Here is a 72,089-nt window from a genome sequence, read left to right on the forward strand (position 1 = left end):
AGTGTGGTCCAAACCCACGTAGATACAGTACATATACATCATGATGAGAGTGAAGATACGATAGATGTTTATGATCGGGTCAAAGAAATGCTAAATGATGTTATTATGAAGACAACATTTGATTCAACTCTAGACCATGATGGTGAACGTAGGCCTCTTCCAGACTTAATGGATGATGCCCATTGCGATCTATATCCAGGATGTACAAAGTTAATAAAACTAGCTATCATTTTCAAGTTGTTACATATCAAATCAATGAATAATTGGAGCAACAAATCATTCGACATGCTGATTGATTTGTTAAATGATGCATTACCCGAATGAAAAAGATTGTCAAACCCTTACTATGAGACAAATAAATTTATAATTGCACCAGTTTTGATTACGTGAAGATATATGCATGTGTGAATGATTGGATGCTTTTCTGGGAGGAGCATAAGAAGAACAAAACGTACCTAAAGTGCAATGCTTCAAGATGAAAACCACACAAAGGCAAAAGAATAAAAGTTTTTCAAAAAGTATTATGGTATTTTTTTAAAAATTTGAGGTTGCAACACTTGTTCATAATAATGAAAACAACATCAAATATGAGGTGGCACAAGACCCGATATGCAAGCGATGAGAACATACTAATTTATCCATCAGATTCTGCAACGTGGAAAGTGTTTGATAGAGAACACATATCGTTCATAGCGGAACCTCATAATGTTCGTCTCGGCTTGGCAAGTGACAATTTCAATTCATTCAAAAATATAAGCTTGTCATACAACATATGACCTATAGAATTATTGTCGTATAATCTGTCTCTATGGATGTGTATGAAAGATTATTTCATATAACTTTTTCTATTCATCCTTGGACTAAAGGCACTTAAAAATGTAATAGATATTTACTTGCAATCATTAATTAAATATTTGCAAGAGTTATGGAATGAAGGCATTAGCATGTACGATGCATCAACTAAAGATATATTTCATATGCGAGCAGCAGTGATGTAGACTATCAATGATTTTTCAACATTTGTTAACTTATTAGAGTGGTATATAAAGGGAAAGCTTGCATGTTCAGTTTGCAACATCAATACAAGGTCAAGATAGCTTGAAATTCAGCAAGAAAACATGTTACAAACACACCATCAATTCTTACTTGAAGATCACCCATGACATCGTCAAAAGAAGGAGTTTGACGATAATATGGAGCTTAGAGGGCCACCAAATGAATTATTTAGAAGCGAACTAGAAGCACAATTAAGTAGCGTTACTGTTGATTTTAGAAAAGTATGAATTAGTGAAAAAATAAAAGAATGTGCTGACAATAAATGATAACTAAATTGAACAAAATAAACATATTTTTCTGACTACCATATTTGTCATTACTGAAGCTAAGACACAACTTAGATGTGATGCATGTTGAGAAGAACATATATGATAATATCTTATATACACTGCTCGATATGAAAGAAAACACAAAGGACAATGAAAATACACTAGATGCTTTAAGACTCAGAAAGATACATCATCACCTGCACTTAGACAGAAGCAATGTAACACTGAATAAACCATATGCATAATAGATATTTTTAGTACGCATAAGGAGTTTTTTGATTAGTTGAAGGATGTAAAGTTTTTCGATGGCTACACATCTAACATTGGGTGATGCATAAACATAAACGATGTTAAATTTTTTAGAATGAAAAGTCATGATAGTCACATATTCTTTTAGTGCCTACTTTTTACTGCAGTTCATGAATATCTAAAGAAGACAATCAATATGCTTTTAATTTGTCTGACCAATATGTTTAGACTGTTGTGTGCAAGGACGTTGAGAATAGATGCTTTAACGAAGATAAAGAAAAATATTCCAGTAATCTTATGCACTTTGGAGAAGATATTTCTACCCATATTTTTTATCATTGTAGTGCATCTAGTCATTTATCTACCACGTGAGCCTGAACTTGTTGGACCAATACAATATTGTTAGATGTATCTGATCGAGAGATTTCTTGGTAAATTAAAGCTATCTGTACGAAATCCAAATATCATCACCACAACTAGACTAACTTTTGTGCATTAGAAGCAAATCAAGCAATAAAAGACTTTAGTAACTATGAAGCCTGGTACATCTTTATACCTCCAGAGGTATCATACAAGGATAAGTTTCTTATTCCCTAAGTTTATTTTTTTATATAGTATAGTGCTAAATATTTGTGATCTAATAGATTCTTATTTTGCTTCCGGCAAACTAAAATAGATCGACAGGAACCCACTGCGAGTGCATTCTATAAATAAGTGGATTATCTTCATACCTCTAGAAGTACCATATGAGGGTAAGTTTCTTATTCTGTAAGTTTATTTTTTTATATAATATAGTGATAAATATGTTTGATCTAATTGATTCTTAATTTGTTGTTTGAAAGATTATTTATGTAAATATTAGAAGTGTATATGTTTGTTGCGGGCTTGGAGTGGATGTAAGGATTGTAAGGGATTTGTATTTGAAGTGTATTTGTTGTAGGCTTGGAGCGGATATAGTGAGTTTGTATTTTTGAAGTGTATGTATATTTTTTGAAGTTTTTCTTGAATGTATGTTTAAAGTGAATGTTTGAGGATGTAGTAGGTTTGTATTAAAAGTGTGTTTGTTGCAAGCTTGAATAGTATGTATGGGGGGATAGTATTTGAAGTGTGTTTGTTACAGGCTTGGAAAGGATGTAGTGGGTTTATATTTTTCAAGTTTATATATATTTTTTGAGGTGTATTTGAAGTTTTTGTTGGATGTATGTTTGAAGTGAATATTTAAGAATATATGTTTGAAGTGTATGTATACTTTTTGAAGTATGTTTGATTTTTTTGTTGAATGTATGTTTGAAGTGAATGTTTAAGGATTTATGTTTGAAGTTGAATATTTGAGGATGTATGTTTGAAGTGTATATGAAGTTTTTATTCAATGTATGTTTTAGTTGCAAGTTTTTAAATGTAAATTTTTTAATACTAATTTTGCATTTTAAATTTGTAGGTTTGTAGTCTATAACAATGCCATTTATATATCACTGTTATAGGCAAAATCCCTATCTCGCCATTATAGCCTACAACGACAAGTAATTCTCCCTATTATAGCCCATAATGACAAGTTAATGTTGGTCGTTATAGGCTATAACGGTGAGAAAAAATGTTACAACCTATAGGTAGCCTATAACAACGAGTTAGAGATCTGACCGTTATCAAGTATCTCACTATTAAAACAACCTTGTTGTTATAAACTACTTCACTGCTATTAGTTTCCTAGTTCTGGCAAGATTCTTCACTGATATTGGTTCATCCTTTAATGACAACCTATAAATGTCACTGTTATGGATCAACAAAGGTCATTTTTTGCCGGTGACATATCAGCGAGAACTATCACCATTATAGAGCAATAGCGGTGAGAAATAAAGCAATAGTGGCGAGAACAATCACCACTATTGACTCTCATCCTTATAGTGTGAGAACTAGAAATATGGACATTTTCAACACTTTTTTTTTAAAATCCAACGATGTGGATGTGCTTGGCATGTTGAATTTGCTAGGAATCAACCTTTGGATCATGTATTTTTTATGAAAAAATGTGATTTTTGAATGCTTAAATATTTATGAAGATTATGAGTCATTGATTTTAAAGCGTTAAAGAATCTCATTTATGCATCAAAATCAGACCATTCAAGAGCAGGTTCTTATAAAACCATGCATGCATATCACAATTGTGCAGTTAGATTCAAGAGAAATGAACAAAAATCCATGAAATCACGGTTCACACATTAGTTCTCATATTTTCGGTTCTTATATTCTAGTGATTATATATATATATATGAGAAGTGGAAATAAGAGAGCTACTCTGTGAATTGTGATTTTTATGAATTTTTTTCTCTTAAATCTAAGAGTAGGGATGTGATCTACATGCTTGGTTTTATAAGGACCAACTCTTGAATCATCCAATTACAATGCATAAATGATAATTTTTTAAGGCCTTAAAATCAACAGCTGACAATCTTTATAAATATTCAAGCATTCAAAAATCATATTTTTCATAAAAATACATGATCCAACAGTTGATTCCTAGTAAATTTATCATGCCGAACACATCTATATGGTTGGATTTGCAAAAACAAAGCATTGAAAATGCCCATATTTCTAGTTCTCATATTTTAGATCTCATATATATATATATATATATATATATATATATATGGAAAACCCATATCTTCAGATGGGTTTTCCTTCAAACACCTTTGAATGCACGGCACTACGTTGCACACTCTTTTTTTTCAAAAAAATGACTTTTAGCGGCGGTTTTGTACCATTGCTAAAAGTCATTTTCCTGCCCAAACCACCGCTAAAAGTCATTTTTCTACCCAGACATTTAGAGGTGGTTTTATACCATTGCTAAAAGTCATTTTTCTGCCCAAACCGCTGCTAAAAGTCATTTTTTTGCCCAAACCGCCGCTAAAAGTCATTTTTCTACCCAGACATTTAGCGGCAGTCAAGACCGCCACTAAATGTCTGGAGGGCACGCAAAAAACAAAAGATGGGCCATCGCTTCGTCCAACCCATCTTCAAGCACTTTATGTGTTTGAAGATAAGGGTTGCTCTCTCTCTCTCTCTCTCTCTCTCTCTCTCTCTCTCTCTCTCTATATATATATATATATATATATATATATATATATATATATATATATATATATATATATATATATATATATTCACTAGAATATGAGAACTAATGTGTGAACCATGATTTTGATGGATTTTTTGTTCTTTTCTCTTGAATCTAACTGTAGGGATGTGATCTACATGCTTGGTTTTATAAGAACCAGCTGTTGAATCATCCGATTTTGATGCATAAACTAATTTTTTTAAGGCTTTAAAATCAATGGTTCATAATCATCATAAATATTCAAGCATTCAAAAATCATATTTTTTCACCAAAAATACACGATCCAACAGTTGATTCCTAGCAAATTCACCATGCCAAGCACATCCACATAGTTGGATTTACAAAAAACACGTTGTAAATCCCCATATTTCTAGTTCTCATATTTTAATTCTCATATTCTAGTAATTCATATATATATGGAAAAAGATTTTCTACAATCGTTCTACATGTACAATCTTAGAGAGTCCATTTCTTTGGTAAGTCTGACCCTGTAGATACGATATACATTATCTGTTTTGTGAAGATCTACCAGAGTCCAATATGTGAGCGGGTCTTTCTGATGATCCAAAAATCAACTCATAAAAACAATTATTTTTTCCGCTGAGAAAACATGATCCACGGTTTAGACTCCTGACAAATCAACCATGTTGAATACATCTACAATGTTGAATTTAATCAAAATGACTTGCATCATGAGATTTCAACTAGATTGTAAATATATTCTGACTATACACAAAGAAAATTGTGGCAAATATATTCTGATTTACATGGTAAAATCATTATTAAAAAAAAAAAAAAGTAGATGAGACTTGGCTGACTTGGTCAAGTTTTGTCCCTAACCAAGTTATACTGATTTTTTAACTTGGTCGGGGGCTGATCTGCAATTCAGTTAAGTCATGAGTTGACTGCTGAGTCTACCGACTATGATTTTAGGAGTGATCATGGCTTGTTAAAAAGTAGATTAATTAATAGCAACTCGAAATAACTAACCACATAACTTGTATGCAATACTCAGTAAGATGTGACAAAGCCAGATCTACTTTATCAATAATACCCTTATTGAAAAACAAACGAAAAAAAAAAATCTCAAATGGCCACGAGTTAATATGTATTTGACAAACTGACTTGAAGGGTGTTTCAGTCATTTAGTTGGAGACCCATTCTATTTCCAGATTTTATATGCTCTGTATTTTGCAGGCTGGTTTTGTTGGGGCACACACCATATAGCTTGCATTGCGAGTGTCCGTACTCTTCATGTTTGATAAGCAGTTAAGAGCGAGCTTTTATATGGGGTGCAGCTGAACTGGTTGCTTACCATCCAAGGAAGATACAGGACATGGACATGATGCATGCAACGACCAGCAGAAGATATTGAAATAAAAGCATTGAATGGGGCTTGGCTTCGTAGGGCCCTAGCTTGCTTAGCCAGTTGAGATAACACGGCTCGTCCGTAGATCTTTCAGGATAGTCTATAGAGGCTATGTCACAATAACACGTGGACATGAGGACATGTGACGGATTTGACTTGCAAGTTCTTCAAACTTTTTTGAAAAATATGACACGACACAATTTTTAAAATTTTTTAATCAATACAAAATTATTTTTTGATATTTTAATGTTAAAATGTATTTTTTTAAATAAAATATTTAAAATAATAATATATTATTCTATGTATAAGTGCCTTTGTTCATGTGATTCATGTAGCTTTTCTACCAACTATGGGTTGTACACAATCTGTCTCGAATCATCCGTACTTGTTGGGTATAGTGTCGCAGTAAGATTGGTGACTCCACTGTCTGCTCACCAACATCGTCCCAACAAATCGGAGATCAACATGATTGATCGTAGAGAGTCTCATAGGGTGTCATCCCAATACTAGCATGATAGATGTTATTATAAGCAAATTCAGCCATGTTTTTGAGCATTTGCATCATCCTCTCTGATTGCCGGTCAATTTGGAGATGAAAAACCGTACTGAACTTCAACTTAGTACATAAGGCCTTCTACAACTATCCCCAAAATCATGAAGTGAATCAAGAATTTTGGTTCGATATGATCGAGACTGGTACCCTGTGCAGTCGTACAATCTCCCGGATATACAACTCTTCCAAATTCTCCAGCGTCTGATTGATTCGAATGGGTAGAAAGTATGTCGATTTGGTGAGTCTGTCGAAGATCACTCAAATTGCATGTTGTTGTCAGGCCCTAGATAAACCCACCATGAAGTTCATCGTAATTTTATCGCATTTTCACTATGAGATCTCCATCTACTGCATCATACCAACAGGTATCTGATGCTCGATCTTGACTTGCTGACAAGTCAAGCATCTTGAGATATACCTAGCAATGTAATATATTAATCCTTGAGATACCATAAAAACATCCAAAAATCTATTTAACACCACTTACCTCGCGATCTCCCATTTCATTTTATTCCATCAATACCTTCGATGTAGGCCCTTATACATCTTTGTACTACTCGGATGTACAATGTACTTGGACCTTTGAGCTTCTTCTAGTAGTCTTTTCCTCAATTTGAAGTCATTCGGTACCCAAATCCTCTCTTTCATTCATAAGCGCCTATTTTCTTTTAGTCTAAAAGAGCTACTGAGCGAGTGCCTTTAGCTTTTCACACTGAGGATCTTCCTTCTATGCCTCGATAATTCAGGCGATGAACTCTGGCTAGATTGTCATACTGGATAATCTGATAGTTTCAGAATCATCAGAAAAGGGCTTCCAGTCAACAAAGTCTTCTAATAGTTTCCACCCTCTTCTCATTAGACTGAACAAGGTCCTACTTGCCTTACGGCTAAGAGTGTCAGCCACGACGTTGGCCTTTACTGGTAGATATGAGATGGTAAATTTGTAATCCTTAATAAACTCTAACCAACATCGCTACACCATGTTGAGTTCTTTCTAAGAGAACATGCATTTCAGACTCTTATAATCTGTAAATACCTTGAACTGCTCTCCATATAGATAATGTCACCATATCTTCAGTGCAAACACTATGCCAGCCAACTTCAGATTATGTGTAGGATAATTTTTTTCGTGGGTCTTCAACTATTGAGATGCGTAAGTTATAACCTTTTTGTGGTGTATCAAGACACATCCCATGCATGTTCCTGAGGCATCTGTATCTACCACAAAGCCGCCATGACTAGATGGCAAGGTCAATACTAGAGCCATTGTGAGCTTCTCCTTTAAAGTTTGAAAGCTCTTCTTGCACTTTTCGGTCCACTCGAACTTGGCTCCTTTTCGTAGGAGCTTGGTCATAGGCAAGGCTACCCGTGAAAAGTTCTAGATAAATCATTCGTAGTAGCCTAACAACCCAAGAAAGCTCTTAATACCACTGACATTCTTTGGTTGTTCTCAATTCAATTCTACATCCAACTATTACATTATCTGAGACTTACTTATTAGAATCCAACAAAATGTGATTTTTTTCATATTTAATTCTTAAAAAGTTTCATGAAAATGATATTTACCTTCGCAGGGTCTACAAAAACACCATCTTTTGAGATCACATGACCCAAGAACATGACTTTTTCAAGCCAGAACTCATATTTAGAAAACTTAGCATAAAGCTGATGTTCCTTGAGTGTTTCCAACACTGTCCTCAATTGATCTCGATGCTATTCCCTACCCTCGGAATGTACCAAGATATCATCTGTGAAAACAATCATGAAAGAATCTAAGTAGGGACTAAATACCCAATTTATCAAATCCATAAATAGAGCTGAAAATTTTGTGAGTCTGAAAGGTATCATCGCAAACTCATAATGTCTATACCTTGTCCTGAAAGACATATTCAGGATATCATCATCCTTGACTCAGAGCTGATGGCAGTCAAACTGGTGATTGATCTTTAAGAACACCCTCGCTTTCTGCAACTGGTCGAACATGTCCTTGATACGGGGCAAAGAGTACTTTTTTTTATGGTAGCCTGGTTAAGCATCTTATAGTCAATGCATAACCTCATCAAAACATCCTTCTTTTTAAAGAATAAAAATACACTTGGTCGTACAAAGCCCCTCTCCATCAACTCTTGCAGTTGCTTCTTCAACTCCTCGAGCTCCGTTGGTGCCACATCCTCAAATACTTCTGAGTCTTTAGTGTAGAGATGACCTGGCTCTTCAGAAAATATCTAGAGAGTCTGAATTCTACCTTCGGAAGATCTGATTGAGATAATACAACCTTCCCTTACCAGCATAGAATATAAGCATATTGCTCACACAATCAGTCCATACCCAAAATTATATTGTACTCAATCATATCGAGCAAAATCAAATCTGCAAGTAAGTTATGACCCTCTAACTCTATGTCTATATCTGGCACATATGTCACACACATAGTGTTAAAACTAATTGGATTATACACATCTAAGGCATGGTTTAATGGTTTAACATTCACCCTTAATTGTTTGGAAAAGTCAAAAGATATGAATGAATTTGTTGCACTATAATCAAATAGAGCAAGAGCAGCTTTACCAGCGACAAATATAATACCTTGTACTAGGTCATCCTTCTTCATTATTCCATCGTGGTGGCATAAATGTGTCCTAACACCTTTTTCCGGGTGGTCTATTATTGTTGTTGTTGTCTTCTTCTAGATGTCTGCCTCTACATATATGTTGCCTTTCTGCAATAATTTCGGGCATTATGACTCATCTTCCTATAATAGTGGCAGGCACTAGTGTTATGAGGGCATGGTTTTCCTTTGTGGAAGCAATTGCACTTTTAACATTATTGGTTCAGCTTCTATAGTGGGTGGTTCCCTCCTTGCTACTTCTGCTCCTTAAATGGTGGTTGCCCCTTTCCACCAGAGAATTATTGCTTATGAATCCACCTTTGCTAGCTGACCTTTTTTATTATTCCCTCAGAGTGGTGGCCACTTCAATGGCATCATGGAAGGTTGATGATCGATTGGTCATCACCCGATATCTCAAACCATCATTGAGTGAAGCTAACTTCTCGAGCAGTGTCTGACCATTTCCTAGCATTCCCCCTTCAGCCTATAAGTGTCGAAGTTTGTATGCCTATCATCAGGCACATGCAGTACACAAAAAACCCATTCAATCTCTTCAAACGAGCTCTCAACCAATTATGGATCAGCCTTTCCCGAGAAGGTCGGTGGGTCAAGCTTTAGGAACTTCTCGTAAGCCACTGGGTCATGGTTATGGTTTGCACTAGCAATTACGACCTGCTCATTCTAGCTTTGCAAATGCACATTCATAGTCTGGGCAAGGTTGTTAAGAGCATGCATGATGAAGCGCCTCTATTTTTGCCAATCATTTGTTGTGTTCACGTTCATATTTGCTCTTTGATACATCTACACCCAAGCCATTAAGAAACTAATTATGATCTAAACCCTTAAACCATTTATGTAGTGTCCCTAGAAAATTTTTTTTCAAATTCTCATTTGCACAGTATAAATATCAATCATTACAACATATTAAATAATTAAGTTGAATTATACTTACAAAGTGTTGTTGGGTTGATGGACGAGCCATAAACCATAATTTTTGTCCCTGGCTCTGATACCAAAGTTGTAACACCCCTAAAATTTAACCAAAAAATATAGCAATTTTTTTTTTTAATACAAGGAAAACATTAGTTTTGGTTTTTGTTAGAATTATGGGTTGGTTACAGGTGTTTACATCAGACACAACCATTCTATCCTTCAACTTAACTCAATCATCACATTGATTAATAAATAAATTGTTTACATTGAGTCTCAAAAAAATAAATAATGTTCAAACAATATCACAAACACTTAGAAATTAGGAGATCATGGCACCACCAGCAGTATCCCTTAACCGCTCCAGCATTGTTCATTCTTGACATGCAAATTTATAATATATGTGGGTTAGACTTTACAAGTCTTAGTAGAAATAAGTTAGAGTGTGTGTCCAAAGTACCAAGTATTCATGAGCATGCATCATACAGAACATATAGAAGCATTATTAATTTATTCACTCTAAAAATGTATAAAACAACATGCAACAATAAGTTAGGACATGCAAATCTTCATTACACAGTAGATACACCACTAGGACACCATTCAGTACCAATTATCTGAAGTAAAGTTGCTCAAGTAAAGACTTTTATTTCTCTTGGTTACCCCTATGGGTACTCGCAGTTTGCTTACATCGTAACAAATGGTATCATTTTGGGGTTTATTATGCTATGTATTTTAGTACTTCTAATGACTATTTGAAACAAATTTCAAAAAGGGCAATATAATGACCGATAAAAAACCCCTTGAGGTCAAAATAAACAGGATGCATCTGACTTATGTAGAAGATAAAGGACATTGTAAAACTTGTAAAATTTAGATATTTTAAATAAATAAAGAATTCAGCTTTATCATTGAATTAGAAATGTATTTCTATTTTTTATTTATAAGTATTGGTATCATACACGCTCAATTACCCAGTTCTGGCTAACAAGGGTAAAATTAGTATTTTAGAACTATTTCAGACAAAATATTGTTACAGATTTAAATAATCATCGCAATTAACTATTTTAGTGAGTCACAAACTCATCTAGGTATTTTTGAGGCGTTTTGAACTTAACTAGATACATTTCAATGCCCTTCAAAAAAATTTCTTAAAATGGGTATTTTGGTTATAAAACAAATTTTGACAAATATTTTAATCAACAAATTATGATTTTAGAAAGTACCCAAACCAGGAACTATTTAAATTTAGTATAATTAATTAATGCAGATAAAATGTAAGAAACTATTTTGAAAAAAAAATGGGGATTTTATTATGAACCCGAATTCTATACGGGTTGGACCCAAATGGATTGATCCAAACATAAAATTTTAAGCATTTTATACAATAAAACAATTATTATATTCTATTTTTTTATCATGGCTTTGTTTTAAAATAAAGATTGTTTAAAAATAATGTTTTATTAGTAACTAGGTTAGGTTTTAAATTTTTATTTATTTATTATTATTATTTTATATATGTCGTTTGGTTTAAGACCAAATCGAACCCGATTCGGGACCTAGTTTGGTTTGTTCGTGCAAGGGAGAGAAAACCTCTTTCTTCCGTAATTTCACGCATTTCCCCATTTCTTTCTCTTCTCACCTAAGCCGACCCCCCACTCTCTTTTGACCCTCTCTTTTTTCTCTGAGAGCGGTGGCCGACCCCCATCGCCACCCAGCTTCAGTGAACACCACCATGGGCGCCTGCCCTCTTCTCTTATTCTCCCTCCTCCATGAGGACGACATCACCCCCAACACAGTCGAAGGTCCCTTTGCTTTTCTTCCTTTCTCATTCCATTTCATCTGAACACCCATTTTCCTTTCTCATTCCATTTCATCTCAACTCAGCCACTGACATGCATGAACCATCCACGAGAGCATCACCATTGCTGAAATTCCATGCATCTTGGAGCTGCCGCCCCTCTCAGTATGGAGTTTGGGTGTTGGAAAACCCCATCTCTTCTACTCCTTCTCCTCTATAGCCGACCATTACTTGCGGTATTTGGAGTTTGGTGCCACCCGCCGACCACCATTGATGCTAAGTCTAGAAAATTGATCCCACAACCACTTTCGACACCCATTTTGGTGAGTCAGAGCCCTTCTCTCCTTCTCCCTATTTTTTTCCCCTTATTTTCTCTTATTTCCAATTTTTTATGAATTTTTTATTAGCTGATTTATCGATTTGGAGGTTCTTTGGATTCCTTGCGCCATTGCTACATGGGAAATCATGTCCCGGCATCTTCGTGCCCACTTCCTCCATACTTGGTGTGATTAGGTAAATTTTCTATACCTCATCCTTTTTTTCCTTCTTATTTCATCGATCTTAATGTGGATTTCACTAGCCAGTTTGCCTAATTAAGGCTTATTTGGGGTTTTATGCATGTTTTCCTACATAAAGATCCATGCCCAGCAGATCAAGATCATTCCCATTTTTGAGATTTTGCTTGGTGTTGTGTGTCGCACACCAAGTATTTGGTGTTTTGCCTATGCGGCAAATCTGTTGCAGTTTTCGTTGGACTTCTTGGTTTTTGAGTTTTGCTACTTTTTTCATCGTATCACAAAAGTAGGATTCTTAAACTAAATTTGTAGAATATAGATTCTTGTTGTTTGGTATTAATCTAGTGTGTTTTGACATTTTGTTTTGTAAGAATCATAGTGTAGTGCATCTTTAGAAAATTAAGTGTAGAAATGCATAATTCGATAGTTTTGCTTGAATTGAATTAGCAATTGCATTGATTTTGGTTATGAGCATAATTAGCATAATGTATTAACACTGATAAGCATGTTGTATAGTTTTTGAAATTTGAATATGTCTTGAGAATTTCACCGTTCGCTAAGTGTTCGGTGAAATTCCTATGTGAGACCGAATTCCATAATTGAATGTGCTTTCTAACAGAGTTTCAAAAGGATTTTTAAATATCGTATATGCATATTTGAAATTGTCTTTCGAAACAGGTTTTATAATGTTATAGATATATTGTTGATTTCGTAGTTTGCATCATAAATATGCACTTGAGAGTGCGCGAATGTGCATAGTTAACCATGTTAATATGTACATCGCAGGTGCGGTCTTCGCACATACACATGCATAGTTGATGTTTGCAAATGGAATGTGCTTAGAAGAATTTAATAATTTAGTAGAAATAGTAAACATGCTTATCATATATATTGCATTGTGCTGATTTAATTGCAGATATGAAAAAGAAAAAATAAATGATACTTATTGCTAGCTATCGCTTGTTGCTAGAAAAGTCATGAGCATCGAAAACAATGCAAATTGCAAATCGGGTGTATATCCATGGTAGGTATGTGGTGCACATGCATCACACCATAAATTTATTTTTATTTTATACAATATTTTTCTGCTAATACATGTCACTTAGTTGTGGATATCTAGGACTATTGTGACTGTAGTTCAAAGATCATGTTGAGCATGATTTGAATGTATGAGAATAGAAGTGCTTTTCTTGTTGTGGTTCAGTAGATCATATTCGTTATGATTTTAGATAGCGGAATATAGAGTGTGTTTGCTGCAAGTACATGTTTGAGCATGTAGTGTGTGAAATAAATAATGCTTTATTGATGTGATTGACATGTCTATTGTGAATGCTTGTATGAAATGATAATTTGGTAAAGCATGTTGATGTGATATTTGAAAACAATAATTTTAAAACCAAGAATTGTGCACCAAATGATAATTTTAAAACCAGTTCTTGCACTCGTTGTAGAGTAGCAAGTCGGATTGTCTCCTCAAGGAACGGAACTTAGGCAATACAATTCACTGAAACTTTACTTTATTAATACCTCAAAAAAGAAAAATAATTATAATTATAATGCTAACTAAAATAAAAATAAAACAATAAAAATCAACTATTCTAAACTAATTTCAGGGACTCTTGAACAAAATCCAAGGAGATTTAGAAAAATATTTGATCAACTCAGCCCACCCTCCTCCTTGTTCGTGGCTCGACTAGACAAACTAGTAAAATAAAAATAGCAAACTATTATGTCCTATTCTAAACCATTAATGAAATAAATAATGAATAAAAGAATTAATCAAATCTAACTACACTATATAAATAACTGGAATAAACAAACAATAACGAATGAATTATCTAAACTAAGAAATACTACAATTATCAAGTAAAGCAGAATATCGATTATTATAAAATTAAATCTAAATTATCTATTGGTTACTAAATTAACTAATTATCAAAATTTAACTAAATGCAATTAAATGGTTGAAAAGTAAGACAACTAATCTAACATGAAATTAACAAGGATTAAAAGAAACTAACTAACTAACCTAATCTAATCAAGAAGCAATTAACAGAAAAATACAAGATTTAAGATTTAAAATTATCATGCTAACTAAATAGATAAAAAGAATAACTAAACTAATAACTAATGGATCTAACAATTAACTGAACATTAAAAGATTCAATCTAACATACAAACTGATCTGGAACAATACCAAAAACTAAAATATCAAAACTACTAAATAATTGATGAATTAAAACTAAAAAAATAAGAAATAGGCAACTAATTAATTCAACAAACTAATCTACAAGATTAAAATTAAATCTAAACTAACTAACGTGAATCACATAAATCTAAATCTAACTAATGAATTATAACTAACATTATCTACAAAAAATCACAATTAAAAAAAAATAATATTATGAACTATGCTTAATTAAAAGAAAATCAATAATTAATCAAAGAAACAAATTTAGCTAAACTAATTTAACTAATCTAACTAATACCTTAATTAAACTAATTTAATTTCTAATGACATTAAACTAAATATAATGCTAATCTAATTAATGTAAAAATAGGATTTAACAACAATTAAAAATACTAATTAAAACAAGAATTAACGATAATTAGCATTCAGCTGAAAATGCAATTTATCTAATTAAGCAACAGTAACAAATACAGCAATAAGACGCCCCTCTCTATGCTGGACGTCCCCTTATAAAGAGAATTTTATAACAAATTACAAAAGGGCGTAATTAGAACTATTTCTAAAAAGCTACCTAAAACTTTTTAAATTTCCTAAAAACATCCTATGCCACTTCTAGGAGGACTTTTTGGAATTTTTTCTAATTGGATCTTTGGAGCTGGGTTTAATTGGAATATGGATCAGATCTAAAGGTCTATTGGCATGGTTTTGGAGCGGATCTGAATCCAATTTGTATTGGTACAAATCTAATTTCCTAGAAAAGGCTCTAATTTCCTCATTTAAACTCGGATTTTGATGAAATTCGAACTGAAGCTCTTTCATACCTAAAACAGCATAAACATGGGTACTTAAGCTATAAAAGTTCATATAAATGCATGAATTTATGATAATATGATATGCATTTTATGCATTATCACATGTCATGTATGTAAAGTATGAATTCTGAATATATGCTTTGAAATGAATAAATCATGTGTGAGAACATGAATACATTATAATATGTCTTGTTTGTGTGTTGAATTATGATGTAACATTTATTAAGCATGAGAAATTGAATCATCTATGACATGTTCATGCATAAAAACATATGTGAAAGAGTCATGCATAGGGCATGTTGTAATTGATATCATGCATGAAAACATGTGTAGAATAAATCATGACATGATAGGATCATGCATAAAGGCAAATTTTAATATATCATGTAGTATGCATGAGAGCATAGTTACAATATGACATATAGCATACATGAGAGCATGTAAGGTTAGGTCATTCATATGGCATTGACTGTTTAGTCATGCATGAGGGCATGAACTATTGATATCATGCATAAGGGCATGAGAGAGTTATCCTGTGAGATAATGACACTTGACTGTGATGTACGACTTAATAATAAAGATAACCCTAGTCCATGGGTCCATTTGAGGCACCGGTAAAGTTGGCCTCTCTGAGATGGTTGGCTCTGTCCCAATCTCTTATCCTTTTAGAAGAGAAAAGGAAGGTACAAGCATCGTGTGACATATTAAGTTTTTGAGGGCTGAAGGTGTCTTTTGTTCCCGTCCCACGAAGTTTAAGGGACATGTCTAACAATGAGTCCTAAGTGGTAGTACCATAGCTCTGCAGAGTTTAGGATGCATGCTCGATTTTTTATTGGTGATTTTGGTTTGTCGTAGGCCAAGACCTGGGACCGTGAGTCCGTTCTCCCAACCGCTACATTGTAAGGCTTAATCGCTCGAAAGAGAAGCAATTAAACCATAGAAGGGCAAATAAAATACATAAAATAATAAATACTCTTATGGTTGTTTCTAGATGTCTATACCCTCTTTTGTACTAGATGAGTTTGAATAAACAAGAGAAATAATAACTTAGATTTTTTTAGAATCACTACTATCATATGCATAAACATACATGTAGAGATTACAAAGGTTTGCATATGTCATTGCATATGATTTTTCATGTGAATGAAAAAGATATTTTTATGGTCATATGATTGACCTGTTGATACAAGTCACGAGCTTGTTTGTTGTATGTGAGGTGTTTGTGTGTGTGTGTGTGACACACAGGAAAGGTCGAATCAAGGTATGTTCCTTATATATCTGAATGCAACAGTGCATTAATGTTCTGAGAATGGATATGAGAATCAATAATTTAGATAATGCATATCATAGTCATGAGTTGGACATGAGTATGCGCTTTTTAGGGATAAAGAAAGTGAAAGTTATATTTTTATGGACTGTTATATTTTATTTCACCTTGAAACATGCCTTGAGTTGTGTATTTTTATTCATTTATATGAACACCTGTCATGGATATGAATGAATATAATGTTTAATGCCATGAATGAGAATAAATGTGAGTTTGAGTTTTATGCATACAACTTATGCAATTATGAATGTCATGGAATGAATGATGATAAATATGATTGAATGTTATGTGCATGTTTTGATGTGGATTCCCTTGACCCTCATTTTTTTAAATGATGGGAATCACACTTTGATTGTACCATTACAAACTTGATATGTATTCTCAAAGTTTAGTTTTGGGTTTTCTAAGGGTAAATGGTTGATGCCCTATAATATTACATATAACCTCGTGAATATGTAAGCAAAGTACAGGTTGCTGCATGGTTGAAGACTCCACTCTTACCTATTACGATCCCTAGAGGATCCAGCCAATTTTTTATTTTATGGTTATAAACTTGTAACATTTTAACTCTTTTATGTCTGGATATTTATGTTTGAAGAATTGTAATATTTTGGAATGAGAATATTTTTAAATTTTGTCTTTCCACTTATGTAATGGTTATGCTTATGATTTAAAAATTTTAAATATTTATGTAACTCCTCACTTGTCTTAAACCTTAAATGAATTTTGTTTTTCATATTTTTCTATGTATGAAGGTCCTTAGAGTAATAACCTCAATCAAGTTGTGTCTATGCACGATTTTAGATTGAATCTAATACTACGAGGCTAATATATACCCGCGCTTGTGCTCAGGTGGACAGTCTAGTATTTGGAACAGTTGGAATGTATCCATAGATGAACTTGTTGACATATTACTTTCGAGAATCATGCAAAATTTTTGTAATAAATAAAAAGTTTTAAATTTTTCTCAAAATTTTGGGTTTGAGAGAGTTTTAAAAAGGTTGGTTTTTTTAGAAACGTTACAGATATACTACCTAGGATGATTTGATAGTCCGATTTTCTAACTCTGTGGTCGTGGGACCAATTGAGCCATTGTCACTCACAATATAATAAAAGAACTGCCCAACAAAGTTTGTACTATCTACACTCTCCAAGGTAGCTCGAGACTGAATGAGTTAACAATTATCTATATTAGGGAGTTTGTTACATTTTCTCACATGTGCCTACATAATTTGGCATCCAGGGCTCAATAGCCCAAATACCTCCTTTCAGGGTAACCTATACCCATTGCCTTTTTGGCATAAGCAACATACTACACAATTATGGTAGTTTTTTATGATATAATTTTGCTTATTCAATTTAACTCATCCAGTGTGCTCCAGTACCTTTAAACCAGTCGAACACCAAAAAAGAAAACCCCTGTGTCATTAGACTCGTCGCACATTTATTTAGGTTATTTGAGTATGCATATTAATTTTGTAAAAATTTAGGTGTACATGTCATACCTTACGATCTTTTTCATTTACATGCCCAATTCTGGGCAACACATGTGTGCATCATATTACAACACTATCACAAACATACAATACATAACGACATAACACATGCTCATATGACGCCACAATGGTTCATCTAAACCGCAAGCTCACCTATGCCATCATCTGCATATCCTTTCATACCCGTTCATCGGGTTCATCGAGCATGTTCCCAGATACTTATTAACCCTTTCAGGCTCAATGTACACGTGTAAGCATACTTAATAAAACTTAGGTTCCATTTGCATATCAAGCATACCCCATAAAAATCCAGATTTCAACATTGATAGCATACGTAACAAAAAAATTCAGGTTCCATTTGCATATCAAGCGTACCCGATAAAAATCCAGATTTAATATGCCTCTCATAGCATGTTTAATAAAATTCAGATTCAATAAGCATAACAAGCACACCCCTGTAAAATTTCAGATTTAATATGCCTATCATAGCAAGCTTAATAAAAAATTAAGTTCAAAACCTCAGATTAGCATGCTAAAAAAAAATAGATTAAATGAGTATAACAAGCATATCCCAGTAAAACTTCAGATTTAATATACCTGTAATAGCATGCTTAGTAGAATTCAAATTCAATGAGCATAACAAGCATACACCAGTAAAACTTCAGATTTAATATACCTGTCATAGCATGCTTAATAAAAATTCAGGTTTAAAGAACATATGATGTATGTTTATGTTCTGATATATATATATATGCACCGATTTTCATCCTGCATATATATATATATATATATATATATATATATATATATATATATATATATATATATATATATATATATATATATATATAGCACAGCATACGCTGCATATGTACATATATATTTTCAAGTCTTAAATGTTTAAGACCCTACTTTATATCAGGAATCAAACTTGTGTATTAAATGAAATTGAAAGTGCTTAAATATACATGCACCAAATTTTTAATGTATGATCCATGCAGCTATCACATGTTCACTGACAGTCCAGTTACAAATTTCGAACCGCACACATGAAACCAGTTTGCCATCTATCATATAAACAATTTAAAAGAATCATAAATCTAAGTGCTCCACTACAAAAAATCTGATTTTCATGACTTCAGATATAGGGATTGATATCAAAAAATCAGTTTTGAAAAGCTGCGATCTCCAAAAGAATCAATGTGTTACTGCCAATAGATGAATCAGTAAATAAAGGTACCCGAGCAAAACTAAGATGTGCAGGTCTGAACCTCAAACTCGACCAGTCACGACCGATGATAGGTTTGACAGACTAAACAACACAGAGAAGGTCAATACATTCAAATCTTTTTCCTGTATATATATAGCATAGTATATACTGTATGTATATGTATATATTCAGATTTAAAATGTGTGTAACCAGCACAGAGAAGACCTATACGTTCATATATATAATCTAACTTGTGTATTAAATGAAATGGAAAGACTTATAGGTTTCTTATTTGGGTATTAAATGCAAAGGAAGGTTTGACAAAATAATCAGCACAGAGAAGACCTATACATTCTCTCTCTCTCTCTCTCTCTCTCTCTATATATATATATATATATATATACGGGAATCACTAGAATGTGAGAACTGGAAATATGAGAACTAATTGTGAACCATTATTTTCATGAATTTTTTGTCCTTTTCTCTTCAATCTAACTGTACGGATGTGATCTACATGCTTGGATTTATAAGAACCCGCTCTTGAATCATGATTTTGATGCATAAACGCGATTTTTTTAAGGATTTAAAATCAATGGCTCATAATCTGTATAAATATTCAAGCATTCAAAAATCACATTTTTCATCGAAAATACATGATCCAATGGTTGATTCCTAGCAAATTCACCATGCCAAGCACATCCACATTATTAGATTTACAAAAAAAGTGTTGAAATGCCCATATTTCTAGTTCTCTCTCTCTCTCTCTCTCTCTCTCTCTCTCTCTCTCTCTCTATATATATATATATATATATATATATATATATATATATATATATATATCGGTTTTGCACATCATTTTGTTTTGTTGATGATTGGCGGTCTTATAAGATCCATGGTGGCAGGCAAACTCGATGAAAGAGTAACAAGCAAACATCATAGGCTCATCCTCCACGTATGGCCCGTGGTGTTCATTCATAGTTCATTAGAAATATCTTCTACTGAACTAACTGAGTAGGAAATTTCGAGTTGCAATGAGGATAGGTCTCTCTCTCTCTCTCTCGCTCTCTCTCTTTGTTAATGTTTCTTCTTTATGTCCATTTACTAACGGCTGCAGGCCATGAATAAGCGATGCTTTTGTCAACCATCCAGTTAAGATCCATATATCTATATATATGGTCCACCCACTAAATAGTCTATCCCTTGTCTTCCCCTTCAAAATATGTATGTTAGATATATTTTTTTTGGCAAACCTGACCATATAAATGTGAAAGCTATGATTGAAAACGTGTGATTAGACTCTTGGATAAAAAAAATTTGATGTGTAGGTAAGATTTTATAACATAAAAAATTTTAGAATCGTTGATTTTTGGATCCTTGTAAAATTCTATCTATATATTAATAAAGTTTGATCAAAGAGTATTCATATGTTTTCAACCATGGAGATCATATCCATATGACCAGATTTGCCAAAAAACATATCTAACATGCATATTTTGAAGGAGATGATAGTGGGTGGACCATCCCCCCTTCTCTCTATCTATATATAAGGTTTTCAAATTGTTTTTCTAAATTTCTAACCTTTGTATTCGGCATGCTCAATTTGCTAGAAAATGACACTTGGATAATGTTTTTTGATAAAAAACTTAAAATTTTAAGCCTTGAATATTTATGATTTATAAAAAATTTACACCATCGATTTTCAAACCTTATAAAAACCTACTTGTGCATTAGACTCAAATGATGAAAGAGTTTATTATTATAAAATCAAACACATGGAACACATCTAAATAGACATATTTGAGAAAAACATAGAAAAGAACCCTTCAAAATCCTAATAGGCAGCGGTAGGCATGAATTGGTGTAGGCAGCTACTCTCTCTCTCTCTCTCTCTCTCTCTCTCTCTATATATATATATATATATATATATATATATATATATATATATATATATATAAAGGTGATAGCTGCTAATCACTTTTCTAGCTAATCGTCAGTTAATTGGGCTTTTAAAAGGGTTTTCCATATTTCCCTTAAATCTGACCATAATAATTGGCTCTCTCTCTCTACATGCTTGATTTATAGGAATTACTCTTGGATCATCCGATTTTGATGCATAGGTAGATTTTTATAAGGTTTAAAAATTGACGGTTTAAGATTTTAATAAATATTCAAGACTTAAAAAATCATATTTTTTATCTAAAAAACATGATTCACGTGTTGTTACCAAATAAATTAACCATATTGAACACATTTATATGGCCATATTTAAGGAAAACATGAAAAAAAAACTAGTTAGCTAGTGTTTAGCTAGAAAAGTGGTTAGCCAGCCACCACCTTCTCATATATATCTCTTGGGTATCCTAGTCAAAGGTTATTCCAGCAGGTTACTTCAAGGTTCTATGATTTAAATGTTTCATTTCAGATCTTTCACGATATACCCAAACTAAGGGCTTTTGGTACGTATGATCAAGGACACTCGCAATCTAGAGTTACCTATCGATATACCCAAGCTAAGAGCTTCTAGTATATGATAGAGGAGATCTTTTGATCCAATAAAGTGAGACAAGGGAGTTTGAAAACTTTTGCACACACAAAGTTAGAGGGACTCTAAGCCTAGAAAGAAGAGGGTAAAAGGAGGAGCGAGCATACATGAAACATCTTATCATGGTTTAACCAGGTTGATCCTTGTAGATGAGATAGCTAAGGGTGAAAATTTTAAGGCTAAGATAACCAATTTATGAGATAGCTATGGGTGAAAATTTTAATTTCAAAGATCTATGTGTCAAGTAGATCCCTAGCAATGTTTTTGTATGAAAAAGGTGTTCAGGATTCAAGAATTTCTAAGAAAAGGCTTTCTTGAAAAGATCTTAACAATGGAGGAAAGCGGGTCCTATCTCGATTGCCAAAAAGATTTATGTTGATGAGAAAATTCACTAACAAAGTTTTAAAATATTTTTAAAAAAAATTTTAGAACAAAATATGTTTGTAAACTTACTTTCATTAAAAAGGTGATAGGATCCGCCCACTCAGTATGAGGTTAAACTATTCCATCCCAAATGACAAAGTATAATTCAACTAAGGTTGAGATCTTTTACTTGAGAAAATCTTATCCCAAGCCTTCTTGAATCCTCAGAGAGCACATGTGAGGAAAGCTTGGATGGTGGTCCCACCCAAGCCAAGCCCGATAAAGAAAAGTGTGTATTTAGTTAGGAAAAGCAAGATTTTCAAGAAAAAAATAAAAAAAAAAACAAAAAACTTGGGAATAGAATCAAGAAATTAAAAAAATGGGCAAAACAAGAAGTAGAAAGAAGTTACTTTAGTTTTGAAGAAACACTAGACCCTTTTTGGTTTGACTTTGTCAGTGCATTTATGTCCCATGCACGAACAAGGTGGAATTCTGACAATGTTCTTGGGTTATAACCAAGTTTATTTTTGTAGGAAAAGGGGTTTTCTCACAAGAATATGTGTTTCTTGGAATAAAGATTCCAAGAACAAAGAATAATGGGTAAGAAAGACTAAACAATGTAAATAAAATATTTGAATTGAATGAAAGAGAGTGAGTCTTGAATTATACCTCGGAGGCCTCTCCCTAAAAGATGAAGGTTGTATAGATTGATCTTTGATTATAAGCATGGGCGACACTTCGAGATAGAGAAAGAAAGAATGAGAGAGAGAAGAGAGATTTAGAAACCGAAGAAAAATCTCACTTCAAATATTGAAAATACACAAATTTCAAAGGGATAAGGGACTCAGATCTCAAGGGAGCTCGGGATTGACCGACGATGGAAATAGGGGGGAGGGAAAGCCTATTTATAGGTTTTGTGGACCCTCTATGCACTATACTAGGTATTGCCGCCAATTGCTTGGTGGCAAAACTAGGTGTTGCCAACAAGGGTTGGTGGCAACTTGTATTGCTTCCAGGAGATGGCAGCAACCTGTATTGCCATAATCTCTTGGCAGCAATACTAGGTATTGTCATCATCTCTTTGGTTGTAATGTAATGCCCTAAAATTTATAAATCGAAAATACATAATTGTATTTTTTTGAAACACAAGTGAAAAACATTTAACTTAATTTGGGTAAAAACTTCAGGCGGATTATAGATATTCAAACACATCACCATTCATCTATAATTCAATTTAAAATATTCATCAAATAAACGAATCATCCATGCATTCAGTCTTAAATTTAATAACCAATTAATCAAAACAAAGTCTCTGGGATTCAAATAGTTGGTCCACATGGCACCCCACACAACATCCCACAACTGCTCTAGCTCATTCACCCCTCATCTGTATAAAATATTGAGGCCAAACTTTAACAAGTCTAAGTAGAAAACAAAATAATCATGAATAAATATACGAAACTAAGAATGCATGTTCTCAAACAATATTAAGAACATGTATCTTTCACATTATCTTTACAGAGCATTAAATTGAACATGCATAGCCAATGTTTTTATGCAACACATTAATGAATAAGAATAAATTCATGAATATGCATATGAATTATCAGGGCATGTTTTCACACAAGTTTCCACAAAGTACATGTGTTCAAGTGTAAGGTTTTTGTTTTTCTTTTTACTATTTCTATTGGCATGCACAAGACAAGTCATCGCAATAGAACAGACCACTTGGGCGTTTATTATGCTATGTATTTTCAATTTTCATGAGTGACTTACTGAAGTGGACCCACTAAAGGTGATATAATGACTGAGAGAGACCCCACTAGTGGCAGCAAACAGGATTGATAAAGACATAGATCTACCACCTAGAATAAAAATTGGTAGTCCAAGCCTCCTACCACATCTGGACTGGAGACTAGGTGAACCATGATACATCAATACTTTCACCAAACATATTATTGGGTCAAACAAAGGTTGTACCACTTACCTTCTCCAAGGTAGACCTGAGATTTTCAGTAACATTTACTCTTGTGAGGTATACCTAGAATCCCCTAAAATAGGGCTATCTTTATTAAGGCCATGGGTCAATACTATTTTTTCACATGAATAACTATTTTCATTCAGTATGTATTGGTTCTCTTTTGGAACCAATGTTCAACATGCATTCATGAGCATATATGTGCATACATACAATTTTCACAATCACATGCACAAATACAACATCTGACATACTCATATCGGCATGAGAAATTATGTCAAATATACATTTATTTGTGCACATATGACACCACATTGGTTTCTTGAACCACAAATTCATTCATCAACATGTGCATGCATGTATTTTCATGTCTTATATCACAATCATCATAAAAATATGCAATATATTAAATTTATGCTCTCGTAGCACTAAATCAATTTCTCAAACTTTAAGCTCATTCATGAGGATTCACATGAGCAAACATGCATATCATGTCTCATAGCATATAATATCAACATATATCATTATGATGCATACTATGACATCAAATTAACTATCATAAGTGCATGTTGCAAGTAATACAAAATTGCATATCATGTTCTTAAATAAGCATATTAACAAAGCATGCAATTCATTTAAACATTTCACAAGAAATTTACAGTATGTGAATTAATATGTGATCCCAAGCAAAGGCGCAACCATATAGCCTCCTTAGGCTCACGGGACTCATACATGTTCATCTATTCTATTTTCTGAACCATGACATGTATGCAAACAAGAGTTCTAACTCAAAACTACATGGACAAAATTTACCAATCACTGTAAATTCTGCCTTAACCTGAATATAATGAATTAAATTATAAAATTTTTAAAGTAGATGAATAGGTGTGTTAGCTATCTATATGAGAAAACCTAGTTTTCTATTATTTTTACTAAAATTAGTTTTTTGTTCATGGAACAGATCTGTCTAGTTTGGCTTTACCGAAGAACCATTGACCAATGAATTTATAGAATGAAATAAATTTTGTAAATTTTATTGTAGTTAGCTTGGTGTGTTTACAAAATCTTCAAAAGAAATAAAGTCTAAACTCTATTTCATATGAGAATTAAAATCCATACACTATAGTCTATTTTTGTTCTTGGACAGACTGTGTTCTAGAAATTTCAAGCTCTAGAACAAACTTTTGTGATTTTTATTTTATAAACCATAATGAATCTATGCAAAATATTTTTCTTTTATGTTCTTTATTGTATAAGCTAACACACATAAAAATATTGGCTATAAAAATTAATAATTTGAGAGAAATAAAATCAGAAAAAATATGTAGCCTCCATAGAATTTCTCTTAGGACATAAATTTGATGCTGATTTGTAGAGGTCATCTCACAATCTATACTTAAATAGACTCATTTTTTTTCTATGATTGCTTCTACATGACTGAAACATCCCTCTAAAATTTGAGAATTTTTGGGTTCACCATTTTAAAGAACCATGAATTTCTTTCAGAGTGGTCAGAATATAATTCATAGGACAAAATGTATTTTCAATAAACACATAAATATTTTCATATTTTCATAAAGAAAGCACAACAATCATTCATTTCATGATTTGATTTCAATATAAACATCTCTCACACAAGCATGTGTACATTCAAACATGTTGAAAATATAAAGATCACATTCATAATGTGAATCAAATGCAAGATCTATTGTATTTACATAAAAAAACATGATTTGCTAAAAAAGAACATGTTTCACATAAATGAATCATATTCTTGGGCTTTTAAATCAATAATGAACTAATAATTACAAATCTAACATGGACTTAATTTAATACATATTGTACATGAATCAATTTAACAGAAAACATAAATCAAGATTCATGTATAACAATTTTCTAAAGAACACCTGATTTATGCTACAACTCTCGAAAATGATTTTCGTAAAAACAGTTTGGAGATTTTAATACTCCATGAACTTTATAACATCAGTCCCTATATCAAACATGGCTGGTATATATATTAATATGCATCCGAGAATCATATCCCAGCATGCTCATGCTCCTTAGCATCATACATTCACCCATAATTATATTGTACCTACCTTGAAAACCGAAAATGAGAACCAAAACTCTATACCTCCAATGGAAGCACAACCAGACTCAAGTCTCCTCTAATGGACATAGAACAGGGTGGAAGAAGAGAGAAAACAGAGAGAGAGAGAGCTAATGAGAGATAGGGGCATGAATTGGGATATCCTTATAGGGGCTTGGGATACTTCCTAATCCCATTAGGAAACATCCCTCACATGCTTATCTCAAAAGTTTCTAAGCTTTTTTTTATGTTTATTTAAAATATCTTAGCAAATTAGCTTAAATTTGAATTAGGAAACTAATCTAAAGGTTGAATCTACTTAAATGTAGAAGTCTCTTGAAAATCTGAAGTTAGGAAAGTAGGAGACATTGGACAAGTGGGATGGGATAGAGGTGGGGACTGGCGGGCTGGCCAGGTCCAAGCCGCCATGGGTTGGGCCTAGGCCATTATAATTGGCCTGACTTGGCCCGAATTGGGCCTCTGGCTCAAGCCGGACCAGCCTAGCCCGTTATTATATTTATATTATATATACTATATATAACATAATATATATATATAATATAATATATTATATAAATATTATATATTATATAATATGCCTGGCCCGACTTGATTAGGCCCGTGGGCTAACAGGTGGGTCGTGGGCCAGGGTTTTCCCAACTGGTCGACCCATCATTGTTGAGTCGGGCCATTGACCAGGCCGGCCCGATCGGCCCGATCCATTAGCAGGCCGGCCCGACCCGATGCCCACCCCTAGGGTGTAGGATGGGCCCACATGGGTGGCGTCCCACCCTATTGGATTTAGTTCCATATTTGACCCAATTTACTACCAAATAAATTTTTAAGTCTAATTAGTCTATTTTTTTAATTAGAAAACTAGCTTAGTCTTTTGACTTTAAGTAGGGTAGAACTTCTAGGCCATTAGAATTTTGAAAGTAGGGGATTTTAGCCAAGTAGGATCAGCCCACCTGGGGGGCATCCCACCCTTGAAGTCCACTTGCTTCTCAAATTTAATTAACTTCCTAATTCAATTTCTAATTCATTCCTAATTTTAAAATTCTAATTGAATCCAAATCCAAATTAGGTCCAATCCTATTTAAGCAAATACATATCCAAATCCAATTAAATGCCATATTCAAATTCATATTCATATTCAATTAAATTCAAATTCACATTTAATCAAATCTAGATCCAAATTAACTCCAAATTCAAATTCACGTTTGATTAATTCCAAATTCATTTGAAATAACAAGTCAATGGATCTTGGGTGCATTACATGTGAACTTTCCTTTACAAAACAGATTTGTATCTTCATACGATCATTGAAACCATATAGATTCAAAATGAGGTTTTCGATAATTAAAGTTAATACAAAAAGTGGGATTTTAAAGAAACCCTTATACCAAATTACAAAACATCTTCAGGAGTGGAATATCAGAGAAAGAGTGGGATCTTGATATCATCACGTCATCATGCCATCACCTACCGTACTGACATAATCATCACCTATACCCCATAAAATGGGTCAGACTTATAAAAATCTAGTAGGTGCATAGATATCAAAATTTAAAACAAGACTAACATATATGTTGTTCCTTTCGTGATGTGCAGTTTAGAATAAGTGAACCAATAATTTTGGATTTGAGATTAGTTTGGATTAAAAAATATGTTAATTGGTTTTGATAATTGTCTAAAAACAATTCATTTAATTTGATGAATGATTAATTTAATTCATGAATTGTATTATTATCTTTATATTTCAGATTCAAATTCGTGTGTTGAAACTGATTCATGATTTTGACTTGGATTCCAGTCTAATATGAAAATGGATCCAGTCTCATGCAAAATTATCTTACATGTAATCCACCCAAAATTCTAATCAAAACTAAAATAAATATTTTCACTATATTTTTGTTTTTTTATAAAGGGTTATTGTCTGTGGTTGTCTCTTTCTCAAACTTACTTCTAGTGAGCTAATATACACTAGCGCTTGAGTACAAGTGAGCCTTCTAGTACTTAGTCCGATTAGTGCAATGCCATCGTAAGGCCTTTGTATAAAAAAATCCTGTATTTTTGAGTAAAATTATTAGGTCATTATATGTTGGATTTTTATTATTCATTTCATGAGCAACATATTTTTGATTATGAATTTTTTATGTTTAGATGCGTTTTTGAAAATGCTAAAAATCAACAACTCCCTATACTTTGTATTATAAAGTTTTAAATGCATTATAAACTGTCATTTTTTCACGTTTCAAAAAACATGCCTATATATCGTAAAGTCTTCGAATAAATTATAAAAAATAAATATATGAAGTCCGATCCATGATATGCTTAAGCAGTGGAGAAGGGGAGTTGTCCGATCGACATTGATTGTAGATTTTGGAGCTTCATTTGGTTAGACGGTCTCCCTTCCTTATATATACATTTGAAGCTGACTTGAACCTTGGCCCATTCTAATTATGTAGAGCAACAACAACAACAACAACAACAACTACGCCTTCATCCCAAAACAATTGGGGTCAGCGATATGAACCAAAAAAGAAATTCATTTAGGGTCTTCCGCATGAATCCTTTTCCTCCAATCATTTCTATCCAATGCCATGTCCTCGTTGAGGTTCAAAGCATTCATATCCTTTCCTATCATCTCCATCCAAGTCTTCCTAGGCCTACCTCGACCTCTTTTAACTAATATATTTTCCCATTTCTCAAACCTTCTAACTGGAGCATCATTAGGCCTTCACCGAATATGTCCAAACCACCATAAACGATTCTCTCGCATCTTATTTTCAATGGGTGCAACACCTACCTTCTTACGTATCTCCTTGTTCTGAATCTTATCTTTTATTGTATTTCCGCACATCCATCTAAGCATCCGCATCTCAGCTACACTCATTTTTTGAATATGATGTCTCTTGGCAGCCCAACATTCCGTACCATAAAGTAAAGCGGGTCTAATAGTCGTCCTATAAAACTTTCCCTTCAACCGCAATGACATTCTACGATCGCACAACACTCCAGTTGCACTTTTCCATTTCATCCACCCAACCTTTATCCTATGATTAACATCTTCATCAATTTCTCCATACTTTTGAATGATGGATCCCAAATATTTGAAATAATCATTCACCGGTATTTCTTGCTCACCAAGCTTCACTACACTCCCATCACTACTTCGTTGCTTACTAAACCGACATTCCATATATTCAATATTACTCTTACTCAACTTAAAACCTCTAGCTTCCAATGTCTGTCTCCATAATTCTAACTTAGCATTAACCCCAGCTCTAGACTCATCAATCAAAACAATATCATCAGCAAACAACATACACCACGATACATTTTCTTGAATTGATCTCGTAAGCTCATCCATCACTATCGCAAATAGGAAAGGGCTTAAAGCAGATCCTTGATGTAACCCAACCGTTATTGGAAAATTGGTTGTCACCCCTCCACAAGTGCGAACATTGGTTACTACTCCTTCATACATATCTTTAATTATACTAATGTACTTGAGAGAAACACCTTTCTTCATCATTGTCCACCAGAGAACGTCTCTAGGTACTCTATCGTATGCCTTCTCTAAATCAATAAAAACCATATGCAAATATTTGTTCCTCTCTCTATATCTTTTAATAAGTTGTCTAAGAAGATGTATAGTTTCCATAGTTGATCTTCTAGGCATAAAACCAAATTGATTCTCCGATATCTAATTATGTAGAGCGGTGGTAAAAAAAGGAATTTGATTTTGAGGAACAATTATATCATATGAAAAAGCTTGCCTTAGTTTATTGGGAAAGAGAAAAGCAAAATCCTGCCTGGGTTTGGATCTAGATCAGATCTGGGTCAGTTCTGAACTCAACTGCGTACAAAAAGAGAAAAAGGACCCAGGTTCGACCTTGCAACGTGTTTTATACATACGGATTCGGATCTTGTTCAATTTGGACGCATGTTCCCTAACGGGAGTCCGGAAGATCCAAGCCGCCCACACCATCGTGCGGGGTCCACTTGGGTGGGCCGTCCTGGAATGGGAAGAAAAGCTCTTTAACAGATTTGTAAATACATGAGCTCGTCCCTCGTATACTCAAAATATCCCTAATATCTGGTCCCCAATCTTGGAAATCCGACGGCTACGTACACAGAACAGAGAATCCAGACCCTCCGTTCTTTAAAATCCAACGGTGTTTTACACTTCGCAGTGACGTAAAGCGACAACCGAATTTCACGCAGTGTATTCGCAATGAGTGTGGCAGAATGGTAATTTACGGAATCGTTGCGGAGAGGAAAACCTAACGCTACGTTCCTTCTTCCCTCCCTCCATCCGAATCCCCTCAACGGAAATGTCTCTCATTCTCCCCATCCAATACCCTAATTCCTCCTTGCTCCTCCTCCTTCCTTCCTCTGCTCCAGGTCGTCTTCCCCAAGAGGAGCTCTCCCTAAACCCACCGAATCAGAAACCCTAGATTCCTTCCTCTGGTCCCTCTGAAACTAGGACAAGAAGTGGTCCAGATCGGAGATCCCGATCTCTTCTGCTTTTCCAAGATTTTCCATGTTCTGTAGTTCGTGATTTGGGGGATTTTCTTGGTCCAGTTCGCGTTTTCGGGAGTTTTATTGGGTGGTAGTTGGCGATTTGGGGAGTTCTCTTGTTTGCTCGTTTCGTTTTGCATGATCTTGTGGAGCTTTCCATGTTTTCTCTTTTCTTTTTCCCTTCCCGAAATTAGGGAAATAAGGTAGCTGATTGTGAATCTCGATCTTTTCCCACCCGTTCTCCTTCTTTTCCGAGGTTTTGTCCGCGTTTGGTTGTTCGTGGGTTGTGATGATTCTTCTCGATTCGCGTTCTTGGGGCGTACGATTTTATGTGTTTTTTTTGGGGGTTCATTGGTCTGTATTTGGGATTTCCTCCTTTGAGATTAGGGTAGGAAAGTTGGCAATCGGACGCTTGGTGCTTTCTCCTTTTCTATAAGAAGTTTTTTCGTCTTCACGCGTTTGTGATGTTGGGGGTTTAGAGCTGATTTCTGACAATCTTCCTGTAATTTCGTGCCATTTTAAGCTAATCTGACCCTGGGTTTTGTTTATTTCTGCTTTCTCTCTTGTTTTTCTTTTGAAGATTTGTATTCTTCTGGTATTAAGGAAAGGCGATTAGCTAGTTTGATGCTAGTGATTCCTTTCAAGATAAGGCAAATTTCTGGTTGTCTTGGTTCAGGTTTTCCTTGGTTGTTGCAGTTTTAGACGATCGAGTGGATCTTGATTTTCTATTTTTCCGATTACTCACAGTTTTTGTTCGAATTCATAGCGTTCTTTAACAGAATAACGTCTTTATCTTTCTTTTCCTTTTTCTGCTGCTTTTTTGTTCTAAGCCTTTTTCTTTCATCGCCTTATTTCTTTTGTAAAGGTTTGATTGCTTTTGTTTTTGGGTGACAAGTTGCTTCCGCCCCCCCCCCCCCCCCCCCCCCCCCCCTAACCGAAAGTTGAAGTTAAGGAAAAGTAGACAAATAAAGGCGACCATAGGTGGTGTTCGGGGTAACGTAGTTTTCTTCTAATTCCTTCGATTTTGGGTCTCGGAGGCGAACTAACACAAAGTTGCAAACTCTTAGGTTCGATTCTTCATTTCTTGATTTCGACTATACGCTTGCATTTCTGGTATCTTGTCCTTTATTGAGATGAATTCGAGAGCTCGGTACCCACCACCGGGCATCCGGGAAGGTCCAGCCGGGCCAGCAAACACGAACCTGAGTCAGGACTCTCAATGGAGGGGAAACCAACAGCAGTATGTTCAGAGAGGATTGTTGCAGTATCATCCGCAACAGCAACAACAACAGCAGCAGCAACAGCAGTGGCTGAGGAGGCAAGCTTCTGCTGATTCTGTTGCCAGTGCAGCAGAGAATATTATAAGTGTGAAAACTGACTCAACGGCGCTTCAACAGCATGGTGGCATCAAATCTGGGTGCGTCTTCGTATGATGAACCACAGATTCTTGGTTTTGCTTTTGTTGAATTATGTTGATTCTTTTTCATTCCTTCATGCTTCCATCTTTGTGGTTGACATGTCTACGAGTGTTTGATTTGTTTTATGAGAATTGTAAAGATGGAATACCAATCTTTTCTTCCTAGAATGTTATGTTATGTTAACCAACTTTTTTTTTGGAATGAAATACAGACTTTTCATACTGTTTCATGTATTGGATTGGGAGCTACACTTTTGTGCAGAATTAATTTGCTTTGTTGCTTTCCTTTTTTCCTTCCTATAGGTTAGAACCCTCTTTTTAAGGAATTCCAAAAGATTTACTTGTCCCAAAATGCATTACAATCTAAAATAGTAAACAAGTATTTTCCCAGTTTTTGAAACATTTCTCTTTCATTCTTTAATTTGCATCTTCAGGAGGGGAGGTATTGACTGAAATATCTAGGTTTTGAGAAGAATAATGTAAATACAGTTGTAATTAAACTCAGATTGGATGTGTAAGGATCAAAATCATTTGGCATAATCTTGCTCAGCATGACACTCATCTTTTCTAAATTTTGATCATCCTTTGCGGCTAGCTATTATTCAGCTAATTGGTTTGACTGCTCGTCTGTTGTTAGCAGCATGCTTCTATGTTCATGCACTGCCCAATAGACTGCAAACACTGTGTTGTGGTTGACGGTTCTGTGTTCTTATTCTTCTTTGCAATTGTGTTGTTTCTTCTATTGGAACATGCAGTTGAAATTCTGCTGTTATTCTTGTTCTAGTCCTCAGGACTGGAAAGCTCAGTTGAAGATTCCGCCAAGTGATGCACGTTACATGACAGAGGTATGATGTAAAATTTCATTTGTTTTCGTGTGTGTACTTTCATGTTTGCGTGCATGAATTCGTGAGTGTGTTCATGTGTGTGTGGGTGGGTTCATGTATGTGTGGATGGGTTCATGTATGTGTGCATGCCATTATTATCAATAATATAAGTTCAGTAATAAACAAAACAAGTTGGCAAAATGTGATTCTACTGCTTTTGAGGATCTTTTCATTTTCTTTTCCTTATTTTTGTTTCATTTATATGAACTTCATGGTTGGACTTGTATTGTTTTGAAACATTTAATTTCGAGCAACATGATACTCCAATTTATATTCATGAAATTTAAATATTTTTTTGCCCTTTCTATTGTTTTATAACAATATCTGTGTATGCCTATAGAAAGTGAACATCCCATTCAAATAGTGCATTCATCATTATCTCTTCTGCTTAAGGTTATCTGTGGTGCAGTTTTTACGAAATTAAAAGAACCCAAATGCAGAATATTATTATACTTCCCAAACATCTTTTTATTGGGGCTATCCGATAGGTTTCTCTCTATTATATTTATCATTTTTCTTTTTCTCATTTACTTTTGCCCAACCTATCGGTGGACACTCCAACTAGCGATAAATAAGATCAACATCCAGGTCTCAAATAGTTACAATTCTCTTTCTCCATTGTGTGATCCTTCCTTGGCAAAGGGTAAAGTGCTTGTGAAGTTCAATGATAAAGCCTACTATGACCAACATTTTTTGTTTCCTTTTCAAAACCTTGAGATGATACAGGAAAAGGGGCTATTGCTCTCCTCATTCTGTTTTATTGGCATCCTCTTTGCTTTCTTTAACTCTGGGCAGGCTAGTAGGTGAATCACACATCTTTTGTAACTGAAATTGCATATAAAAAACAAAATTATTGCTTCAAACTCTTTAGATAAGTCGTTTCATCTTCTGTGTGTGTGTGTGCCCATGTGTGTGGATTCAGATTCATTGTTTTAGTTCACTTATTGCAAGTTACTTTTTTTTAATCTTTGTTTAGCTAATGTATGTTTCTTTTCTTATGTGAGTATTAATTTATAGATTTAATTGTGTCTTTGCAGGATGTGACTGCTACGAAAGGAAATGAATTTGAAGATTATTTCCTGAAGCGAGAGTTACTTATGGGTATATATGAGAAGGGATTTGAGAGGCCTTCTCCAATTCAAGAAGAAAGTATACCCATAGCTTTAACTGGCAGTGATATTCTTGCAAGGGCAAAAAATGGAACTGGGAAGACAGCTGCTTTCTGCATTCCTGCACTTGAGAAAATTGATCAAGAGAAAAATGCCATTCAAGGTATTTGTGGTAACCAAGATACAGGTTGTTCTTATTGATAAGAAGTGTTATGGTAAAGGTTCTGGTGGATTAGCAATCTTTTGTACTGAAAAGACTAAAGTCTAATTTTAACTTAAAGGTATTGCTTCTCCCACATGACAAATATTTTTTAATAAGGAGATTTACATTTCAACCTTACTATTTGGTCTGATCCTTATACCCCGGTTTGACTTTTGAGGAATGTCAAACACCATCTTTACTGTTTTCTCCATCACTTCAAAGTCTAAATACAACAATGACCCATTCTGCCCTTCTTGCCACTTGGCTTTTTGAAGTGGGTTCATCACAGTTTCTTTTTACATTTATTCACCTGCGTTGCTAATAACATAAAAGTGTTAAATGGCCTCAATTTTCTTCATATTAATACCAAATCAATAATGTGGTAAATTAGCATGTCTGTTTACTTTTTCTTTCAATTCTTTTATTAAAGTATTATGGTAGGGTATTATGAATGATGATCAAAACAATAATGGTTGTGTAGCATTCCTCAAATCTGAGCTAGGAATAAGGAACAAGCACATGGAAATATACTGGGCGTTTGTTTATGACAATCATAAATTGGTTTGTGATGCAATATAATTGTTTTATGTGCTTTTATGATTATTCAATACGATATTATGTTCCGTCCTCTTCTGTACTGCTATATCATATTCCAAGACCTTAAGTACTCTACTGTTGCTTGAAATTTTAAGAGATTTGCTGTTCTATACGCCTTACTGTTTTTAATATTTTTTTTCCCCAAAATGTGAATTGCTTGCTAGAAATTAATGACAGCACGTTAAAAGTTCATTGCAGCAGCCATACATTAATCTGTTCTAACCTATGTCACATAGACATGGCAAACAGGAAGCCGTACCCGTGTCGACACAGCCCGGCATGAGTACTGGTACCGGGCGCAGCACGGGTATGTTTTGGTCTGGATTGGGTCAGATCCAACCGTGACCCAACCCATTTTTTTTGTTTGACCTCGGTGAAAGGCAAGGAGGAAGAAAAAGAAAAAGGAAGAGGAGGAGGAGGAAGAAGAAAAAAAGAGGAGAAGGGAGAAAAAGAAAGAGGAGGAGAATGAAGAAAAAGATGAGAGAGAGAGAGAGAGAGAGAGAGAGAGAGAGAGAGAGAGAGAGAGAGAGAGAGATAGATTTTGTGCCCTATGTTTTTATTTAAAGGATAATTTCATTCCTCCTCCCCCCTATTGTTAAAAATTAGTCACCCCCTCCATTACAAACTTTTTCTTTAATTTCTGATATGGACCTCCACTGCCTTTTTTTTTCCAAAAAACTACAATCACCTCCCTTACAGTCTTTTTAATTTTTTTTTGATATGGACCTTATTATAGATCCACACCCAAATTCTCTTTTTGAATATATACTGTGTCCACGAACCGTTTAGTTATACACTGCCGGTCCCAAGCCCGGATAAAGGAGGAGGGCTGCGGTAGGCCTGTGACAGCCAGCATAAAAACTTAGTCATACCCTATGAATATGAACCAATATGAGAATTTCGTTAGGGCGTTCCCTACTGAGTGACACACTGTACTCTATAGGCCCGGAGGCAGTGATAAATGGGCAAGGGTTGCTAGGTCGTCGCCCGGAAGCGACGCGTCACACCGGCGCCCGGGTGTGGTGTCAAATAGGCAAGGGTTCCCTCACTTTGTTAGGACGGGTGGGGGTAAAGAAGTTAGTCCAAGACCATAAAATTAGGTTAGCCACTTGGAACATAGGGTCTTTAGTAAGTTGGTAGAGTTAGTAGATGTTATGTGTAGGAGAATGATTGATATTTTATATCTACAAGAGACCAAATGGGTAGGTGAGAAAACAAATGTGATAGAACCTTGGTGATATAAGATTTGGTATACAGGAATAAATATGAATAGGAATGGAGTAGGGATTGTTATTAGTCGTGAGTTTATAGATAATGTAGTTGAGGTCCGTAGGAAGGGTGATAGGATTTTGCTTATTAAATTAGTATTAGGTACAAATATTATTAATATTATTAGTGTTTATGCACCTCAAGTAGGTTTAGATGATTCCATTAAGCGTCAATTCTGGGAAGATTTAGATGGAGTAGTATAAGGGATATCTTATGGAGAAAGGCTAGATGGAGTAGTATAAGGGATATCTTATGGAGAAAGGCTTTTCATCGGCGTGACCTTAATGGGCATGTAGGCATTAGTAGGGATGGATTTGAGAGTATCCATGAAGGTTATGGTATAGGAGAAAGAAACGAAAGTGGAGAAAGGATTTTAGATTTTGGTTTGTCCTATGATATGATCTTAGCAAACACTTGGTTTAAGAAGAGAGAGTCTCACCTAGTAACATTTAAAAGTAGAGTTAATACGAGCCAGATAGATTTTTTTCTACTTAAAAAGAGAGATAGGGGTTGTTGCATCGATTGTAAGGTTATACCGGGAGAAAGTGTAGCTACACAACATAGAGTCTTAATTTTAAATCTTAGAATTAGACAATGCCGCAAAAGGGATAGACATATGATAAATCCTAGAATTAAGTGGTGGGCACTGAAAGGAGCTAATCAAGGAATGTTTGTAGAGCAGGTAGTTAAAGAAGCTGATTGGTGTCTCGAAGAGGATTCAGAATCAATGTGGAATAAGATAGCGGGTGGCATGAGAAATGTGGCTAAGGAGGTATTGGGTGAGTCTAAAGGCGGTGCACCGCTAGGTAAGGATACATCGTGGTGGAACGAGGATGTCAAATTAACTATTAAGGTTAAAAGAGAGTGTTATAGAAATCTAAGTAAGAGTCGTGATAATGAGAATTTGGAGAAGTATATGATAGCAAAGAAGGAAGCTAAAAAAGTAGTCTGGAACGCGAGGGATAAGGTATATAAGGAGGTTTATGATAAGTTGGATACCAAAGAGGGCGAGAAAGATATTTATAGGCTTTCAAAGATGAGAGATAGGAAATCGAGGGATCTGGGTATGGTTAGATGTATCAAAGATGAAACACAAAGGGTTTTAGTCAAAGATGAGGAGATTAAGGAGAGATGGAAAGAGTATCTTGATAAGCTATTTAATGAAAGTCATGCTCAGGATCTTGGAGACTTCTTCATTCCTTTTCATGAGATGAATTGTGACTTCATGCGCAAGATTCAAAAGAAAGAAATTGCAGAGGCTTTGAAGAAAATGAAATCAAGAAGGGCAGTTGGCCCAGATGGTATACCTATCGAGGCTTGAAAATGCTTGGGAGAGAAAGGTTTAGAATGGTTCACTAATCTTTTTAACAAGATTTGGCGGACAAATAAGATGCATAATGAGTGGACGAAGAGTACTTTGGTGCCTCTATATAAGAATAAATGTGATATACAAGATTGCACAAACTATCGTGGTATAAAACTCATGAGTCATACTATGAAACTTTGGGAGAGGGTAATTGAGTCTAGGTTGAGGAAGGTTGTCATGATATCGGAGAATCAATTTGGTTTTATGCCTGGAAGATCAACTATGGAAGCTATACATCTTAGACAACTTATTGAGAGAAATAGAGAGAGGAACAAAGATTTGCATATGGTTTTTATTGATTTGGAGAAGGCATACGATAGAGTACTTAGGGATGTTCTCTAGTGGACAATGACGAATAAAGATGTTTCTCTCAAGTACATTAGTATAATTAAAGATATGTATGAAGGAGTAGTAACCAATGTCCGCACTTATGGAGGGGTGACAACCAATTTTCCTGTAACGGTTGGGTTACATCAAGGATCTGCTTTAAGCCCTTTCCTATTTGCTATAGTGATGGATGAGCTTACGAGATCAATTCAAGAAAATGTGCCGTGGTGTATGTTGTTTGCTGATGTTATTGTTTTGATTGACGAGTCTAGAGCTGGGGTTAATTCTAAGTTAGAATTATGGAGACAGACATTGGAAGCAAGCGGTTTTAAGTTGAGTAAAAGTAAGACAGAATACATGGAATGTCGGTTTAGTAAGCAACGAAGTAGTGAAGCTTGGTGAGCAAGAAATACCGGTGGATGATTGTTTCAAATATTTGAGATCTATTATTCAAAAGTATGGAGAAATTGATGGAGATGTAAATCATATGATAAAGGTTGGGTGGATGAAATGGAAAAGTGCAACTGGAGTGTTGTGCGATCGTAGAATGCCGTTGCGGTTGAAGGGAAAGTTTTATAGGACGACTATTAGGCCCACTTTACTATATGGTACGGAATGTTGGGCTGCCAAGAGACAGCATTATTCAAAAAATGAGTGTAGCTGAGATGCGTATGCTGAGATGGATGTGTGGAAATACAATAAAAGATAAGATTCAGAACGAGGAGATACGTAAGAAGGTAGGCGTTGCACCCATTGAAAATAAGATGAGAGAGAATCGTTTACGGTGGTTTGGACATATTCGGCGAAGGCCTAATGATGCTCCAGTTAGAAGGATGGAGAAATGGGAAAATATATTAGTTAAAAGAGGTCGGGGTAGGCCTAGGAAGACATGGATGGAGGTGATAGGAAAGGATATGAATGCTTTGAACCTCACCGAGGACATGGCATTGGATAAAAATGATTGGAGGAGAAGGATTCATGTGGAAGACCCAAAATGATTTTCTTTTTTGGTTCATATCGCCAACCCCAATTTGTTTTGGAATGAAGGTGTAGTAGTTGTTGTTGTTGTACTGTGTCCACATACCCTCATTTTTTGAAATTTCCATGTCGTACCCTCCATATCCGTACCCATGTGACATAGGTTCTAATTGGTTAAATGTTGGACTGCCCCTGGAACAACCATATACTAGGGAAGAACATTGACTACGATACTGCAGCCATGAATGTAATTCACAATTTATGGTTGCAGAAACTGTTCTGGTAAAACATATCAAAATTATACTAACAGCCTGTCATGACTTACAACATTGTCAAAAGGTAGCCCGTTGGCCTTCCAATGGTAAAAAATAATCAGAGAAGTGTCTCAGAACCCCTGCTGAATGATGTGTACAGCATATATACAGTGTATGTTGTAACCTGCAAATCGTGATATATTTACCCTATGTCAAATCTTTTCTTTAGCCCATTATCCTTCATGGAGATCTAATCACATTAGACATCTCATTGAACCAAAACTAGGAGGCATGTATGTCGCACTAGTTTTGTAGCATACCAACAATCTTCTCAATTACATCTTAGTGAGGCAATTTCTCATGATATTATAGGTTTTCCTATATACGTTAAGAAAATCTAATCATTTTGAAAAAGTAAAAAGTTAATACAGAAGAGAAAGAACAACACATTTTGATAACCTATTTTTTTGTAAAAATGTATAAAAAATATAGAGTAGTTTTGAAAATAAAGGAAAACGAGAAAGAAACAAAGGCAAATAACATATTTAACATATTAAAAAAATGAAAACAGAAATACTCTTAAATATCATTGACGATGTCACAATAAAAACTATAAGACTGCATATTTTTGTCTCAGTCTTCTGGTAGTTTCAACTAGGTGATGGTTTGATATTGGGCTATTTTCCCTTTTAAATTGCTTTTGTATTTATCACAATAATATTGTAATATTTTGAAATATCTCCTATTTATAAGAAGATGGTTTAAACACAATGCAAAACTACAGATGAAGATATGAATTATGAGATGGTCTGAATGAATGTAATCCATGTTTTTTTCACCATACAAACCTTTTTGTTCCTTTCTGTTCCATTCTTTCTGTGCATATCATTCATGGGCAGTTGGATCAGAAATCAACACAATAAAGTTAAATTAAGGTTTTGCTGAAGTATGGCAAGTTTCAAAGTTTGGTTGGTTGCAAAGTTATATGCTTAAAAAGCAAGATATCCTTTTGACTAGGATGAGTCATTCAGTCAGTTGATTAAAATAACACAAGTGATTCTTTCTCTGAGAGCCTTGCCTTTCAGAGAGTTACCTAACTAAACAGGTAGAAAAAAGTTGATGATGCATGGACTCAGAAACACTACCTGTTGGCATGGTTTACACCCGTGGCTTTGTAAGGAACCATTAAACTATTGACTTTTGTCTCTCAGCCAGATAAGCATGTTCAACAAGTTATACGGTAGATAAGCAAGGAGGTAATTTGCTGAATAAAAGATTGTGAAGGGTTTGGTAGACTTGGAAGTACCTCTTTGATTGTTAAGGTGGATAGTGTTGATAGGTTGACTTTGACCAAAGATGAATGTGCTTTGAGGATCCTTATTTGGCAGCAATGAAAGACTGGACATACTTTGACTTTAGGAATTGTACATCACTAAGCGAAAAGAATAATGGTGGATAGGTGTTACTTGAATGATGCCATAGCTAGATACACCAAGCACATATATTCATAAGGTAAATCATTGTCTTTGCATCATAATGGGTGCATGAGAGAAATGAATGCGTAGGGGTATTAGAGTTATTTCAGGGTCTCAATTAAGTTGAAAATTTTATTATTGTGGCGATTCTGTACATGGTAAGGCAGTGACAGAGACCACATATGATTAAATTTGTGTTATTGTGTCTGTTGAAGACTACAACATGTCATTTCTGTGTTAAGCACCAATGATGATCTAGATGGTGATTGGTGCCATGGTGTTTTTGAAGTCTTATGGCTTAAGCTTCTTAGTTCAGTTGGTTAAAGCATTTAGCCTTTTTGTACGATGACAATCTCAACTCTTTGTTGATCTTATTATGCCACCTGTCATTGGGAGTCAGAGATTATGTAAGAATTCACATTTCATTTGAGAGACAGGAGATTAATGAGAAAAGTAGATCACAGTTTTTTTCCTTGGCTGAGTTGTAAATTTTGCGGAGCTTAGTAACAATCTGAAAAGGAATTTATTATAAGATCTTGAGAAATTTCTCTTTGTTTGGAAAAGCATGCAGAAAAATCTGTGTAAGCTGTAATAAATTAGAAATATCGTGATATTTTAAAAATATTAGAATTTATATATATCGTGATATATCATGATATTATCAGTTACTTTTAAATTTTTACTTCTTTTCTCTATCTTAAGTATGTTTTCTTCTTTCTTTTATATTTTTACTTATTCTTTATTTTATATTTTTTATTTATTCTTTTATTATGTGTATTTTATTATCTAAACATGTTTTGTTTTTACTTATTCTGCTATTTTTATATTCTTTAAAATTTTTTACCGGTCAAGATTTTCTTGAGGATGTGATTCATCAACTAAACCTATATTATTGCAAGAAATTGCCTTGCCGAGATATAACCAAAACCGATATTTGTGACAATGGCCAAAACAGATTCAGACCCGGGTCTGTTTTGTTCCAATTCTGGTTCAAAAGTACAAATACTTCTTTTAACCTCTAATAATTACTGATACTGCCTATGCTTACAAAATTAAAATCTATATTAACAATGTAATTCATGTGATAGGAACTAGGTAATATGGAAATGTAAAGTGGTGATTGTGATATTGTTCACATTCTTGCTTTGTATGATTAGAAGGATTTTGTTGTTCCTTGCTCTGAATTAAACTTGTTGTGTTATCATATACTCTTGTTGACATTTTTCCTTTTTAATTCAAATTGGTGATAATTATTATTTTTTTTTGGAAAAATGAATTTAAGAGATATCTGATCATCATGTTTCAGTTATCATACTGGTTCCCACACGAGAATTGGCTCTTCAGACATCACAAGTTTGTAAGGATCTTGGTAAGCATTTGAAGATTCAGGTAATGGTTACCACTGGAGGAACAAGCTTAAAAGATGATATCATGCGTCTTTATCGGCCAGTACATTTGCTTGTTGGAACCCCGGGTAGAATACTTGACCTTGTTAAGAAGGGTGTTTGCATCTTGAAAGATTGTACAATGCTTGCCATGGATGAGGTAACAAACTTTTTAATGTCTTAAAATTAACTTTTTAATATATCTTTCAATAACTTGCTTTGTGAATAGTGATTTTGTGGATGCCTGAGATGCTTATTCATGACTGAGTTCTCCTGTATTATTTATTTGTTCCTGTTTCATAGTTCCTACTAATTGGTAACACCTCCTGTCCAGACTAATGCCACTGATTTATTTCCTGTCGTAAAATATGTCACATTAGAAACTATTTCCTTTTCTGGAACTTATTCTGTTGAGTTTTTTCTTATATGTAAAATTCAATGACATTTTGAATTTGCTGAATTCATGCTATTTTTAAGTTAAATTGTAGTTGAGATTTGCTTTGTTGTTTAGATTATTTTATAACTTAGTTACTGTACTGGGGTAGCATTTGTAGAGATCATTATCATATAGTGATGATAGAATATCTCCTCTCAGATCCATTCCTTCAATTTTTAGATGTGAAAAGTCCATTTGTGTTGATTATCTTACAAAAACTTTGAGTACAATTAATTAATAAAAAGTTTCATCAGCCTGCGAATTTAAAATTGCATTGATGAAAGAGGGGTATAAATTGTGGCTTTCATGGGAGACTGGGAGGTTTCTAGATTATAGTATAACTTACCAATTTCTCATTCAGAATTGGATGTGTAATCAGGATCCTCAGAATCCTGGGATTCTTCAGAAGGAACTCCAGGATTCACATATACTAGGAATATCAGAATCACACCAATATATACAAATTTATTGTTTCTAAACTCTCTTGTTTTGGAAGGGGTTTGAAGTTCCTAGGAAATAACTGTTAGATTGGGCAGTCTTGAATAGAAGCATATACACCCACAAAATCACTACTCCAAAACATCTCGAATCTGTTTAAGGCTGGCTGACTTCTAGTCAAATTGTGGTTCCTTTGCATTTCCTGGTTGGACTTGGATTGGGCCCTTTTCACTGTGTCACCCCTGACTATTTTGATTCAACTTTTTTTATTTTCCTGCAAAGGAAGGGTTCTGACCAGTATTATTAAAAACGCGCCTCAAGGCGCAAAGAGCACTCCTCGCCTCAAGGTGAGGGGCTTTATGCCTTGAGGCGCATGTACAAAGCGCAAAAGCCCCAAGGTGTGTGCCTCATACTCCTTGAGGCGCACGCCTCGAGGCGAGGTGCCCCTCATGCTGAGGCATACACGCCTTAAATTTTCATAGTCAAATGAGGGTCAAAGCCCTCATTTGACCACAAAATAGGGTTTTTAAGCATTGCTTAAAAAGCCCACGTTCCTCCTTCATGCACGCTGTCCCTCTCCTCTCCCACTCGCTCTCCCTCTCCTCTCCCACTCGCTGTCCCTCTCTTCACGCTCCTCCTTCGCCATCGTCGCCCACGTCGCCACCGCTTCTTTAAAGGTATATAACAAGATTGGTGACTGTCAGCTGCGCTGCATGCCGCATATAATGTGAACACTTTCTATTTGGAAAGACTGCATTAGATAGGGATTAGGCCATTTGTTGAAAGCATTACTTCAGGATATGTCTATGGTTATTGCAGTAGAAAAATAAGACATGTTCACCCAACGAGATCCTATAACTAAATTCATTCCACCGTGCTGCTAAAATGGGTCAAATTTCTTTTGTTTTGTGCTAAAGCTGTGACTAGTCTTTTGCTCTCAGGTTGTGAATTTCTTTGTGGGGCTGCTGTCCCTGCGCTTGTTGGAACAAGTGGGGGCTGAGGATCTGTACTCGATATTCGCGTCTTTCTACATCATAGCGGTAGTGTTTGTGAAGAGGAATGTGGCTGGGTCTGATCCATAAGAAACCAGGTCTCAAACATAAGCCCAAGAAAAATTTTCTTCTAGGGGGTGCTGCCCCCAGAGACCCCCCGCCCGCTCAACGCGCAGTGGGACCCCCCAGAAAGGGCAAAAACTCTGAATCAGGCTCCACAACTCATCATGTGTGTGTGTGTGTGTGTGTGAGAGAGAGAGAGAGAGAGAGAGAGAGAGAGAGAGAGAGAGAGAGAGAGAGAGAGAGAGAGAGAGAGGAATGTCAACATGTTAATGTTACTTTTACATGTTAATCTCATATTTTTTTAGTATTTATTTGAGATTTTTTTATTTCTTGTTGGTTGCTGCTTCATCAATAAAGCATTTTTTTATTTATAATTTTAGATATTTTTTATAGTTTTTTTAAGTTTATTTTTTTTGAGGCTTATGCTTTACGCCTCGAGGCTTACGCCTCACCTCAGATATTGGTGGAGCACCTCGCTACGGCTCAACGCAATTTTCACAACACTGGTTCTGACCATGACCTGCCTTATATCTCACATGTTTTGCCAGGTTTATTATTATCCAAAAACAATTATCTTAATTTAAATTGATACAATATGATATAGTACGATGCGTATTGTATCGATGCAAGAGATCGATATGAGATGGGTGTGTATTGTATGTATCATACGACACAGTGCCATATTGTAAGATATAGGTACGGTGACTGCGAACTTAAAAATTGGCAAAAATGTGCTTTTATGTTTTCGGTTTTAAGGAGCTTTTGAGGACCGAAATCCTCATTCATGTAGAACATACCAGAGAGCTTCTCACGCACCCTAGGAGCCGTGAGACTGTTTTGGGGGCCAATCTTTGCGCAGGGGAGAGGGCTTTTGTGATTTCGTCAAGTAAGAGTGCATTTCTACTGTTTTTTTTCACCCAAAGAAGTGGGTTAGGGTAAAAAACTGCATTTCCACAATTTTTTCACTCAAGAAAATGGGTTAAGGTAAAAAAATCTTTATTATGAGTAAAATTACAAAGCTACTCTTCAAAAAATTTCTGCCTCGGGGGCGCTGCTCCCTATAACCCCCAACTTACCACAAAGTTGGATTTGTGAAAATTAAAGATTTATATCAAGGTAGAAATCAAACTCCACACTCTTCCAACAAAGATGACATTAGATAATCCGTCATTCAAATAATGAGCGAAAACTGATTGAAAAATCGAGTGCAACTATTGCCTTAATATTTTTGTTCATGTAATATGAAAGTATGAGTCTTGTGGCATGTTCTTAATTGCAAGATATTTAATATTTTGCATTGTTCTTGTGAGATAGTTGATGTTTGATGATGTCTTATGCAACTCATAGAGACATAAATGCTTCATATGTGATTTTATGATTGCATTTTGTGCATTTCATCATTATTTCGTGTGCTATGATTTTTAATTTTTTTTACTATTTTTTCTGTTTTTTTTAGAATTTTTTAAATTTTTTCCAAAATTTACGATTTTTTACAATAAGATACATATCCTATTTTGGGCCTGACCGATACGGGTTACAATACAATACTTACAACCTTCCCTAGATGCATATCCTTCTCAGCAACTGATGTGGATTAAGATAAGGTAGCTAAGATCTTATCCGGTTTCATCCTCTAGCAAAGTTCATAAAGAGTCTTGGAGTTTCAGAACAAATTAAAGATATCCATGAAACGTGGCTGTAGGGGATTGACAATGTAACTTTGTCAGTTTCTATGATCAGGTTGTTGGCTTTTGTTGTAATCATTGTGTTCACGTGATATTATATATATATATATATATATTTTATAATAAAGTGATGTGTAATCGGGTAATCTGCAAACACTGTTACTTGAAGCAGTAATGAGGATGATATTACGTCCAGATATTCTTTTTATTGTTGATTGTGTTGAGTTTTATGTTTTGAAGTAAATTTATCCTCATGAGATGCATTGCATATTTCATAGTGTTGGAAACATGTCTTGTTTTTTTGAATTGATTGGAGAGACCCTTTTAACCGTCCCATTTTCTAATATTATTTGTTCTTGACTCAGGCGGATAAGCTTTTGTCCCCAGAATTCCAACCTTCAGTGGAGCAACTGATCAGTTTCCTTCCACCAGCACGGCAAATATTAATGTTTTCAGCAACATTTCCTATTACTATTAAAGATTTCAAAGATCGATATTTGCGGAAGCCATACATCATTAACTTAATGGATGAGCTAACCCTCAAGGGTATAACTCAATACTATGCTTTTGTTGAGGAAAGACAAAAAGTCCACTGCTTAAACACACTATTCTCAAAGGTCTAATTACTGATGCGAGCAAGTTTTTGCCTTTATATGTTCCAAAGTTTTCCATGAAATGTGAGTGATAAAACTTGTGCTTACATTACAGCTTCAGATCAATCAATCAATTATTTTCTGCAACTCGGTGACCCGTGTAGAACTGTTGGCAAAGAAGATTACTGAACTTGGTTATTCATGCTTTTACATTCATGCGAGGATGTTGCAAGCACATCGCAACCGAGTTTTTCATGACTTCCGTAATGGTGCCTGTAGGAATCTTGTGTGTACCGGTATGCTTCTGAACAGATCCTTCTTAATTTGTGTGTACTCTGCAATGAATAAATTCACGTTTTTAGTCTGTTGTACTGCAATGATGATAGTTTTCATTTCATTATTCTTTTTCCCCCTATTCCTTTCTGTTCTGCATGGACCTTTTCTGTTTGTCCATTGCAGTTCATAAGTATAATTGCTGAAGATTGCAAGGATAATTTCTCTCGGTCTTTGCCCACCATATTGATGCAAATGTATTTATCCAATTCCATTTCAGGATTATTTTATCTGTCTCTGTTGCATTATATCAATGTGGCATCTTAGTGCCAACTAGTTGCAGTATTAGACTTCTGTTCACATCTAAGTTTATTGTGTAAAATAATAAGTTTGGAATTTGGGACCTTTTGAAGTCAGATGGGGATACACCTCATATTATGATCCATATTCTTTTTAATTTTATAATTTTCTACTGAAATTCTTGTTTTGCACTTGTATGATGCCTCTGGTATATTCTTCCAGTCATTGTATACCTGTGTTTGCTTCAAGGTCTTCTGTTTTGAGCATTCAGAATGACACTGTAATCTGACTTTCTTCAATTTGCCAAGTTATTATGAAAACATGTTTTTTTCCCACATCTGATGGACAACTAATCTTTTTAATATTTAATCCATTGCAGACTTGTTTACTAGGGGAATTGACATTCAAGCAGTGAATGTTGTTATCAACTTTGATTTTCCAAAGAATTCAGAAACTTACTTACACAGGGTATGTGAGACTTTTTATTCTGATAAACAAAATAAATCTTTGTTCTTTTCTCATCTCATTTTGCGTTCACATCTGTAGGTTGGTCGCTCAGGAAGGTTTGGTCACCTTGGCTTAGCGGTGAATTTGATCACTTTTGAGGATCGGTTTAACTTGTAAGAAAATTTTGTTTCACTCTTATCATCAAGAATTAGGAATTGAAAATCCATATTTGTCGATTGAGGAGGATGAGATATGTCACATAGGTGCAGGTGTGGGTGCGGATACAGGTACGGATGCGGCGATGCGGCACTTTAAAAAAACTTGGGTGCGGGGAGGGTATATATATAATAATTTTTAACAGTTTTAAGTTAACACTGATGAATTTAAAACAATGATCATATCATCAATTCATCGTGCATAAACTCATGCACTAAATCAAATTATCAATCTACAATTGCTATTCCTCATCAATAAAAAATAACACCACTGGTTTGGATATATATATATATATATATATATATATATATATATATATATATATATATATATATATAAAATTGGACTTCTATAGGGTTAACTGAATATACTTTTGGACAGAAATGGACCTCAGTGTGGTTCACTTCACCTGACACAATGGAAGCGGCGACGCGGGTGCGGTAATCTGTTAGAAGAGTCCGTGTTACATAGTTGCCCAGGCAGGCTCAATGTGCCTGGTTAGTGTGAGATTCTTCACTAGAATCTGTTTTGTGAGAAAGAGAAAAGAAGAGGAGAAGAGGGGCTGCAGCTGTCACGATTTTGAAATTGTGACCTAGAACATGACTTTATATGTTTTGATATACAATGTGGGTTCGGGTCGGGTCCGGGTCTGGTATAATATCTAGACCCGGTATAATGTCCAGACCCAAAATACATGATACATTCAGTATGATATATGTAATATACAAAATACTACTTTTTTTACCTCCCCTCAAGTTGATCATGGTTTTGAACCATGAACAACTTGGCCTTTAAGCATCCAAAAATGATCTTTTGTTAAGCCCTTTGTAAATATGTTTGCTACTTGTCTTTCAGTATTAACAAATTCAGGCTCAATCTCTTTTTCTTCAACTTTTTGTTTTACTAAAAGTTGGTCGATCTCTATATGCTTAGCGCGACTGTGATGTACTGGATTGAATGACATGTTGAGAGCACTTTGATTGTCACACAACAAGGTAGATCGATAGATCGTTTATCTCACTTCAGTTAGTAAATGCTCGATCCATGTGACTTCGGCAGTAGCGGCAGTCATGGATCTATACTCGACCTCATTGCTTGATCTAGCGATGACCTTTTGCTTTCTACTACTCCAAGAGACTAAGTTTCTTCCAATCTATGTCATAGGGATTCGGCCAGACAGGTGTCACATCCTCGTCGACGCGATGTGGGTGCAGCACCTGGTGCGGTCAACCCGACCCTGGGTGCGGTCAACTCTCTCAGGGTCATTTTGGTCCATTTTTTGGATTTTTTTTTGCCCTATGAAATGGCCCGCAGAATTTAAAATAAAATTCTTAGGGGGGGGGGGTGCTGCCCCCAGCCAGGGGCGCCCCTCCTGGACCCCCTTCTCTCTCTCTCTCTCTATATATATATATATATATATATATATTTGCCGCACTCCTGCACCCAAGGTTTTTGAAAGTGCCGCACCCCCGCACCTGCACCCATGTGACATAGCTTCCAATGAAGACACAATGTCCTGATTTAGACCTTCGTTCATCTAGATCCCTTGTCGGTCTGCATCACAATATACAATAAGCTCACACATGTCCTTGCCAGACGATTTTGGAGAATATATCAACCCATCTCCAATTGTTCCTTTCAGATATCTGAGTATCCTCTTAACCACCTCCATATGTCCAGTAGCGTGGTGCATGCATAAACTGAGACACTTGATTGACTGAATAAACAATATCAGGTCTAGTGAATGTAAGATACCGTAACATCCCTATTAGACTTCGTTCATCTGGATCCCCTGTCAGTCTGCATCACAATATACAGTAAGCTCACGCATATCCTTGCCAGACGATTTTGGCAAATATATCAACCCATCTTCAATTGTTCCTTTCAGATATCTGAGTATCCTCATAACCGCCTCCATATGTCCAGTACGTGGTGCATGCATAAACTGAGACACTTGATTGACTGAATAAACAATATTAGGCCGAATGTGAGATACTGTAACATCCCTACGAGACTGTGATACTTGGTGGGATCCGCACACAGGTCTCCATCATGAGTACTTAGTTTTTGGTGGAGCACATTTGGAGTTCCTAGAGGTTTGTAGTCTCTCATACCTGCCTTGCTGAGAACGTCTATCGTATACTTGTGCTGAGTGAGAGTCAAGTCATCAGCCCGGCTATCGACTTCTACCCCAAGAAAATAATGCAAGGCACCAAGATCTTTCATTTTGAACCTCTGACCTAATAGGTTTTTCACTTCTCTGATCTGATCTACAATGTTTCCTGTGATGACAATATCATCCACATAGATTAGTAATAGGGTGACCACATTCTGCCTTTTAAAAATGAATAATGAGTGATCCAGTAGAGAGCATCAAAATCCATGCTTTTGAATCTCAAGTGAGAAGCTGTCAAACTAAGAACGAGATGCTTGTTTTAGGCCATAGATAGCTCTTTTTGGTCTACGTACATGTGTTTTACAATCTTGCTCATGATATCCAGGTGGTTGTTCTATGTAAACTTTCTCCTTCAAATCCCCATGCAAGAATGCATTTTTTACATCAAGTTGACTCAGCTTTCATCCATGTTTAACAACTAAGGAAAGAATAATTCGAATCGTTCTCATTCTCACCACTGGGCTAAAGGTCTCATCATAGTCTTGCCCAGAGTTACCGGAAGCGCCTAGGCAAAAGGGGAAGCGCGCTTCGGAAGCGCGAAACGTCGCGCTTCCGAAGCGTGAGGGGAAGCGTCCCCCTTTTTTGGGAAGCGCGTTTCCCTTTTATGGGAAGCGCGCCCCCCTTTTATGGGAAACGCGCTTCCCATAAATGGGAAGCACGCTTCCCCCACGTTTCCCCCACGCTTCCCCCACGCTTCCCCCTCGCTTCCCCATTTTTTTCATTTTTTTTTCGCTTCCCCTCGCTTCCGGTTCGCTTCCTAGGTCGCTTCCGGTTCGCTTCCTAGGTCGTTTCCGAGACGGTTCGGAATTTTCTTCTAAGTGGTCCCACGCTTCCCCGCTTCCTAAATTTTTTAAAGTGCCTCGCTTCCCGCTCCCACTTCCCGTATCGCTTCCCGCTCCCGCTTCCTCGACTGGTAACTCTGGTCTTGCCCTGCTTCTTGGGTGAACCCTTTTGCCACCAGTCTTGCCTTGTATCGTTCAATGATCCCATTTGATTTATACTTTATTTTGTAGACCTATTTGCATCCAACAACATTTTTGTCAGGTGGTCTAGGAACAATTTTTCAGGTTCCACATTCACGCAAGGCTTGCATTTCATCATTCATGGTTTCTACCCATTTGGTAGAAGTGGCTGCCCGATAGTACATAATAGGTTCATCTTCCTTATTAAGGGCAGTTAAAAAGATCTGAAAATCCAAGGATAAGTTGTTATAGCTGACCCACCTATCAATAGGATGTCGCATACGATTGTATCTTCTGACCTCAAGAATATGAGAGGAAGTAGGTGCAGCTGTTGGGGCGTGATTTAAAAGGCCTGACACGATCGTTCTTTGTCTAGTATAGGAAATGCCCTTGTATTTGCCCGGTACCGATGATGGTACTTCTTTCCCATTCTGTGATCTCGATGCACCAATAGTCTCAAACATTTCTTCTTTCTGCTGCACGCAAACTGGAGAACATACTTCATTGGGACTAGCAAAAAGTTCTGAGTTCAGCCAAGGATAATAAACTTCAGTTGTGGTAGAGGACATATTCGCTGTGCTAGCTTTGTGATCAAAATTTTGTTCATCAAAGATAACATTTCTTGAGATTCTGATACGTCTGCTAGCGGGATCATAACACCTATATCCTTTGTGGTCTGTATATCCCACAAATCTACACTTCTGAGCCTTGTCCTGAAACTTGTTTCTCAGTGACCGATCAATGTGCACCCCAAAAAGACAGTAACAAACACATTCGAAGACAGTAATAAGGAGACTTATTTTCCAAAACATCCATAGGCAATCTATTTATCACATGTACGACAGAATGAAAAGCTTCTGTCCACAGATTGATGGGAAGATTACTGTCATGGAGAATACTCATTGCACTTTCGACAATATGCCTGTGTTTTCGCTCAGCAATCCCATTTTGTTGAGGTGTGTGTGGACATGACACCTTTCTTCCTATCCCATTATTTTGAATAAAAGAAATAAAGTCACTAGATGAGAACTCCCCTCCTCCATCACATTGGAAAAATTGGATGGACTTAGAGAATTGATTTTTTACTAAGAAAAGAAAGTTTTGAAACAAGAGAAAAACTTCTGACTTATTTTTTATGAAATATATCCAGGTGTATCGAGAGTAGCTATCAACAAAAATTTAGTATCTGCTTCCAGATCTAGAGGCAACTGGGGCAAGCCCCCACACATCAGAACATATTATCTCAAAAGGCTTTGAAGCTCTCTTATTAACGGAGTGAAAAGGCAATACATGACTTTTTGCACAAAAGACAACTGAAACACTTTTGACTTCTCTCGTTCACATTGAGACTTTCTTTTGGAATGAAATTATTAGAAACAAGTTTCTCAATAAAATGACTCCCACAATGTCCTAACCGATTGTGCCATATGTAAGGCTTATTACCAGTGTTATTAAAAACGCGCCTAAGGAGCAAAAAGCGTGCCTTGCCTCAAGGCGAGGGCCTTTGTGCCTTGAGGCGTAAATGCACAAAGGCGTATGCCTCAGAGGCCTTGAGGTGTACGCCTTAGGGTGAGGTGCGCACACCACATGATTATGGTCAAATGAGGGTCAAAGCCCTCATTTGACCATAATTAAAATCTTGCCCCCGACCCTAACGAGGGTCGGGGGCCCTAAATAATCTCTTGCAGCAGCCCCTCTCTCTCTCTCTCGTCTCTCACAATCTCTCCCTCTCTCTCGCAACCCCTTTCCCATTTCTCACAGTCTCTCTCTCTCTCTCTCTCTCTCTCTCTCCCTCTCGCAGTCCCTCTCTACCGTCTCTCCCTTATCGGCCTCCTCCTCCTCGCCGGAAGCAGCTGCGATGCCGAAAGCACCCATACCCTAGGTAACCCGACCCCCTTCATTCTTTTTCCTTTGTGTCTGTCTCCCTCTCTTGAATCTCTGTAGCAGGCAGGGGCACGGCCCCTGACGTGCGATTTATTCCGGCAGGCAAGGCCCATGGCTCCTGCCGATTGTGGTCCCTGTCAGGTAGGGGCCTTGGCCCCTGCCATATATGATTTCGGTTAGGCAGGGGCCAAGCCCCTGCCTGTTTTTTGTTTCTAGCAGGGGCCATTCTATGGTTTAGTCAGGCAGGAGCCGAGGCTCATGCCATATATTGTTTCAGGCAGGCAGGGGCTAGACCCCTACCATCTATTGGTTAAAGTAGGCAGGGGCCAAGCCCTTGCTTGCTTTTTGTTTCTAGCAGGGGCCATAGAATGGCAGGGGCCATTCTATGATTCAGTCAAGCAAGGGCTGAGGCTCCTGCCATCTGTTGGTTATAGCAGACAGGGGCCAAGCCCCTGCCATATATTGTTTCAGGCAAGGGCTCAGCCCCTGCCTGCTATAACCAACAGATTTGCACGCAAATATGTTTTTTGCAAATATGTTTTTTGTTCCTAGGTGTTCCCATATCAATCTTCAGTTGTTCTTAGATCGTAATTGGTAGGTCAGATACCATGTGCGAGCTGCATTAAATTGGTGGAGCTGGAGAGCTTGTATAAAAATCACATTGTAGTTAAAGTAGTTTTTATGTTTTTCATTTTTTTCTCTCAAGATATCCATGTTGCCTTGATTTCCTCTAGTTGATGTCTCTCTCATTGATGTTTTGCTTCAGTTTTTTCTCTCAACATTGCAAATATTCTGTGAAGTATGATTAGTTATTGTTGATATGAAATTCTGTGCAGAATTTTGTCTCCTAGCCCTATTTCCCGTGGATTAATGTACCCCAGAAAAGATACTAATATAAGCTAAGGTTTTGTCTAAATTTTTCTTTCTATAAAAAAATATAGACATTATTTTTCTTTATACTAATTATCTCATATTTTTCCGTATTTATTTGAGATTTTTTATTTCGTGTTGGTTGGTGCTTCATCAATAAGGCATTTTTTATTTATTTATTTATAATTTTAGATAATTTTTATAGTTTTTTTTAAGTTAAATTTTTTTAGGCTTACGCTTTGCGCCTCGAGGCTTATTCCTCGCCTCAGATTTTGGTGGAGCGCCTCGCTACGCCTCAACGCTTTTCACAACACTGCTTATTACATTCAGAAATACTAAAAACATTTGCTGAAGGGAAAGAACACAACTCTAATGAAGACTTCAAATCCAGATGAGTAGAGTGGACAGAATGACATGGAGCTTCTTGAAAGACATACATATTGCCTTGTGTCTTTCTTCAGGGAACGTTTTCCTCGTGCTGAGGTCCTTGACCTGCACAAAGAAGGGAGTGAATTAGATTGAAGCATGATTATCATCATCAAGTTTAGAAATAGAGACAATATTTTTCTTTATATTGGGAGCATGGACATCAGAAAGTTCAAGGGTAGAATGTGACATGGGAATGCCAGATTTTCTAACCTGAGAAACAGGATGGTACAATCTTACTTTTACCAAAATAAAGAATAGGTTTAAAAAGTTTACCTGCATCACCAGTCACGTGAGTTGCTGCCCCTAGTCAACAAACCAAGTTCCTTGGTCATTCTACTTTAAATTCAATTCTGACAAGGCTGATATCAACAGATCTCTAATCTCTCCATTGTCTTTGATACTGCTAGACTTTCTTTTTGGTTTTGTCTGTGAAGGCTTTTCTTTATTTTCAGGATTATGCCAACAATTCGCCTTGATATGCCCCATTTTGTTACAAAGAAAGCAAGTGGGGATAGATCTTTGTCCCTGAGCATGGGTCGACATATTTGGAGCGGGAAGCAATCCACGTCCTCCGTGTCCATTTCGCCCTTGTCCCCCTCGCCTCCGTCCTCGACCATAAGTCACCCCTGTGACAAAAACTTCTTGAGAATGAACGTGGTTTTCTTCAGAAAATCCTTCCAGAGTCATTTCATACTGAATTAATTTAGCCCGCAACTCATCAAAAGTAGGAAGAGCAGGCAAGCACAGTAGTGAAGTGACGATCATATTATAATCGGATCCCAGTCCACTCAGAGTTTGTTGCACCATATCACTGTCGCTTACTGCACATCCTATAACTGCAAGTTGGTCTGTGATAGTCTTCATCTTGTTTAGATATTTCATGATGGTCATGGAGTCTTTTCTCGGCAGCTGGAATTCTCTCTTGAGAAAAACCGTCATCGCCTGAGAAACTTGTGAATACGTCTGAACCAATCTCTCTCAAAGTTGTAGGGTTGTACAATTGTCAGGGATTGCAACAAGAACCTCTTGAGACAATGTAGAGGTAATGTATGCAAATACTGATTGGTCTTTCCTTTCTCAGTTGAGATATTCTGCATTTTTGACATACACAATTGAAGTTGCCCCTTTATCATCTTTCTCTTTTCTCGTAACAAATTCTAGCAGGGCTGGAGTGGTTCCATCCAGATGACCTAAGAGACCTTGCTCCTTATAAAAGGAATGATTTGTCTCTTCCAAATCAAGAAGTTTGAGGTGGTTAACTTTTCGGAAACTCGAAGAAAAACTCGATTGAGAAGGATGAGAATCCATGATGGAAAAAAGAAATTTTAACAAGGATATTCACGAAGTGCCCAGTCTACTGCCAGACTGGTCGGCCTTTTTTTTTTTGAAGCTTGGCAACCTTCAAGAAACTAGCGATCAGAAACTTTCAGATTCAAAGGAGAACCAGATCTAAAATTTTCTTTTCTCTTGTTATATTTATATGGTTTGTGATTGACGCATTAAGAAGTTCTGAACACACGTTGAATAAAATTTAAAACTGATTGTGTTTTCAGACAAAACGCAGATGGGTATGACGTGGACAGAAGGCAGAGTGCTATATGAATATCAGATGTGACAACAAGAAGAAATAGACTGTAGAGTTTAGACGCTTGATAGATTTAGACTCAGACTGAAATCTGGTGTCAAATATCAAGTCTGGACAGTAAAAAGGAACTTAATATTTCAGATGTGATGCAACTTCACTCTCAGATCTGAATATTTCGGTTCAAGTCAAAAAAGAGAATGCGCAGAGGTGGAGTATTTCAGATGTGGTGCAGAAGCACGACCAGATCTGAATATTCCAGACGAAGAAGAAGATGGGTCGATTTTAGGGATTCACGTGAAACGTGATCCTTCTAGACACGAATAAGAAATAAGATAGTTTTAGAGATTCACGTGAGACGTGATGATTTTAGGGATTCACGTGAGACGTGAATCCTCTAGACAGAAAAAAAACAAGACTTACGAAAAGAAGAGATGGGAGAAATAAGGAAACCTCGAACCTCTCTTGATTGAAACAGTCAGGTCGCACCTTTTGGAAGCTGCTTCAAACCCTAGGTGGATCTTGGCTCTGATACCATGTGAGATTCTTCACTAGAATCTCTTTTGTGAGAAAGAGAAAAGAAGAGGAGAAGAGGGGCTGCGGCTGTCACGATTTCAATAATGAAATTGTGACCTAGAACATGACTTTATATGTTTTGATATACAATATGGGTCTGGGTTGGGTCCGGGTCTGGTACAATATCCAGACCCGGTATAATGTCCAGACCCAGAATACATGATACATTCGGTATGACATATGTAATATACAAAATACTACTTTTTCAGTTAGGGGGTGGCCAGATTTGTCCTGAGATGAATTTGTCCTGAGATGAAGGGACATCTCGATTTCAAAACCTGGGGAGGTGCACCCCGTGCTCAAGCTGAAGCACATGGGAAAGCTTTCCCAAGGGGAACTGCCCTTGGAGTTTTACACTGAGGGCTCCAAAATAGGGCAGAGTCAATGTTGCACCTCTCTGTCACCAAAAGATCAGTGATTTCTTTGACATAAAGTGCGAGTTCTCTTGTGGTTCTGGGTTTGGAATTGTGATTTCTCTGTCACCAAAATTGGTTCTGGGTTTGGAATTGTGGTTTACCAGCTTGAGTTTGATCCATCAGTGTGAGTTCTCTTGTGGTTCAAGGTGTTTATTTTTTAACAGGTACAGGATTGAACAAGAGCTTGGAACTGAGATAAAGCCAATCCCACCGCAGATAGATCAGGCACTTTACTGCAGCTGATTCACAAGTAGTTTCCTTGTTCAGCAATGGGGAGTTGATGTTGATCCTGTGTTTTGTACATATCTCTTTGTAAGGTCAGCTTCGTCAGAAGTCTTCAGCTGTGTTCATTTTAAAAAAATTTAACTTTCTAGTAGCTTACTCCTTTTCCCTTTGGGTGATCTTCCCAGTACCAAGGCACCGCCTCTTCCAGCAATGATATGCAAGGCACATTTTATAGCAGCACTCTGGGGAGATAATGGTGGAATGCAGGGTCTTGTGATGAACCGTACGTGCTGATTATTCTTCTATAATCTTTAGATAATCTGACTCTCATGGACAGTGGATATTATGTGGTTGTCCATTCTGACCATTTTTAGTAGAATTTTATGGAATTTCCCCCTGGTGAATTGTTGAAGATTAAACGTTATTTGCAATGTTAAACCTAGACTTGCTATTACATTTAAGTTTGTAGTTAGAGTATTCGTGAATCTTGGGCTCCTTTTTCTTGATGGCAGTAAAATATATACTTGTTCTTCTAGGGAGGATTCATGGTCCTACCATCTGTTGCATGATCCTTACATTTCAAGCCATGTGAAATATTATAGCGATATTTTGGATGTCTTGATTTTATTGCAAATATTCAACAGATGAAATAATTCTGATAAAATTGTGATATTTGTAAGGTCACTTTTTTTCACAAAACATTGTGTTTGTATCATGATAGTACTGCAGATATTGACTTCCTACTGTTTTATGTCATATTTTTACGTACAGTTTATGTATATTCTTTGTTTTTGCTAAATCTCTACCTGCCGGGCTTTTCTTCAGATTTTACTGACAAACGAAATGGGGAGAATATCCCTGCCATGGAAAAACCCAACCCTGATAATGAGATCTTACGTTGATATCTATTGATGAGAGTAAGCTGGCCATGATAATTCATTGGTGGTGGTCTTTTTTTCATTCAAGCATGGGTGATGACCAAAATTACACATGCTTTCTCATGACAAGCCTACTCTCATCAAGCGACAGAATTGTTTTACATCTTCCCGAATAATTAGATTTCACAATGCAAGCAACAAAAATTCTTTAATTAACTTTCGCAATCAATCAATAATTTGTAGCATAACGATTCTGAGCTTTTAGAACCGTTAACAAAAAACTGAAATTGGTTGTGTGATATCTGAATAAGCTTTGTTCATGCTAGTCATGTGCACTTGACCAATGGACCGTATCATCAATGTATGTGGAAATACTAGAGCATTGACCTCATGAACAAAAAAGACTCCTTTTTCTAATCTAGAATGCATCTCTTTAGGTTCTAAGCTATCAGGGGTTTCTGCAAGTATGAGCTCAGGGCCATCTTATTATGCTTGTGCGTCACTTCAGCAGATTTTAAGCTGAAACAGGGTTTGGATTTTAAGTGTGGCCTAGTTCATTAATTTGGTCAAGCTTGATTCGGTCCCAAAGGATCAGCTTTCCTTTGGTCATAGCTTTACCTAAAATTGTCAAACTGCAGTGTTTGATTATATCTTAAATATTTTCCGAGAGATACAAACCCCGGTGTTGTGTCCCCTTGTATACAAATTTTGACGGAAAATTGCACAAAGAATGGTGTTCTTGCGACAGATCTTAATTAAGTTACATGCCCCTTTTTATCCTCTATAATAAGAGTTAGACCTCTCCAATATTTTTGCTCAGGATTTATTAGCGGACCGTATTGTACAACTAAATTGACATATTTTCTTAAAAAATGTACAATTTTTTCTACTCTTTATGTCCAAAATTGTAAATACTCAACCTTGTTAAGACTTTTTTATCATTTGCAATTGCGAATTGATGAGTTATTGTGATAAAATTATATTGCTTGGGCTAGTGCAAACTCTCTCTTAAATTTAGAATCATATGTTTTCTTGTGCGGATCTCATGAACTCGCATAAGTTTATTTGCGAACATTCGGTGTGACTGAAACCATTAAAATCACAAATATCATACTTAGTTGCATATATAATATGAACCTCACATAAATTTATTTGGTTCCATTCGGTTAAACTGAAATCACTAAAATTGCAAATATCCTACTTATTCGAATATATAATAAAAACCTTGCATAAATTTATTTTTGCATATATGATTAGACTGGAACCACTAAAATCACAAATATTTTACTTATTTGCATATATTTCACGAATTCACATAAATATATGTGCAAACCTTCACTTAAACTGAACGTCACAACATCGCAAATATTCTACTTAAATATTTATGAATTTTATGACATATATGTAATACTTTATATTTTTTATAGAGTTCACGAATCATATATGAACTCGTTGTCTGCACCCTCAGGGGTATTTTTGCATAAACTAGGGTTCTTTGTGGTCTTCAACCTGCTTTCCTTTAACGACTTGTTATGACAACTATTTTTGACAACTATTCATAGGCGATACTTCATCACGATTGAACCATCGACGATATTTTTTTTTCGGTAAGCACATGTTTAATGGCTGAATCAAATAATGTTCCCCAACATGCTTGCCTTCGATTCTTTGTTTATTTTATACATTGCATACCTTGTATTATAAACGTGTTAGAATACTGTTTGATTTGGGGACTTACTCATAATCACAAATAGTTTGTTTGTGTTTTGTAATTCTTTTTCAATATTCTGTCTTGTAGAAAAATTTAAATTTGTTTAATACAATATGACCACTGAGAAGATTGTGCCGAAGGGATCTACACCCACATCATCTTCTAGTGTTAGAGCATAACAACAAAAGCCAACAAAGAATTACGAACTGGGTCATTCTGATCATTTGCAAGCATGACTTACTGTTCACATGTGGATAGAGAGGAAGCCAAATCGAAAGCCAAAATTGTGGGTGTTCAATGTTTATTCACAAAAAATGCACCCTCAATAAACACAAAAAGTTGTGCTCAAACAACAAATAACAAAAACAACAACTACAAATTTCAAAATGACACATATCTAAGGGAGCATGTGCAGAAAAGGCTAGTCAATTTGTAGGCGCATTCTTGTCTTCGATCTCGAAAGCAACTAAGGAGAGGTAGGGTGATTCATTGGCTTACATTAAGGTTATTGCTAACCTCAATGCCTGGATAGATAAAGCTGTAAATGCGGCTACCTAGAGTGGCAGTGGCAAGATGGGGATGGGGATGACAAATGAGGTACCTCACCAAGGGGCTGAGGTTAATGTGGTCCCTCCTCAAGAAGTGGATGTGAGTGAAGGTCATGTAGCTGTATTGGATGTGAACCCTAAGACTGAGCTTAATGTGCACCCTCTTCAGGAGTTCGAGGTTGATATCACGGAGGAGAAAGCGCAAGCTCTAAGGACGAGGTCACATTGGGAAAGAAGGTTTGGTATTCGTGGACAAATATTTTGTTCATTTGTCATTTTGTAATCATTGTCAATTTACATTCAATCATCAATATATATACATTCAATCATTGATTAGTTTAATGTTGCTACTATCTATGGATGCAATTGATTAGTTTGCCAGGTATGTATGAAACATGTAAAAATACATATTTTTATGTATGTTTAATTTAATGATTAATTTGACTGATTTTAGAAAAATTAATTTTAATTGCAGGATCTGCAACCAAATGATTCAGAAGTGTCAACATTCTATATGCACCGGTTCTATTAGAACCAACCATACCATTGGTTCGTAACACTAACAGATGAAGTAAGGGAGTTGCTGGATCAGATGCATTTTCATAAATTCTTGGAGATCACTCCATGAAACCCCCTCTTAGAGGCTGTTATACAGTTTTGGAATCCAACAACCTGACACATTCTACTTTAGAGATCTTGAGATGACCATCAAGTTGGAGGACGTGACATGAATCACCAGACTAAAGTGCCATTGGGAGATAGTGAGTGGACAACGATGGAGAGATTTCAAGCACTTTCAAGCAAGATATGATGCATTCAAAAGCAAAATGATCAAGTTTTCATGACTTAGGAGTCACTATAACCTCAGTAGGGTGAGGAGAATGAAGGCAAAGCTATCATGTGTTGGAGGGAAGGACGACAATAGGGTGGACAATGAGGTGATAGTATTCTTGCTCTACTTTTTTGGCTCATGCTTATTCATCGACATTGGTGGAAAGTTGATTCATACATCGTATATCGAATTATTGCAAGTCCTGGATAGTATCAATCAATACACATGAAGAGCAGCCTCAATTGCACACCTGTATGTAAGTTTGAAGAGCACGAGGAGTAGAACAACAAATGTTGCTTAGATGTTGGTGGAGGTATTTATTCCTTCATTGTACCTAAACTTTTGATTTAAATTCATACATTATTTAACATTGTATTATACTTGCATACTGTATATTAATCCTAAAGTTTTGATTTATAGATACATATTGTGTATTAATTCTTGTTAATCATTGTATTAATCTTTGCAGATTTGGATATGGGAGCACACATCCATTGCAAGGCCCTAGATGCACGACTTTGTCTATGAATTTTCACGTGCCGCAATTTGTAGTTGGTCATGCAGCAAAGAGGGTTGTGATCGAAGATTGGTGTGTCCTCACATGAGACATGCTGAATGCATTGCATTGCTTTGCAAGCTGACTAGGGCAGACATAAGTATTATTGATATTTTCTATATTCTTTTATAAGTGTATGTATATAGGCCTAACCATTTATAAATGGATGAGGAGAAGAATGCCAATGTGGTTGTGAGGGTGAAGGACATTGCGAGGAAGGATATTTGATTGCATAACATGAATAAACTTGATCGCCAAATGGTCAGCCGAATTATCCAATAGTTTGAGTTTGTTCAACAACCATCGAGTCACTCTCACGCAGTTAACAATTTTTTGTCGCTTTCCATAAAGGATCAGACGAAGGATTACCCCACGGTATTCTTCTTCAAACTTGAAGACTGACGTAAGGGCGGAGAAGACATCAACTTATCGTCACGTACCAATGATGATTTTGTAGTTCAACATTTTGCATGTTCTCCCTCCGCAAAGAGGGCCTTTCAAGAGGAGAAAAAAGTTAGGGCGAGACACAAAAAGACCTTAAGTGGATCGGAAGCAGAATTGACTCTTGTACTTGAAGAGAATTGCATGTTGAAGGATATGATGCAAAGTTAAGCTGGCCTTCTTGAGAACACAAATAAAGTCATTGAAAAGCTATGATCGCCATTGATAGCATCCACAACAGTGACTTCATGTGATTGTTTTGTAAATTTATGTAAAAGATCTACATTGTAACTCACTATTATTCTATATAATGTCATTTGAATGAATTTATATGTATGAGTGGGTTTTTATTAGAATGAGAATGTTTGCATAAAATAACTACAAAAAATAACAAATATCAACAGGAAGAAGTCTGCATATAATATTTACAAAAATTAGGCATTATTGCGATGATGAAGGCCACATAAAATAATTGTGTAATGAGACAATTATTTATGATGATGAGACAAATATTTATTTGTCATGTCTCATCATCGCAAATCTTTTATGCAGAATAAAGAAGTTTGTATAAAATGTTTGCTAAACTTGGCATTTTGGATAAAATAGCTACGAAAGTAGACAAATATTTGTGTCATTATCATAAATATTTGTTAATTACCATAATTATTTTATAAGGACTTCCCCATTTCAATAATTTTTGCATAAGATTTGCAAATATTTTCGAGGACGAAGAAGTCTGCATAAAATAATTATGAAAGTTAACAAATTATGCAGACTTCCTCATTCCAGTAAATATTTGCATAAATTTATTAACATTCAATTATTAAAAATGAACATGCTCGTATATGCTCATACATTCATTCATGTTGGCACACATATTCATTCATACATGTGTGTGTGTGCATGTACAAATCATAAAATCCAAATGTAAACAATACAATACAAACAATAACAAAAAAACATCAATAGTGTCCATAGCTCATACATGTGTGCATTTATATCCTTATTGTTTGAAGTTTACAATACAAATTTATAATGAACCCATAATTGTCCACAACTCTACTATCGAGACATCGACATCCAACACCTTACTGACTAATGTCTTCTTAATTTCTGCCTTTTCATTGGCTTTTGTACCCTTCGAAGCCTTCTTCTTCGTATGCTTATAAAGGTTGATCATATGATTCCTTATATCTATGACATCTTGCTGAAAAAAGAGTTATTAGCGAACAACTAACTACCACTAACATTCCAAAGAACTGAAAAAGTGACATAAATATATACCTGTGTGAAGTTCAATTCTCAGTTTATGCCCAAGTACTATATATAAACTAGAACAAATATACCACAATCATACCTGTAACAATCATATACCAAGTCAAAAACATGTAAATATACAAATTGAGTTAATAAACAAATGTAAAGTAATTACTCATTCTCTTGTTGAGAAATATCCTCCATGGCCTGCATTGTCCAATCTTTGTAATAGTCAAGCCCAATTTGCGCAAAAAAATAGATCTGCAACACATATGCAAGAAAACCAGATAACAAACACACATAACAAAGCTAGTATATTATTGAATAAGTTATATTATCATACTATTTGTTTGAGGTTCTTATCTGCTAAATATGTGTTTTGCGTGAAATTATACTGCCTGAAGTCCTTTTCATTCATGTTTATTTTTCAAAGAACTTAATGCTCATTGCCCTAGTTGAAAGAAATTAAGAGCTGCAACATAAAACTAGTTTAAGGTCATTGTGCACATGGAAATTTAAGTTTTGTAAGTGCAAAGTTGTGTAAGTAATACTTTGTTAGCTTCAAGAAAATGATACGGCAAGTCCTTGCTCTCCAAGCAGTCATCTGTCCACTTCACTGCCCTTTAGTTGCAATAATTTGCTATGAACAAACAAAGTTTACTAGTTAGTTTTTATTAGTCGATAGAAAAATAATATAAACCCTGTTTTTTGGACTCACAAAGAAATACACGGCAAGGTAAAGGGTATTCAACACGTTGTTTCTTTCTCTGTCCTGGTTGTGAGTCACTTAAAGTCTATCTATAAATCTTGCTAGATGCGACATAGTATAAATTCAGTGTGGTACATTTATGTTAGATTCAAATAAGTTTATATGTAAATATAACAAAAGAAACAACTGAACATGCAAATCTAACACTTATGTCACTTGCCAAGAGAGTTTATTTGCCAAATTCATATTTTTTTCGGCTTTTCTGTGTTCTGGTGCACAACTTTTTCTTCTTCATCAACCTGTTCTTAACAATAAAATAAATTGTATCAGATTCTCATACATGTGTAGTACGACAAATATACACACATAACTCGGGATATTGATTATACCTGATGCACTATATTTTATTCCTTGTTTTTCGAAACTCAAGCGAGTTTGGTTCTCTTTCTGTCATGACAACCTTTACGAATATACATCTCAAACTATTTAAAATATACATAGAAGACATAAGACATTGAAGTAATTCATTAAAAAACACTCGATATACATACAAAGAAGCAATTCATTAAACAACAATCAATAAATCCTATATTTTGCAAAGCATATGTACTCTAACATACTATTATACATACTCTCGCCTGTTATGGCTAACTTCACCATATACACTACACTTGTATAGCACAACAACCTTGTGTTTTGTTCTTCGTCTGTTAACTTTAGGTAGCCTTGCTTTACAGACTACTTTTGATGGATAGACAACTATAAGAGTAGATTGAGTGATGTATGAGACATTATCCGTCATCAAAAATAATGAATATTGATTACATACAGCTCGATATAATTCAACTGTGAAGAACTTATTGCAGTAATTCTCTGGTAGGATGCCTTTATATAAAATGCATGTGATCGCATGTTCGCAAGGAATCCCGCTAACCTGTCACTCTTTACATGGGCATAAGTGCTTCTGAAGATCAATATTGTAACCATGAGACTAGTCACTGGCTTCGTACCGATGTCGAAGCCAATGCACTACTTGCACATGTATTTGTTGTGCCTTTTTTATTCAATTCTTTTATCTTTTCTTTTACCTTCGGCACCGCAACGTCTGTCATATGATGCTCAACATTCTTTCTTTTATCAAAAAGTTTCATCATCATAAGACAAAGCCTTTCAAAAAGAGAAATTAGGGGTTTGTCACGTATGACGAGAATATACAAATTAAAGCTCTTTACTATATTAGACATTAAATACCCATATCTTTTCACTGAAAAGTGATTGTTAGTCTAATGTTTCGATTGCACGTCAATGACAACATAATTGTATGCGTCTTTGTTTTACTCCTATTTTTTTGAAGAAAATAAGTATAATGTTCTCTTCTAGCTGCTCGAGTTGCACTCCACTAAAGTGCACTGAGTGATGAACAATTTTTTTTCAAAAAGTTATCATCAAATACTTTATGCAAAATCCAACATGACATGTAGGTCATGTGTGAGAAACAACATATTTTAAACCTTGATGCTTATATGAGATAACTATCAATAATTCTCTCTCTATAAACTTGTTGAAGTATATGAATTCATGCTTTAGATGCTCTAAAGACTATGCACATGACTCATTAGACTCCTTATCAACAACTGTAAATGCTACCTGAAATATTTCACCACAAGAATCAATACTATGGACCGACAATAATATACCCACATATCTTTCTTTTAGGAACATGTCATCTATCATAAGAATTGGATGACATCATTTGAAAAACCCATCGATGCTTGGACAAACGGATAAAAATATGTACTGAAATTGATCTTTCTGATTGGTCTGAATATACCCTAGCAATCCCTAATTAGCTTTCATTAGATGATCCAAATAGGCGGAAAACATCTTAAAAGACTCTTTGAATGAACCATATAGCACCTCCTTAGTCAGTTCCTGTCCACGCCATTATTGTTTGTAAGTAAACATCCACACCTTCCTCGCAACTGATGTCATTCAAGATTTCTCTTGGAGTTATCTTCAAGTTATCGTGCATGCATTTGTGAATAACACCTGAAATCCACTTGGAAGATACTTTATCCACTACAAGGTTGCCAACTGATCCACCACATGTATGCTTGCTTTGATATTTCTTCACTTGAAAGAACTCTACTCTGCGTATCTTTGTGCAATGTATCTTTCAAGGGTAATCAACCATCATCTATGAGTTCTTCCTCATGCATAAGACAATAACTCTGTTATTACAGCTCTTTAAGAATTTTGCTTTATAGTTATTCCTCATCACATGACTTTTATAAAATTTGCGACAATATTGGTCATACAAATAAGATGTTTCTGATTCAATGATTTTCAATTGCTCTTCATTGTATGAGAATACATTGAATAAGAACCTATTCAACTATATCTCATTAGTGTAAAAGCATTAACAAGTTATACTGCTCAATAAATGTTTATATAATTATACAACATACCAAGGGTTCAACTTTTCAAATGCCATTGGTGCATCTCTTTCATTCGCCATTATTTGTCCTATGTCATAATTGTCATCATCCTCTTCTATCAACATGATATACTCATCATCATCAATATCATCCAATTCTTCACTGTGAATATGACCGTTTCTATTGATAATTAATTGTTTGGTTGCATAAACTAAATCAAAATTCATCGTATTTATCATTTCATTTACTTATATGCATGCAATATTCCTATATTTTCAACATTCAAGATTAACCATCAAAATATCACATTCATCATCATACCTACATTTCAACCATAAATTACATCAAAATTATAACTTGTCATCAATATCGTTTACTCTTTGAGACAATTGGATGATCGGCAAAGGACTCAAATCGATAGATGGTGCCTGAGATAGATGCACATTCTCCACTTTTTCTTTAGCTTTGCAAGCAACTAAATAAACACCACCATGAAATAACATTGATTTCACATCATCATCGTCTAACACAACCATCCATATGTTGGGTATCTAGGTTTGAAAAAAAAACTGTATTAGAGGATCATTGACTCTTTCACATATCTAGTTTTATGATACATTAAAGCCATAAATTTTATATAGTTACTATTGTTTTAGATAATTAACTCCGCCTGTGTATAACTGTTTAGTTATACACTGCCGGTCCCAAGCCCGGATAAAGGAGGAGGGTTGCGGTAGGCCTGTGACAGCCAGCATAAAAACTTTGTCATATCCTATGAAAATGAACCAATATGAGAATTTCGTTGGGGCGTTCCCTACTGAGCGACGCGCTGTACTCTCTAGGCCCGGAGGCAGTGATAAATGGGCAAGGGTTGCTAGGTCGTCGCCCAGAAGCGACGCGTCACACCGGCGCCCGGGTGTGGTGTCAAATAGGCAAGGGTTCCCTCACTTTGTTGGACGGGTGGGGGTAAAGAAGTTAGTCCAAGACCATAAAATTAGGTTAGCCACTTGGAACATAGGGTCTTTAACTGGTAAGTTGGTAGAGTTAGTAGATGTTATGTGTAGGAGAAAGATTGATATTTTATGTCTTCAAGAGACCAAATGGGTAGGTGAGAAAGCTAAAGTGATAGAACCTTGGGGATATAAGATTTGGTATACAGGAATAAATATGAATAGGAATGGAGTAGGGATTGTTATGAGTCGTCAGTTTATAGATAATGTAGTTGAGGTCCGTAGGAAGGGTGATAGAATTTTACTTATTAAATTAGTATTAGGTACGGATATTATTAATATTATTAGTGTTTATGCACCTCAAGTAGGTTTAGATGATTCCATTAAGCATCAATTTTGGGAAGATTTAGATGGAGTAGTACAAGGGATATCTTATGGAGAAAAGCTTTTCATCGGCAGTGACCTTAATGGACATGTAGGCATTAGTAGGGATGAATTTGAGAGTATCCATGGAGGCTATGGTATAGGAGAAAGAAATGAAAGTGGAGAAAGGATTTTAGATTTTTGTTTGTCCTATGATATGATCTTAGCAAACACTTGGTTTAGGAAGAGGGAGTCTCACCTAGTAACATTTAAAAGTGGGGTTAATACGAGTCAGATAGATTTTTTCCTACTTAGAAAGAGAGATAGGGGTTGTTGCATCGATTGTAAGGTTATACCGGGAGAAAGTGTAGCTACACAACATAGAGTCTTAATTTTAGATCTTAGAATTAGACAATGCCGCAAAAGGGATAGACATAGGATAGATCCTAGTATTAAGTGGTGGTCACTGAAAGGAGCTAAACAAGGAATGTTTGTAGAGCAGGTAGTTAAGGAAGCTAATTGGTGTTTGGAGGAGGATTCAGAATCAATGATGAATAAGATAGCGGGTGGCATGAGAAAAGTGGGTAAGGAGGATTTGGGTGAGTCTAAAGGCGGTGCACCACTAGGTAAGGATACATCATGGTGGAACGAGGATGTCAAATTAGCTATTAAGGTTAAAAGAGAGTGTTATAGAAATCTAAGTAAGAGTCGTGATAATGAGAATTTGGAGAAGTATATGATAGCAAAGAAGGAAGCTAAAAAAGTTGTTCGAAACACGAGGGCTAAGGTATATAAAGAGGTTTATGACAAGTTGGATACCAAAGAAGGCGAGAAGGATATTTATAGGCTTGCAAAGATGAGAGATAGGAATTCGAAGGATTTGGGTATGGTTAGATGTATCAAAGATGAAACACAAAGGGTTTTAGTCAAAGATGAGGAGATTAAGGAGAGATGGAAAGATTATTTTGATAAGCTATTTAATGATAGTCATGCTCAAGTTCTTGGAGAATTCTCCATTCCTTTTCATGAGATAAATCGTGACTTCATGCGCAAGATTCAAAAGAATGAAATTGCAGAGGCTTTGAAGAAAATGAAATCAAGAAGGGCAGTTGGCCCAGATGGTATACCTATCGAGGCTTGGAAATGCTTGGGAGAGAAAGGTTTAGAATGGTTGACAAATCTTTTTAACTTGATTTGGCGAACAAATAAGATGCCTAATGAGTGGAGGAAGAGTACTTTGGTGCCTTTATATAAGAATAAGGGTTATATACAAGATTGCACAAACTATCGTGGTATAAAACTCATGAGTCATACTATGAAACTTTGGGAGAGGGTGATTGAGTCTAGGTTGAGGAAGGTTGTCACGATATCGGAGAATCAATTTGGTTTTATGCCTGGTAGATCAACTATGGAAGCTATACATCTTCTTAGACAACTTATTGAAAGATATAGAGAGAGAAATAAAGATTTGCATATGGTTTTTATTGATTTAGAGAAGGCATACGATAGAGTACCTAGGGACGTTCTCTGGTGGACAATGATGAAGAAAGGTGTTTCTCTCAAGTACATTAGTATAATTAAAGATATGTATGAAGGAGTAGTAACCAATGTCCGCACTTGTGGAGGGGTGACAACCAATTTTCCGATAACGGTTGGGTTACATCAAGGATCTGCTTTAAGCCCTTTCCTATTTGCGATAGTGATGGATGAGCTTACGAGATCAATTCAAGAAAATGTACCGTGGTGTATGTTGTTTGCTGATGATATTGTTTTGATTGATGAGTCTAGAGCTGGGGTTAATGCTAAGTTAGAATTATGGAGACAGACATTGGAAGCTAGAGGTTTTAAGTTGAGTAAGAGTAAGACTAAATATATGGAATGTCGGTTTAGTAAGCAACGAAGTAGGGATGGGAGTGTAGTGATGTGAGCAAGAAATACCGGTGAATGATTTTTTCAAATATTTGGGATCCATCATTCAAAAGTATGGAGAAATTGATGGAGATGTAAATCATAGGATAAAGGTTGGGTGGATGAAATGGAAAAGTGCAACTGGAGTGCTGTGCGATCGTAGAATGCCATTGCGGTTGAAGGGAAAGTTTTATAGGACGACTATTAGACCCGCTTTACTATATGGTACAAAATGTTGGGCTGCCAAGAGACATTATATTCAAAAAATGAGTGTAGCTGAGATGCGGATGCTTAGATGGATGTGTGGAAATGCAATAAGAGATAAGATTCGGAACGAGGAGATACGTAAGAAGGTAGGTGTTGCACCCATTGAAAATAAGATGCGAGAGAATTGTTTACGGTGGTTTGGACATATTCGGTGAAGGCCTAATGATGCTCCAGTTAGAAGGTTGGAGAAATGGGAAAATAGATTAGTTAAAAGAGGTCGGGGTAGGCCTAGGAAGACTTGGATGGAGATGATCGGAAAGGATATGAATGCTTTGTACCTCACCGAGGACATGGCATTGGATAGAAATGATTGGAGGAAAAGGATTCATGTGGAAGACCCAAAATGATTTTCTTTTTTGGTTTATATCGCTGACCCCAATTGTTTTGGGATGAAGGCGTAGTTGTTGTTGTTGTTGTACTATTGTTTTAGATAATTATAGATCACCAAGTAGCACTACAAGAAAATTGTTAATTAGCGACGAAAATTTGCGACGGATTTTTTCCATCGCAAATTTGCGACAGATTAGCTAGAGAAAACTTACTTCATGAATCTGTCGCTAAGTAGCGACAGATTAGCAATGAAAGTTGTTTTATTGCTAATCTGTCGCTAATTAGCGACGGATTAACGACAACAATTTTTTCGTCGCTAATTCTTAATACAAGAAAATATTTTAGCGAGGGATTTTTTTCGTCGCTAATTAGCGACGGAAAAATTCCCTCACTAATTCCCTCGCTAATTTTCGATTTAAACCGAGCGCAAAATTTTCCCTCTCTCCCCGTTCAAAATTTAAATCGACCGCGCTCGATTTAAACCAACTTCGATGATGCAGAGTGATCGCTGTGCAAGCCAGTTCATGGTGGACGGCGATGATGCAGAGTGATCGCTGGAGGATGGCGACGCCGGTTCACGGAGGACGACGCTGCCAGTTCATGGAGGACGGCGATGCCGGTTCACGAAGGATGACGACGTCGGTTCACAAAGGACGGCGACGCTAGAGAGCATGCCGGTTCACGGAGGACAGCGACGTTGGAGAGCATGCCGGTTCACGGAGGACGGCGACGCCGGTTCACGTAGGAAGGCGATGCCGGTTCATGGAGGACGATGACGCCGGAGAGCACCGGTTCACGGAGGACAGTTTACATAGGACGGTGACGCCGGTTCACGGAGGACGACGACACCGGTTCACGGAGGACAGCGACGCCGGAGAGCACCAGTTCACGGAGGATGATACAAGTCTGGCGACGAGGCAGAGCGATCGTTCTGTGTGATGCCTGTCGGGCGCGGTATAAGTCCGACTTATTGCTGCCGGATTACCGCCCGACAGGGATCAAATTTTTTTTTATTTTTTTTTTAAATTTAGCGACAGATTAGCGACGGATAATATCCGTCGCTAAGCTGTCGCAAATTAGCGACGAAATTAACGACAAATAAGTTTTTTCGCTAATTAGCGAGCAAAAATTCACGATGGCCTCTATCCATCGCTAATCCGTCGCTAAACAATTTAGCGACGGATAAGCGATGGATATAGTCCGTCGCTAATCCACGATTTTCTTGTAGTGTAGGGTAATCAGTCATATGGTAATATACTCTAACAATTTCAAAGTCTATCATTAACTGCCTACACTAACCGCACAACATATCATTCATCTAATGAAATTAGCATGTGAAAAAAACCCATCCATATACACTTCATACATTTAATTAACATGACTACCTACAATAACTACTTTGAAAACTAACTACCAACAATAAACTCTTAACCCTATTCAATGGTTGTGCACAGTAAACCCACAAACATCAAATATTAACTAAAAGATAAGAAAAAAATATAAATCATTTATAATAAAATAAATATATATATATATATATATTCATGAAAAAACTCTAAACATAGTAAACCCTAAATGGTAAATCAAGTGGTTGAGAAAGTCGATGACAATATATGTAATAAATTTGCAAATATTTATTATAGATATTTGCAATGTTGAGATACTCTTTTTCAAGTGGAGGTTCGCTTATGTTTATGCGAATTCATAAAATATATATAAATAAGTAGGATATTTTTTATTTTAGTGATTTCAGTCTAACCAGATGTGCGCAAATATATTCATGCAAGTTCATGAGGTCCGCATAAGAAAATGTGTGATTCTGAATTTAAATGAGAGTTTGCAGTAGTCGATGAGCGGTATAATTTTATTGCAATAGCCTGTCAATTCACAATTGCAAAAGGTAAAGAGGTTGGGTATTTATGATTTTTGACATCGAGAGAATAGTAGAAATTATAAAGTTCTTAAGGAAATGTGTCATTCTCTGTTTTATTAAGCCCTGTTTGGAAACTAGTAGTTGGGATAAGAAGTGGCATTTTAGGAAATGGCAGCTGTCAATTCCATGCTTTAGTGTAAAT

General features: G+C 35.8%; 1 protein-coding gene across 1 annotated transcript; it reads left to right on the forward strand.

Moving 5' to 3' along the window:
• Nucleotides 1–30,796: 30,796 nt before the first annotated feature.
• LOC149818987 (DEAD-box ATP-dependent RNA helicase 8-like) lies at nt 30,797–57,286 on the forward strand. The gene is made up of 10 exons (XM_089984755.1): nt 30,797–32,417; nt 33,202–33,262; nt 34,339–34,573; nt 42,185–42,423; nt 46,243–46,494; nt 46,586–46,766; nt 47,423–47,511; nt 47,590–47,663; nt 56,766–56,918; nt 57,012–57,286. Exons 1-9 carry the CDS (start codon nt 32,134–32,136, stop codon nt 56,842–56,844), a joined length of 1,494 nt encoding a protein of 497 aa, XP_089840881.1. The 5' UTR covers nt 30,797–32,133; the 3' UTR covers nt 56,845–56,918; nt 57,012–57,286.
• Nucleotides 57,287–72,089: the final 14,803 nt, after the last annotated feature.

This window comes from Nuphar pumila, chromosome 13 (assembly GCF_984573655.1).
Source record: "Nuphar pumila chromosome 13, dmNupPumi1.hap1.1, whole genome shotgun sequence".
Taxonomy (NCBI): Eukaryota; Viridiplantae; Streptophyta; class Magnoliopsida; order Nymphaeales; family Nymphaeaceae; genus Nuphar; species Nuphar pumila.

Excerpts from the sequence above, each read along its gene's own strand:
- LOC149818987 (XM_089984755.1), top strand. The coding sequence starts at position 32,134 with ATGAATTCGAGAGCTCGGTACCCACCACCGGGCATCCGGGAAGGTCCA. Across the intron at positions 34,574-42,184 it reads AGAGAAAAATGCCATTCAAG|TTATCATACTGGTTCCCACA; the intron begins GTATTTGTGGTA and ends ATCATGTTTCAG. Across the intron at positions 46,767-47,422 it reads TAGGAATCTTGTGTGTACCG|ACTTGTTTACTAGGGGAATT; the intron begins GTATGCTTCTGA and ends AATCCATTGCAG.